Here is a 72,089-nt window from a genome sequence, read left to right as displayed (position 1 = left end):
TCTGCAGCAAGTGGCTCCCTCCCGGCACCCTGGACCCTGGAGACGCCCTGCCTATTCCTGATACGCCTGGGAGTTTCATCCCCTCCCTCCGCTCATCCATCATTGTCGCCCGTTACCGGTGACAGACTGGTGTGGAAGTAGAGAAGCCCAGCTCTCTCACTCCAAGGAGGACAAACACTGAGGTGTCATTGACGCTCCAGAGCTCGGGGTGAATCTGAGACTTCACGTGAAATGGCACTCTTGCTTAGCTTCTTCCCATCCTTATATGATACAGTAAGTCCCCTGCATACGAACCTTCAGTTGTGAACTTTTAAAGTTGCAAACGTGCGTTTGCACGCCCAACCACGTAAGTTCACGTGTCTGGCGTACAGACATTGTCCCATGCGTCCATCCCCTACAAGTGGTTGTGCTTTTGTGTACTTTACTGTACAGTACTGTATAGAGTACAGTAGTACAGTATCTTTATTTCAAGGCCCGGATGTCTGGAAGCAAGCTTTAAAAGCAGCGGTGATGTAGCTGGTACTGCTAAGAAGAGCCAGGAATTGGAGGCCCAGAGAAAGGACGAAGAGAGACAAGAGGAAGAAGGAACTGAAGAACCAAAGAGATTCATGACGCAGGGAATGGAGAGGGGATTTTCTTTATTTGAGGAGGCACCGTTAGTTTTTGAGGCACAGGACCGGAATGTAGAATGGTACACGAAAGTTGCAGCAGCCGTTCAGAATGCAATCCAGTGCTACCGTGTCATCTGTGATGAGAATAAAAGAGCTACTACCCAGACATCACTGGGTCATTGTTTTAAGAGGGTAGATAGAATAGAATCCAGCAAGGAACCAGAACCTGTGCCATCAGCGTCAGGCGTGGGTGAAATTGCAGCTTGCCCTCCATCTCCTATTGCTGATGACCGTTCAGCTCTACCATCTCCCACCAACTCTCTCTCCTCCAGTCAGTAACTCTTCTTGCCTGTTCACTCGATGCCAGCCCCTGGATGCCAGCTGTTGTACTTACTATTGTACTTTTCAAGGTATCGTACTATAAGAGTAAAAGTATTTTCTTTATTTTTTGTGTCTGTTTTTTATGTATTATTTGTGTGAAAAGTATTATAAACCTATTACAGTACAGTGCTATATAGCTGATTGTGTTAGTTGGGTACCTAGGCTAACTTAGTTGGACTTAAAAACAAATTGGACTCATGAACGAGCTCTCAGAATGGAACTTGTTCGTATGTAGGAGACTTACTGTATCCCGAACTCCCTTACTGGCTTCTCCTGGGAACACTTCCCTCGCACGTATCCCCCTGCAAAACTCATACCTGTGCTTCTAAGTTATGCTTAATTATCACTTCTGTGAAGTGTCCCTGACCACCTAGGGAGAGAGAACCAATCAGTCCTTCCCCTGTGCCACTGCTGACTTCTCCAGCAACTTCAAAGCTTGTATTTAAGCAAGTCAATGTTTACAAGTCAACGAACTGTCTCTCTTATTGGTCAGTGAGCACTTTGAAGGCAGGGGTATGGTTCCATCACTATCCATGAGAATATCTCCTGTAACCATTAGGGACACAGGACATATTTGTTCATTAGAAAATTCTTTCCATTGACTTGAAATCTTCTTCCTTGTAATCTTCACTTTTGGACCCTAATTCTTCTCTTTTACACAATAGACTAAAACCTGCTGACAGTGGTTATTTCTCACCAGGTCTTCCCTTCAGGCTCAACAACTCTGGGTCCTGCCAAAGTCTCACCCGGCTTTGATTCCTAAAACTTCACTATCCTTATCACTGTCTTCTTGGTGCTCCGGAGTTTATCAATATCCCTCTAAAAGCTTCAGAACTGAAAACAATAGGATGAAAAAATGTTAGGATGGAATAATACAGATACGGTTCAACAACCCAGTTGGCCATAGACCCTTAGTCTTCCTCTATCTGGATGCAGGATTTTTCTTAGTGAGACTGAGATGGCTGCTAAAAGCACCTGTGTGATGTCACACTATTGGTCCAGTGGAGAGACAGGTCAATTTAAATCACTAGGGTCCTTTACCTGAACTTTTGTAAGACCCATTTTCTCCACTTGAATTTACAAGAGTGAGTTTGGAACCTAAGAGTCTGTCAAGCGTCATCTGATTTGTTTTTATTCCTTATTGCAGCAAAACAAAAATTTTTGAATATCGATGCCACATCGGTTTTGTGACCTTTTCAGTCTTCATGCTGGTCAGTGATAAAAATGAGAGCGGACCAGGACAGAGTGAGAATGCTGTCATTCCCCCTCCAAACCTGTATCCAGGCTACAGTGACACCCATCCACAGTCTGTGGGCACCGTTTTTCAGCGAGCTCTGAATTCTGTGCTGTGAAAGGCCTAAATTTGTTCACCAGTAGAATAGCATGAATACTTATCTTAAAAATTGGCAAAAATCAAGTGTTCTTATGACTTCGAAATTCTCCTAATCTATGGAGCGAAACTACAGAGCAATTAAGAACATGAATTTACAGTCTGACACAGATAAATCTGAGTTGTGGCACTCAGTTTTTGTGACATTAAACAAGTTTCTAACATCTATATGCCACAGCTTCTCTACCCCTTCAGTAAGAATAAATGGTTTCTATTGCATAGGATAGTTGTAACTAAATGAGTTTATCTCTATCAAGAGTTTAACAGAGAACCTAACATAACAGCAGTAAGTTCAATACACGTTATTACAAACTAATGGGCACATTGGGGAGGGGCTTGCTGCTTTAGGGGAAGCAATTCTGGTCACAAATTCAGTGTGTGGAGGGGGGTTTCCCACACTTACCAAGCAATTCTCCAACACCAACTGGGGCTCCTACAATTCAGCTGAATTCTGAGTCGGATCCCACAGGCTAAGGGCACAGTCCTACAAGGCTGCCTGCCTCCCCCTCTTCAGATGCCAATCGCAAGTCCGGGCTGTCACCTGTATTTCTGACCTGTTGGCTATGTTTTGAAAATTCCCACAACCTCCTCCTTGGGTTTGATTAATTTGCTAGAGTGGCTCACAGAACTCAGAGACATATTTACTTACTAGATTACCAGTTTGTTATAAAAGGTTATAACTCGGGAACAGCCAGGTGGAAGAGATGCAAAGGGTAAGGTACGGGGAAAGGGCAGGGAGTTTCCATGCCCTCTTTGAGCATGCCACTCTTCCCAAGTCTCCAAGTGTTCACCAGCCCGGAAGTTCTCTGAAGCCCCTCTTTTGGGTTTTTATGGAGGATTTATTTCATAGGCATGATTGATCAAATCATTGGCCATTGGTGATTGAATCAACTTCTAGGCCCTCTCCCCTTCCCTGGGGTCAAGGGATGGGGGTGGGACTAAAAGATCCAACCCTTTAATCCCATGATTGGCTCATGGTTGATTCTCCTGGCAACCAGAACCCATCCTTAAGTTTGGTCCAAAAGTCACCTCATTAATACAACAAAAGACACCTTTATCACTCTCTTCACTTAGGAAATCCTAAGAGTTTAGGAGCTGTATGCCAGAAACAGGGACGAAGACCAAATATGTAGTTCTTACTCTAAAGCACAGTATCACAGGGGAGGATCAATCAGAAGGCCTCACTGAGAAGGAGACATGTGAGCCGAGCTGATGAAGAAGAGGGACTGAGCCATGGGGCTGTCTGGGGAAGAGTGCTCCAGGCCAAGGGAATGGTTAGGACAAGTCTTAGTGTGTATGAGGACTAGCAAGGTGAATGTGACTGGATCTGAATGAACAAGGGGGAAGATGGTGGGGGAGAGGCAGGGTTATGTCTTTCTTACAGGACCTCGGATTTCACTTTGAGTGAAATGTGAAACCACTATAGGAATGTGAATGATGGGATGGGTGGCATAAGGGGACCTGTGCTCTAAACCACCACCCTAGATGGTATGTGGCATAGAGGCCATAGGAAGGCAAGGGTTTGGGACTCTTGCAATAATCCAGCAAAACATGATAGCATCTTGACGGGGGAAATGTTGGAGGTGGAGAGAAGTATTCAGTCTCTAGATGTATTTGACTGTGCCGTCTACAGAACTATTGACATACAGTGAAAGAGAGAGGGGTCCAGGGTGAGGCCAAGTGATTCGTTCTGAGCAACCCAGAAGATTGAATGATATTTATTGAGTGGAACGATGAGAAGAGGCACAGATTGGGGAAGTGTATCCATCAGGTTATGCTGTGGTAACAAACAGACCCCCAAGTTTCACTCGATTAACCCACAAAATTCTCTCTGTCACTCAGCCATGGCAGGGAGCTCTTCTCTCAGTATTAATTTGGGGACCCAGGGGGACTGAGGCTTCATCCTGACCCTCTTCCTCCATCACCACTGCAGTTGGAAGGGAACCTAGTGAATTGTACTCTGGCTTCTCAAGCTCCTGCTGGGAAGTGAAGTCACTTCCCCTCACATTTCATCAGACAAAGCCACCACAGAGCTCTGCCTAACTTCAAAGAAGATGATGGGAAATGCAACCCTACCACATGCCTAGGAATCCGAGAGGTGGAAATATTTGGTGACTAGTACCAATGACTACCGCTGAAGAGAAAATCAGGAGATTTTTTGTTTTTGGTTTTTGGACACAGCCATCCAAGTGGAGGTGTAGTACACAAGTTTGAGGCCCAGGGGACAGTAAGGGGTGGACCCTAGTTTGTGGAACCAAGAGTTACATAATTCTAGGGGAAGTTTTTCTAAGTTAAAGAATTCAAGGGCGCGGGATAAATTAGGAGCTGGGAATTAATATGTACACTACCAAATGTAAAATGGATGGCTAGTGGGAAGCAGCGCATAGCACAGGGAGATCAGCTCGATGCTTTGTGACCACCTAGAGGGGTGGGATAGGGAGCGTGGGAGGGAGACGCAAGAGGGAGGGGATATGGGGATATATGTATACATATAGCTGATTCACTTTGTTGTACAACAGAAACTAACACAACATTGTAAAGCAATTATACTCCAATAAAGATATAAAAAAAAAGTATGTGTCTCCCCCCCGCAAAAAAAACCGGATACACAGCACTATGTATAAAATAGATTAACAACAAGGACTTACCATATAGCACAGGGAACTATATTCAATAGCTTATAATAACCTATAATGGAAAGGAATCTGAAAAAGAATACGTACATGTGTATACGTGAATTACTTTGCTGTATACCTGAAACTAACACAACATTGTAAATCAACTATACTTCAATTAAAAAAAAAAGACAAAGAATTCAAGACTCAATTCAAAATTAGGTACAGCATCTTAGAAGGGGTTGTACAAGTGAGACGCCCTAAAGGTTAAGCTATGCAAGCTTCGAAGTGAATCCATCTCTTAGAAGAAGGCGTAGCACTGCAAATGGGGAGTCACCCGCTAACAGTCACCGGGTAACAGAGGATTTTAAAGCAATGGGACTGAATGAAGTCACCGTTGTAGTGATGATAAATAAAGGAGTCTCTGATCCCTGGGGTAATCCAGTGTTTTGAGATTAAGAAGCAATCAGCAAGGGAAACTGAGAAGTAGCCAATGAGATAGATTTGATAACAAAAAATTATTTTCTCTTTACATGGACTTTGTGCTTGCTCCCTTATACGCTGCTATTTATTTTTTATTACATCTCTTTTCTTGAACTACTGCAAAATGGAGAGTCCTGGATCATTTGACTTTTCACACCTGCATTCAAAAACCTGGGGTGGCCTCAGACCAATTCAGTTCAAAGAGAAATTCAGCATTGAACCAGCAGTATAAGGAGAAAGAATAGACTACAGGTCAAGAGAGGAAACCTTAACTTCTAACCCTGTCACCAATTTATTAATTCACTAGCTCCGGGTCACATAAATCCTCTGGACATTAGTATATGCATCTATAAAATGAGGGATATATTATTTTCTCCAGATTCCTTTATGACTCTGCCATTTCGCCCACATATTCCATGTCACCATGGGTTGGAACTCAGGACTGGATCACATCAATTTTCGTAATATGTATTTAATAGCATTCACTGGTTTGTGTAAACATTTCAAGTTCCCTATTCATTTTACGTTGATTAAGATTGATGCACTTGAAGGTAATACATAAAGTATGGAACCTTAAAAGGATGTTTGGCAATAAAATGGAATGATTGTAGTTGCAGAGTTCAAGGTAAACTGTAGGAAGTATTACCTAATCCCTTTATAAACCTCCTCTTTATTAGAGGGATTTAATTAACGTCAGACTCCAACTAACACATAATTTAATCATAAAAGAGACAGACGGTTTTCTAGGGCTGCTGTAGCAAAGTACCACAAACTGAGTGGCTTAAACAGAAATGTGTTATCTCTGGGTCCTAGAGGCCAGAAGTCTGAGACACAGGTGTCAGCAGGGCTATGATCCCTCTGAAGACACAAGGGAAGGCCTCTCTCCTACCTTCTGGTGGTTCCTTGGTTAGTGGCAGTGTAACCCCATCTTTACATGACGTTCTCCCTGTGTATGTCTGTCTTCACATTTCCCCCTTTTGAAGGATACCAGTTGTATTGTTTTAGGGCCCACGCTAATAACCTCACTTTAACTTGATTATCTCTGAGAAGACCCTCTCTCCAAATACGGTCACATTCTGAGGCACTGAGACTAGGAGTAGCACGTAGGTACCAATTCTAGGTGCCAGGATTCCAACACATCTTTTTAGGGGGGACACAATTTGGCCCATAACACAAACAACTGCTGCCCCAAGCCTCAGTTCCTCTTCATCCTCAAGGACACCCACACTGTGTGTCTACTTCTCCCAGGGCTTTTATGTCTGCCTTCTTAACATTTTATGAATCTATTTCCTCCTCTCTATCTTCCCTGTTTCGGCTCAGACCCTCCTAATTTATTGTCTGGTCTAAGACAAGAATTTCCTACCCAGTTCCTCTACGTTATTCTTATGATCACCGCTACCCCTGCCCCAACTCCCCATCCTCCCCACGCCCTCCCCCCAGCACCAATTCATCCTCTACTGAGCAGCCAGTGTCTTCTTGCTAAAATGCACCTCTGACCTTGTCATCTCACTGCTAAAATCCCTCAGTGGCTTCACATAGACATTTTGGATAAAGTGCAATTTCTCAGCACAGATCTCCAACCTCTCCTCCAGATCCTGACTACCTCTCAAGCCTCAGCTTGAACCCTAACTCAGCCGTAACATACACGAGGTTGTTCTTTGATAGTGCATTTTGTTTGTGCCCTATAGGAAGGCTGCTCCCTGCATATCAAGAGTCTCTGTGTCAAGCGGGAAAAGGTACCCCATCGGGGAGGATGAATTACAATAAAGTCGCCCTTCCTCCTGTTGGAGGCTGCCTCCGTATAAGTTCATACGCAGCTTGGGACTGGATTTCAGGGCCCAGCCTTCCTCCTTCTCCTCCAGTACAGAACAAAATAATATAACCATATATGGCTGCCCGGCCCTGTACACACATGCAGTAGGAATTCCCCAGGCAAACATTCATAAGATCTCAGGTTTGCATCTGCCAGGAAAAGCTCTCTGATCTCCCAATCCGATTAGCTAAGAATAGAGGATTCTGTGGGAGCACCAAGGCAGGACCGACTTCCAACACCTGTTGCACTGCAAGGTGGTTTCCTCAGCGGAAGGTGAGCTCCTTCAACATAGGTGCTGGGTCTTAGTCACACCCCACTATGTCAGTACTCAGCATAGTGTGTGGCATATTTGGTACATCTCAAATGAGATTTTTCCTTTTTTTTTCTTGAGAATCTGTGAATTCAGAAGTGCTGGAACAGCTGAAAACACCACAAGTCGCTGATGGTGTGAACCTGGGCAAAGTCCCACGCAGGCTGGCCTGCTCTGGAGGGAAGCTGCTTAGTGCCAGGGAGCAGTGCTAGATTGTGGTTCTGGTCCCAGGCCATTCACCAACCAGCTTGATGGCTAGAGGAGTCAATCACTTGGTAAAACCTTTAAAGCTCTTCTATTTTGTGGTTTTATAAGGTTCTCTTGTCCACATTTCTCCCCTCGCTGCCTAAATTTAAAAAATTTTCTCTACTATATGCCCTAAAACTCCACCAGCTAGAACGTGAACATGAAGTGATTCTCAGTTAATCACACAATCATATGAGTTAGATTGATAAATTTAAACCTTCAAATCGCTAGTTAAAATCAACAGTCCCTGAAGAAATGTACATCTTGATTTGGAGAGAGGAGTGAGGGGAAGCTCCAGGGCACAGACCATGTTAAGGTGGAAGGATGGGAGCTGGGACTGTGCCAGCCTTACTGGGAATAGTGTTGGCTGTTATTGACAAGGCTGAGTTTCCTCCATTCATCCCCTATCATCTAGGGCACATGACTGCTGACCTCCTGGGGCCCAGGCCCATTCCAAGCAAGGACAATTGATAGAACTCTTTGTTAAGGCAAAGAAAAGAGACCCTGTAGATACTACAGCACCTGGGAATTGTGCCGAAAGAGGTGGCCAGTCTTAGCGGTAATAAAACTCTCTTCCTTCATGCCTTCCATGAGGGCAGAGTAAAACTCCCTTCAGGTTCTTTCCAGATTGACAGAGGACGGGCTGAAAAATTAACGCAAGAAAAACCAAGCACTGTTTGCATCATACTCTGAACTCTCTGAATAGACGAAGTTCTATTTGTAAGATTATCTTGGTAATAGGCCTGCACCCCCATCTCCTTATAAAATTTAAGGGCAGAGCTAAGGGATCCCATCGCAGCAGGGCTGGATTTATCTGTAAGCCAAGAGAATACTCTGAAGGAAATAAAAGCATTTTACAAATCCCGAGCCTTTGTGGGGACACCTAAGGACCCTGTGGGTTATCCTTATTTCTCATCTAAGTCTAAACTGGCTGAGAAAGCAAGCCCCCCTGCTAGCTCTTCTCTGCCCTGCCCAAAGGCCTTGATCATTTTTGAATACGTGGAGAAGGGTTGGTGATGCCTATTCTTTTCCAGAATTTTATGAACTTTATTTTATGGGTCAGTTCAGTAAAGTACTGTAATTAAAAATAATCCTCTGGGACTTTGCTGGTGGCACAGTGGTTAAGAATCTGCCTGCCAATGCCGGGGACACGGGTTAGAGCCCTGGTCCGGGAAGATCCCACATTGCCGCGGAGCAACTAAACCCGTGCGCCACAAATACTGAGCCTGTGCGCCACAACTACTGAAGCCTGCAGCCCCAGAGCCCATGCTCCGCAACAAGAGAAGCCAATGAGAAGCCTGCACTCCGCAATGAAGGGTAGCCGCCACTCGCCGCAACTAGAGGAAGCCCGTGCGCAGCAACAAAGACCCAACACAGCCAAAAATTAATTAATTAAAAAAAAATCCTCCTAGTTATCTAGTTCTATCCATTTACCTAATACCTATTTTAACAGCTAATAGTTTGTAGTTTCCCAAGAGAACAGAATTTCTTACTTCATTGTTTTCTTATTAGATCTTAAATGTTTGAGTATTACAGAAGCTCCAACACTGCTAATGTCACACCTCTTCTTAAACTCCCCCGCTTGCCAAAGATTTGTTATTTACATATCCCTCTACAGTTTTCTCCCTCTTCTGAGGTGTTGGCCTTTTTCTTCTCTGATCTTTTCTCTTTTGCGGAGGTCTTCCTGGATTAGGATTCATGGAGCATTTGTAGCCCAAGGAAAGAAGTTATCCAGCCTTACAAGACTGATCCATGCCCTTGCTGGTTTCCCCCCATGCAGGACTTCCTGTAAAAGGTATGTCAAATTCAGGAGTTTACCACTGTCTGGACAGTCTTCAGAGAAGGTCCCCAATCATTTTCAAGAAATGAAACTTGACAAAATGCAGAAGTGGCCTCTGATCATCACGTGTCTGAGTCTTGATATTTTAAGCCAAATAGTGATTCATTTGTGAATGACTAGGTGTGAACAGGCACTTTATTTATGATTTTATCTACATAAACCAGCATAATTGCAACAGCTGCCATGGCAAAGATGTATTCTACACAACAAAGTATTTTTGTAGTCTTTGGAAACTATGCTTTCTTCATCTAGCACCTTTGAAGTCATACAACTGGTTTTGCACAGAGGGTATTTTCTGGTTTCTGGTCTGGGTAGCAATCCCTCTTTACTATAAAGAACTCTATCCAGTTGTGTGGCACGGGATTGGAGGGGGTAGCTGAGCCTTTATCACTTCTTTGTCTCCAATCAAATAGCAATTAGCCTCTTATCCCTTCCCTCTTCAAACACAACAAACAAAACACAAAATTGCCAGGCAGGAGGAAGGGAAGTTTGAAGCACAAATGCAGGATGCTGTATTTACTTGCTAATTCACCTTTCTGTCCAGCAAGCTGAGAAAGTGCTTTCCCAAACCGCAGACTCTCAGATCCGGACCGGCCAGCCCACATCAATTAGTTCAGACCCATTACTTCCTGATGAGGACACTGAGGTCTAAAAGGTGGGGAGACTTCCCCCAAAGCCCCAGAAATCTAGGGAGGGTGAGGTTTAGCCCCCAGTCTTCCCATTCCTCATCTAATACCCTTCCAGAGTGTATTTCAGACTTATCCCATGACCTTAAACAGTCAGTCCCAGTTTTTCTTTTAATGATGGATTTTTTTTTTAATGTTTCCAAAGAGGAACTTTATTAATTAATTAATTAATTTATTTTTTGGCTGTGTTGTTGGGTCTTCGTTTCTGCGTGAGGGTTTTCTCTAGTTGAGGCAAGCGGGGGCCACTCTTCATCGCGGTGCGCGGGCCTCTCACTGTCGCGGCCTCTCTTGTTGCGGAGCACAGGCTCCAGACGCGCAGGCTCAGTAGTTGTGGCTCACGGACCCAGTTGCTCCGCGGCATGTGGGATCTTCCCAGACCAGGGCTCGAACCCGTGTCCCCTGCACTGGCAGGCAGATTCTCAACCACTGTGCCACCAGGGAAGCCCCCTTAATGATGGATGTTTATATTATTTTTAAAGATGGAGTTCTTGTCATGATCATTAGCTGTATACTAATAAACACAGAGGTGTGTTAATCTAATTAATAATCATAATAAAAACAAAGCCCTCAGTGCTTTGGATTTCCTTTGCTGATCTCTGAGGATAGTACCACCCATGAGAATGGATCAGAATCACTTGAATTTACGCTCATTTCCAAAGTCCAGGTATTGTAGGGGGACATGTGAGATTTATTCAACTCCAATAAAGCAAAAACCTGTGAAGCTCCGATACCAAGACTGATAACCGGCTTGCTCGTGGGTTCAGCGTAGATGTACTGAGCACACATGAAATCTCCACATGGCTCACCTGCACTTACAAGGATCCATAATCCCATTGCAAGAAAATGAACAATGCCTACGGGTCCTCCAGCTGCTGTGTCTCAACCAAGTTAACAACACACTCTGTTGAACTGACTTGCCCACAGTGATTCATCCAGAGAAAGATGATTTCACGCTAACTTTCATCTTCTCCAAGCCGCGTAGGTGGATAAGAGGGAAGGAAAGCAAACTTGGTTTCATGGTAGAAAACCCAATGGTTTGGCACTCTTCAAGGAACACATACTTCTCTTGCTTATTCTGAGAAATATTAGTTCCCTTCTTTAATTCTCTAAATTGTGTTCCATAAACCATTACCTAGAAGTCCTAAAATGTTGGATGTTGTGCACGTTTAAACTTAAGTACGCTAACAACTAACTATTCTAAGACAGCTGCCTCATGCTGCCTAGAATGTGAGTACACACTGGGATGTTTCATTTCTTATTAGATCGAATCTCAGAGAAATGAAGCAGGGTTTTAGCCTTGTGGAGGGGGATTTAAGCCTGCTGAAGGCTGCTAGCACTAAAGAGGGAATTGGCTATCTGGGAATTTCCTCATTGGATTAAGAAAAAAAAAATGCATCCTTTAAGACGAGTCGATTCTTAAGTACAGAATTAAGGCATATTTTGAATTAGGGTCTATTTTGCGTGGAGCTGGCCTTATTTGCTAGTTGTGAATGACAGGTCCTTAATCTGCAAGGTTTGGATACATACACCTCAAACCACAACATCTCTTCTGTTAGCCTCGTGTAGAGTCAAGTGATCTTGATTACATGAAGCCGAGAACTGAGGCAATTATCTAACCGTCCAAACCCAGAAAAAAATTTTGGCTTGACTTATCCAGGAAGAGCCCCAATTTTCTATTAAAACTCTGGAAGCCCAGGTCTGACAAAAGTCTTTCCTTTTAAAATGTCTTAAGGGTAAAGTTAATAGAGTCACCATCAGAATCTCTGAGTTTGATATGTTTAGTTTCCAGGTCACTAAGCACATTTTTCTCCAGGAAGCAAATTCAGGAATTCCTTTGTACCCTTAGCTCCAAAAAAAATTAGCCTAACACTCTTTTCTATCCTCGGTTGTGTGCTCTCCATCAGAATATCAAGACACGTTTGGAAGAGAGGCAGAGGCTTTTGTTGAGACGGGCCACAGGGTAAACAGAACGCACCGAAGGGGAAGGCAGAGCACGTCAGTCATCTACAGTTGAACATTCCTGTATAGTTTAGCAACTCAGCTTCCAGCGCTGGGCTGTGCTTTCTTGGGATCCTAAGTGCAGGAGGCAGATGGGCGGCAGTTGGAAAAAGAAAGTACAGAAAGAAGCAAAAGTGTGCTAAAGGTACGGGAGGGGTGAGGAAATGGCAGGGGTGTCAGAGCCGGGTCCAGTGGAGAGGGAAAGCTGAAAACCTTCAAAGAGAGAGGCAAGTCAACCCTTTTCCAATGATTTTCTTTGTTAGGTGAAAGGCGGGCCACAGCTGGGGAACTCGGGCCTGCGTTCTCAGAAACAAGGGACACTTCGAATTGTGAGAGGAGCTCTCTTCCTTCCCCACCCAACCCAGCTTGCTGTGAGGTTCCCTCCAGCCTCAGCTCAGAGCCCGCTGCTTAGGCATTCAGGGCGTACCTGGACAGAACGCTTCCTGAATCCACATCTAGGGGCTGACATCACGTGATGTTGCTTATGCTTGTGTTTGCCCAGGCTTCCACCCGGCCACAGAAATGATCTACGCACCTAGACCCAAACCCACAGCCGGTGCACACAGGAGAATGGAGACTGACTTCCACAGATAAGTTAGTACCTGGTTTAAACCGCTGGCTTATCTGGACATGAAAACAAGAGACAGGTATGAGAATGGTAACTCTTTCTGGGAAGACTTTTTGTTTAAATAGTCTTAGAATCTCTAGGAATCCCTAATTTGTTAAGCCTAATACCACTTTAGGAAAAAGTTTCTCAGTAGCCACATTTATGTTATCTAATGCCTTAATAGAGACCTTTTAGAGCATTTTTGCAAACTCATTGTAATGCTCAGAACAACCAGTTAGAGAGTAGAGGTCAGCAAACTTTCTTTCTGTAAAGGGCAGAGAGTAAACATCTGAGGCTTTGTGGGCCATCCAGTCTCTGCTGCGACTGCAAGACTCTGATTTGTAGCAGAAAGCAGCCATGAGAAAGTGTGTAAGCAAATGAATGTGTCTGTGTTCCGAACACTTCATTTATGGACATGGAAATCTGCATTTCATGTAATTTTCATGTATCACGAAATACTCTTCTTTCCATTTTTTTCAACAATTGTCACCTTGTGGCTCAAACAAAAGGGGTAGACTTGGCCAGCAGCCCATCATTTGAAGACCCCCCCCAGACATAGAAGGCTGCAAGATGGACATTGTTGCTGTCATGGCAACACGCGCAGGGTGCAGAGTTCAGGGAAAGGCAAGGCAGGGACCAGGCGGCAGTGCTGCAGGGAGCCCCGCTCCCAGGATTCCAGGACCAGCACCTTCAGCATCGCCTGGGCCCCACCCCAGACCTACAGAATCCACATCTGCAGGTCAGCGAGATCCCCAGGCTCCTCGCACGCTTGAAGGTTATACCGAAGTCTCAGAAGGCTTGGCAGCGCGATCTCAAGGCTGGGCTCTGGAATTAAAGGTCTAGTTCAAATCTTTGTGTCTCTCATTAGTTATACGGCCGCAGACAAGTTATTATTATTATTAATATGCCTGTTTCCACGACTAAGAGGCGAAGATAATGACCCATGCCGAACACTTGGAAGTGCCTGGCAAGTGATGCTTATTAACTGTTTACTATGATTGAGTTTCAAAAAGTCAAGGCCCACGCACATACTCCTGAAGGCCACTTCCCCGAGGACAGACACATTTTCAGCCGGTCACTTGAGTTGAACCACTGAGACTGCAGCTCCCCCCATACCCCCCACCAACCCCATCCATTAAAGAAAACAAAGACACCACAACTCCTGGCCGCAGAGTGTCAAATATATTGATGGTCGTAAAGGGACAGCTTGGAGACGTTTTAGGTCTGCTGAGATACCGTGCAGCATACAGACATGCTCTGTGTTTCTGAAACCATGTCATTAAGTTTGCAAATACATCTCTGTTTTGAACATGATGTCGTTGTTTTTTTTTTTTTTCATTAGCACAGTTTACTACTACAGTTTTTCCTAGAGTAAATAAATATAATGGCTGTTTGCAGAGCCACTACAGATTTATTTAGATGTTTAACAAGGTGAACTATTTCACAATTAGTTCGACCTCTGAGTCAACAGCAAGATGTTTTTCATTTGTTTTGTTCACTGCTCTCGTGGGCGGGGGTTATCTTTTCCAATTTGTTCTCTGTTCACATGTTTAGTCGCCAACAGACCACGAAAGGTAGTGAAAAATAAGTCTGTTTAAAAAATTAAACTGTAATTAGGCCATGGGCTTTTTCCCAAGACCCTTAAAGTCAGATAATTTAAATTTACAAGAGGAAAAAAAAAATAGGCATCATGGAAAACTAAGTAACAAAAAAACGACTGAAAAACACATCTGTAGAACACAGTGGTCAGTAGTAAACAGCTCAGAAGGGTAAAGAAAACAGAAGGTCCTTCTAGAATGTTACACAGTCCAATGACAAACTCTGCTTTTTTTTCTAGTGGCTATTTTCCTACCACAGTGTTAGCTTCATTATTATATTAAATAACTTATATGGGTAAAAAGGAGTTTGCTAACCAGCAGCCAACTCAAAACCTTGTAGGAAGAGGGAGGAGGGGAATTCACAACACAGCCCGCGCTCAGGGAAACAAAGTCCGCAGTTGGCATCCAGCCAGCCTGACCCCTCCCAGCAATACCACTGAGCTGCAGTTTGGGATCTAAATGGAGGGCTTGCTTCCCCTCCCTCTTCTCCCTTTTTCTTTTAAGTTAACAAAGAAACATGGGCTTCCTAAGAGCCAGCACTCAGCTGGGCAAGTCCCATTAGCAGCAAATGTTGAACCAAATTAAAAAACACACACACACACACACAAAAGAAAGCTCCATCCAGGTGCAGAGCTGTGATTCACATGGAAATTCCAGGAGATGAATCATTGCAGAGCTGGGATCTTCAGAGGATTCTTTCTCAAGTGTCCTCAGTGAACATTTCAGTCTCGCAACATTTGAGTCAATCTGTCAGCTGTGGGGAATAAGGTCCCCATCTGCTCCTGAGGGAGCGTGCTTGCAGGGACGTCACGATTTTCTGTGGCGCTAGATGCCCGAAAACAAAGGCCAGCCCCTCGATGATCTGCTTGAACGCAGCAGCCAGCATCCCGTGTGTTAAACTCTGCCCAGGAGGCTGGACCTGAGTAATAAAGAAGATAAGATAAGAAGGAAGGTGGCAAATGATCTGAATGAGGATGAAGAGCCTCACATAATACTAGTTTCATCTTTCCCATGTTTGAAGTTTGATTTTACGTAGTTTAAAGTAAGCCAGACAAAGACAAATATCATATGGTATCACTTGTATGTGGAATCTAGAAAAACGACACAAATGAACTGATTTACAAAACGGAAATAGACTCACAGACGTAGAAAACAAACTGATGGTTACCAAAGGGCAAAGGTGGGGGGAAGGATAAATTAGGATTTTGGGAATAACATATACACACTACTATATATAAAGTAGATAAACAACAAAGAACAATACTCAATATTTTGTAATAACCTATAAGGGAAAAGAATCTGAAAAAGAATATATATATAACTGAATCACTTTGCTGTACACCTGAAATTAAAACACTGTAAATCAACTATACTTTAATAAAAAATAAATTAATTAAAAAAAAGTTTTAAAGAAGGACAGAAAAGTATTAAGCATTGAAGTCCTTCAGGTTTTCTGGGAGAACTGTTAGTCACTTAAAATAAATATATATTAGTGGAGATGGCCAAAACTTTGTTTACAGGTAAATCTATACCTTGAGTGGCTTTATATTAACACACACACACACACAAACAAAGGTCATTAATGATAAAAAGCTTTTAGAACCATACTGGTCTCATGGCAGATGGGATATTTAGTAAATCTGAACGAGTTCACATTCGGTGCCCACTGAGAGCATTTAAATATCAAGCGACAAGAAAGGTGTCTCCCCTCACAGGTGTATTTGTCATTGCCACTGCTGAACCCAAGGTGTCTGAATGAGTGACTCTTGGACCAGCAGGAGAAGCATCTATGTAAAAATATCCTACTGCCTGCAAAGCTAATGCATGTACACGTTTTCAGGCAGGTACTATCATTCTAGAATGATGAGCCTTAGTATCTATCCACTTAGCATATGTGGATAGATCCTTTCGCAAAGGATCACAGCGTACTTCTTTTTTATCCTCTTTGGGGGTGCTCGGCCTCAGCCAACACCTGCAGTAACCCAACGTCCTTCCTCAACAGCACAGGAGCAGGTCCAGAGCTGCGGCACATTTGAGGGAAGACCCTGTGCTCCCCCTCAAGGGCTCACACAGCGGTAGGGAAAAGAAGAAACGTCTCCAATCCTTTGCCTTTCACTGTGACCTGCTGTAAGCATAATAATTCCAATGCTTCTGTACCTCATCCCTCCTCAATGAAAGGTTCAAAGAACGCCTAAATTTTCCTTTGAAACAAATAAAATCACACAAAACCAAATACATCTTAGATACCCTGGCTCATGAAACCTAGCCCAAGATCAAGTTAATGAAGGCTCCCAAGTGACTATGGGAAGAAGAGAAAATGGGCTTGTCAACCTGGTACAAAAAGGCACATGGGACTTCCCTGGTGGCACAGTGGATAAGACTCCACGCTCCCAATGCAGGGGGCCTGGGTTCGATCCCTGGTCAGGGAACTAGATCCCACGTGCATGCTGCAACTAAGAGCTCACGTGCCACAACTAAGGAGCCCGCGAGCCACAACTAAGGAGCCCTCCTGCCGCAACTAAGACCCAGTGCAACCAAATAAATAAATAAATATTAAAAAACAAAAAAGAGGCACACGTTCCCAGAGTCTCTTAGTAGAAATACACATATAGCAATTTTGGTTATAGTAATACTATATCCTGGGCTACTTTTGCCCATTAAAGCATCTCAGATGGTTAAAATACAAACTTACCTATCCTAGTTTTGTTTGAAAATACTAATAGATTAACAACATTTTTAAATTTGGAGAGATTCTGTATTACATTTAAAGTCCCAACTCTCTCCCAAACCAAAGAGGGGACCAAGATCTAGTCGATAAGTGACACACTCCAATTTACTGAACCAGCTGGTACTTGGGTCTCTTTGATCTCAGGTGAAATAAGATTTTACTGTTACAACTATTCAGAAGTACAGTCTGAACTTCTTATCTTTTAGATGAAGAAAATGTGTCAGTGCCCTTTTTAACATACCACAGGGTAATTTCAGTTCCTCATTCCATAAAATAATGGGAGAAAGAAGAACAGAGTCACTATGTATCTGCCAGTACTAAAAAAAAAAAAAAAAAAGAGAATAAAACTGAAGGATGGCGATGAGGATTCCAAGCCAGAAAGATTCAGTTAACAGGAGATAAGCTACAGAGAGGACTCGGAACACGCAGGCAGGGACTCCCTATGACAAGCACGCGGCTTTCTTCACTTAAGGCCAACGTCTTTATTAGATCTGTACAGCAATGAGAAGCAATGAGACCCACCTTAAGGACTTCCATCTGTCTTTCTCTATATGGTTTTCAGGTCCTTCACTCTCATAGGAAGCCAAGTAGAGAGCTACAATCAACCAAAAGTACGAATGCATTAACGCTGAAGCCTTTTCCTGATACATTACCCACCTCCATCCATCCCCCATTCAACCTGAACCAAACCCTACAGCAAAACACACTCTTTAAAATATCAAATTACAAGCGGGGAGCTTTAAGAACACAGAATACCACACTTTGCCCCTGACTGACCATCTCAACAAAACCCCAAGGGCCTCTTAGGCCAAAACGGCACTTGGTTAACTAAGACAATTTATGAGGCAAAAAAAGCTTAGAAAGGCAAGCCACAGGATGCGATCATACGCTCACATTTATGTTCTTTATAAAGAAGGGGGATGGGGAGGGGAGCCTTTCCTGTTAGCTTTTTTAAAAGACATTTTAGCAGGTAAAAAGTCAGGTTTTCTAGGCCAATTTTTCACTCTTCTAATGTTTTTCTCTTTAATATTAAGTCAAAAAGAATTCCAAAGATTTAAAAGCTTGTTATTAATCCTGTTTGTAGAGGCTAATAATCAAGTCCCCTCTGGAATGGGTCATATTAATTCAAAATGTTCTTTAGTCATTATCACAAACACTACCAATCTACTATGAGAAATAGTTAATAATGCTATTGATTTCTATAATATTAGGATGTAACAGATTAATACAGTCAATCCCCAAGTCTTTGACAAACTTTAAATTTCTGGTCAATTTTTTTTGTACACAATCACTGTTTCTGCCTCAAATTCCCTAATGTTTTAACAGGTTAAGACTTTCCACTGTTTGTTTTGACAAACAGCAGGGGCTAGCAATTGTTTTGTTTTTCAGATTACCTTGAATGTCAACGTATCACGAAACACCTTTTTTCTCCATTAAAGCAAGCCTAAACAAGGGCAAATGATCCTTCAATAACTTTCCATTTGTGCCCAAAGCTCTGCAGATCTAATATTATAAAGAATGTTTAAACACAGAAACGTACTGCTTATCGGTGAATAGTGAGTGCCTGACTCAAATATTTTAGGGATAAATCATACGGTTTTCTGTGCAACAGAAAATTCTTAAGATGGAATAAGTCAGAAGACAGGCCTCATACTACATGAGGAACCAGGCACCAAGCATTTACATGCTGATTTCCTGATCGTAGGGTCTGTGGATGCTGGGGGCGGCCCCGGCTGAGCAGGCTACCCACCATCTTCACTAAAGACTGGTATTGTGAGCAGGTACTGTAAGATCTTCCGGTCCCTCTCAAATGGACACTCCACTTGCTTCCACGTCATGAATTCACTCACTTGTTTGGCCAGTTCCCAAAATTTCTAGAAGAGAATAAAACGAAAGTTGAATTTAAAGGCAGTTATCAAAAATCATGAGCTTGGATGAGATCACTCCATTTAATGTTCTCCTCTGGCTTCTAATCCTCTGAACTCCACAATTTTCTTAATTTAATAAAAATTAGCAATAGATATTTGCTAGGTAGAGGTAAAAATTTACTCAAGTACCTCTGGATAGTAATTTATAATAATGGTGCAGCTAATTTATTCTAGTCAGCATTGCTATCTTCTTACAAATTAGTAGGGAAAGAGAAAACTTGGCTCGAGAAATTCAGAAGCAGCTTAGATGGCCTGGGCTCTCTACAGTGGCTGGAGAAGCTAGTCCTTCTCTGGGCTCAGATCTTGCAGCCTTACCTCAAAGTTGACATGGCCGTTGGGAAGGCGGTTGGCACACCCCTCATTGAGGAAATAAATATCTTTGATTAAAAGACTGAAGAATGGTATCACAATCTAGAGAAAACAAAAAGCTCTGGTTTGTTTTGGGCAAATGCACATTTAGACTCTCATCAAACAATATAAGAAGTTAATGAACAGCATTGACTCTGGATTACAGAATGGGCTATAATTAATTAAGACAGGTACAGTGTTTTCTTTGCCTCCCATGAGAGCAGTTTCCTTCTTTATATAGTTTTGCATAACATGAAAATGCTGTTATAATAACCAAAATGCAGCAAAGATGGGTGGCACCGGGAGGCGGATTGGCTTCACCTTGTTGCTAGTTTCCCCCATTTTTCTCAGGGCAATAGCATATAATCAAATCTGAGAGTTCTAGCTATAATCAAAGAAAAAAGATCTAAAAACTCTTACTTTTCATTTAGATAGAGCAAAATATTAATAGAATACCTGCCACTGCAGGTACTAAGAGCTTAAGATGTGTGACCCATCTCTCTGTGAGAATCTGTACTGTTTTTATCATTTAGACATCTACATTTTAGATGAACTTTTTCTTAGAGGAACATTTTCCTTTCCCTTGAAGATACTGCTCAAGATAACGTGAGAGCTCAGGGGTTTTGGTAATAGTTGCCATAAACTTCCTGTTGCGTAAACCTGGCCTTCTTGTGACAGAGCAAGTAAGCACCTGTTCTCATAGGAAATCACCGAAGTGGTACCTTGCACAATATGTTGTGAGGCAGGCCCAGGTGAAGGAGGAATATAAATGTGCAAATTAAAATTAATGGTTGTTTAAAAAACAATGAGCTTTCTTTAGTAAGACTTTCCTGCCTCACATCTTTGGTTTGATATGGTGGTATTTAATTAATTAATCTAAAATAATAATCTGTAAGAGAGTACTCTAAATTCTACGAAGCCCAGAATGAACAAAGAACAAAGCTCTTTGTTCTTCCACTTTGTAACTTCCACTTTCTCTCAAACACTGACATGCTTTTGAAGATTCTAAATGTGCTACAATGTAAATAATGCTGCAGACACAAACCTTGGACCTATGTTGTTTACCCAAGAGCAGGTTTTTGAAGGTTCCCTAAGCTTATGACTCATGTGGTACACCTACACTAGATGAATGACAGGTCTGGAAAACATACATTTTGGCTCATACGCAAAAACATTAAGTATCAATTTTCACTTCTAGAGGGAAATTCAGATTTTCCCCTAAAGTCATTTAAAAAAAGATAGGCTTTGATTATTTTTTGTTTTGTTGATCTCTGAAAATAGCCAAAATGAATCTTCAATTTCGACAGCCCTTTTGAATATACTTTTAATTATTTGCTATTGTCTGGAAGTCTCTAAACTGAATTCGTAAAGATCCCCTCATTACCTTCTCCTTCAAATATTACTGACTATATCTCTATTATTTTTCTCTAAACAGCCATGGTAACAAGGATAAAAGCACACCCGAACTTCACTTCTTTGCAAGACCACTTGTCACTGGGGGGTGCTGGGCTTTGGCTCTGCTAGACCTCAGTTTAAAATGTGGTTCCACAACTGACTGGACGTACAAGCCAGGAGTCCACCACCTGTGGCCTGAGGGCCAGCCCACCTCACCGCCTGTTTTGGAATGGCCTAGAAGCCATATATTTTACATTGTTAAATGACTGGGGAAATATCAAAAGAATAAATATTTCATGAGCATGAAATTAAATGAAGTTAGAATTCCAGTGTCCAGACAGCTTTACTGGAAAACAGGCATGCTCATCCCCTCACCTGCGTACCGTCTATGTCTGCTCTTGTGCCACCACATCTGAGCTGAGCAGTTGCAACAGAGACCGTATGGTTTACAATGCCTAAAATATTTAGGATCTGGCCCCTAAGAGAAAGAGTTCGCCAACCCCTGGTATAAGGCTAAGAAAGCCTAGTTTCCTCATCTTAAAGTGGGAACAGTACCCACTGACTTGTGGTGAGGATTAAATTCAACAACACAGGTTTGACCTCAAGTCAGCATTCCCCCAAAACCAATGGGCCCCATACAAGGGGACAAGTATTACTGATGTATCATCATAAGGAAAATGAGGACTGAATTATTATCAAGATGCAATATCTGCCTAGTGTAACAGCTTTTAAGCAAGAACTTTACTTCTGTGCTCTGTTCTGTAGTGCTGGGCTGTGGGATTCATGTGGGGCTGATCACATGAATCATTTTATATACATATATATATATATAATGGAATAAAGAAACTATAGTATATGTACTTGTATGTATATGTACTATATATATGTATATATATGTGTATATATATAAATATACAGACACACACACACACGCACACACTACAATTTCTTCATCCATTCATCCGTCAATGGACATTTAGGTTGTTTCTATATTTGGCTTTGTAAATAATGCTACAATGAACAAGGGAGTACACGTATCTTTTCTAAATATGTAGTGTTTTTGTTTTCCTCAGATAAATACCCAGAAGTGGGATTGCTGGACTGATCCACTATTAATTGTCTGAACCACTCTTCCAAGAACACAGCGATAGAAACAATCTCCCTTATTATAATTCCTGCGCTGTTCCTTATGCCCATGTGCCAGACAGAAGTCTCACAGTCTTCTTCAACTTGTCATTTCCTCAGGGATGGTTCCCTTCAGGTGTGCAGCCCCTACATAAATCTACCACTGTAAAAATCAGGAGGGCCTTCCCTGGTGGCGCAGTGGTTGAGAATCTGCCTGCCAATGCAGGGGACACGGGTTCGAGCCCTGGTCTGGGAGGACCCCACATGCCGCGGAGCGGCTGGGCCCGTGAGCCACAACTACTGAGCCTGCGCGTCTGGAGCCTGTGCTCCGCAACAAGAGAGGCCGCGACAGTGAGAGGCCCGCGCACCGCGATGAAGAGTGGCCCCCGCTCGCCGCAACTAGAGAAAGCCCTCGCACAGAAACAAAGACCCAACACAGCCAAAAGTAAATAAGTAAATAAATTTATTAAAAAAAAAAAAAATCGGGAGACTATAAGGACTTTGGATTTCCAGAGTGAAGGTGAATGTACAGGCTACGAACAGGGGCAAAAGTTTGGTTTCTGAGAGGTCTTTCAATGAAGGCTCTAGTGGGAGAACGTCTCAAGTAGTAATGTTTTTTTCTAATTCCCTTTCACAATATTCTTGGCAACTACACCTTAAAGGCATTATCAGTTCCACAACTAGAAATGAATGCTGATGAGCAGGAACAAGTTCCCACGATCAGAAATGGAATGGTGAGAGGACTGAAAACCACGTACCCGTACGAGAAGTGGTTAAAAACCAGGAGACACAAGGACTCACAGAAAAAAACAGCTATTTAAAGATCATTTAATGGCCCCGATGTGAAAGACAGATTTTTTTTCTATATGGTACCTACAGACGTGCCACATTGGCCACCTAAACATAATTCAAAGAATATCAAAGATTATATTACTTTATTCATGCTGCCAGGAAGACTTTAAAATAGGAACTGACTTAGGAATAAAGAGAGTCTACCCTCACTTCAAAAAAGAAAACAGAATCCCAATTCTCTTGAATAAAAGATGAATTTTTTTTAAAAAATTTATTTATTTATTTATTTATTTATTTATCTATTTTTGGCTGTGTTGGGTCTTTGTTTCTGTGCGAGGGCTTTCTCTAGTTGCGGCAAGCGGGGGCCACTCTTCATCGCGGTGCGCGGGCCTCTCACTGTCGCGGCCTCTCTTGTTGCGGAGCACAGGCTCCAGACGCGCAGGCTCAGTAATTGTGGCTCACGGGCCCAGTTGCTCCGCGGCATGTGGGATCCTCCCAGACCAGGGCTCGAACCCGCGTCCCCTGCATTGGCAGGCAGGTTCTCAACCACTGCGCCACCAGGGAAGCCCAAAAGATGAATTTTTATCCCCAAATGTTTTCATTCATAGCCTTTGAGACCAGTTGTGAAAAAGAAATGGCGTATTTCTTTAAATTGGTGGTGGGATCATTTGTTTTACGAACCAGAGAACACAATCCATACGCTCACACGAAACTGGTTAAAAAACAACAAAACTAAAGCAGACAGAATTTAGTAAATGATGGAAAGGGTAAATGCTGGGAAAAGCTATTAGAGTCCCACAAGTACAACACTCAGTGAGATCTTTGTGGGAGGGCTGGACTTCAGAATTACTCTGGCCAGTGCTACAGCTCCTGACCGAGAGAGATGATTCCACAGCCTCTTCCTCGCTAAGGCAGAGGCCCTCTAACTCACGGAGGTCCTGCAGAGAAAGCCTCGCATCCAACACGGAGAGGTGAAGAAAAGGCTGCAGACAGCCCCCCACAGGTCTTCACACTTCAGGGTACTGGGATCCTCCCATGCATGTGATCATTTCCCAAAGCTTGAAAAACTTCTGATTAGATTTTTCTCAAAGTAGTCACAGGAGTACTGGGATGTGGGCAAAAAAAACTTTATTTTTTTCTTTTTCATCTTCCTCATCCTTGTTCTTTCTCAAAGAGCTTTAACCTTCTTTTTAAATTTTTTTTATATTTTGGCTGCGCTGGGTCTTAGCTGTGGCACGCGGGATCTTCCTTTCAGCATGCGGGATTTTTTAGCTGCGGCATGCGAACTCTTAGCTGCGGCCTGCATGCGGGATCTAGTTCCCCAACCAGGGATTGAACCTGGGCCCCCTGCATTGGGAGCTCGGAGTCTTACTGTTACCCACTGGACCACCGGGGAAGTCCCAGGCAGGTAAACTTTAAAAGCTGGTAAACTCCCTCAGGCTAAATCGAGATAGTTATCTCTGCCTCACCCCTTCTCTGACCTTGTTTCTTTATCAAAAAAAAAAAAAAAAATTAATGTATTTACAATATCTCTCAAACATTATCAGAACTGATATTTTGGATTTTGTTGAGAAGCAATTTAGCATGTTTAAAAGGGTTTCTTTTTGTGTTTGTTTTTATTTTAGATCATGGCGGCTGAAGCTTTTTGGGGGAAGTGATTGAGAGGCCCTGAAATTTTTTACCCTCCTTTTCTTTTATTTGTTGAAGATATAGTTTCAGTTAGAAGATGGACAGAATCTCAGCAGAAAATAGCTTTCATCAAGCAACCTTCATCAGCCCATTTACTGCAACCAGGTATTCACTTCTCAAATAACATGATCTCCAAATGTCAAAATGACTTCTCCTTCCCATGTATGCAATGTGCCAATGAAGGACCCTCTGAGTCAGAAGTACAGTTGATCCAAAATAATGTGAAATTGTTTAAGGGCAGGGCAGATAGGGTGAGGATCATTCCTCTCCAGACATCATCGCTGTACCTTCTCTGCCGCCCACATATCCAATTAGTAACAGCAGGCCTAATGCTACAGCAACTAACCTACTTTCTGCACATAAATGACTTAACCATGGGAGGTAAGCTAATTCTTTAAGAGAAAAGGTTACATTAAGTCAGCCACCTTGTGCAGAGTGTAAATGTCTGTTTCCCATTAAATCAAATTACTCTCCAATGCTATTAGTCATCTTAACATAGGACTTAATATTTACTGCTTGAAACGCAACTATGACACATTACAAAATAATCATTTAAATAATGCAATAATAACATTTGCAAAGTTCTCCACCAAGTTCCCTTTCCCTCTCCTCCTTCCACCCTTCCTTTAGCACTCCCCTTCCCTCTGTGGCAAGTGGTAAAAATGTCTACAGCACGCGGCCTTGCTTTCTTAGATCTAAACTAAAAGAAGCTCGGTACGGTAGTTCACATTTCAGTGCAACACATGGCAACTCTACTATGAATAAAACTCCTTTAAACACATACCTTCTCTCTGCTGCTATGAGCAGTTAAAGACCTTTGTGCCGCCCCACGAAGAGCAGTTCGATAATTGTAGAAATTGCTTGAAGGGTCCATCTGATGCTGAAGACAAAAGAGAGGAGAGTATTAACTACACACTTCTCCCCTGCAGAAAGTTTATGAGACCTTACTTTTAACGCCACATAAAAAATTCCAAATAATTCAGGCGCAAAATGTTACGTAACAGCAAAACAGCAGCTCCACATACCTCAAGAACGTCAAACTTGGCTGTCTTCACTTTGGCCCAAGTTTTTTTCAGTCGAGAGACTGGGCTCATATTCATGCCAGCTTCCAATTTAAAATGGAGGGGGAGAAAAAGAAGGTGGAAATTGAGAAATAAGAGAGGTCATTCTAACCTATGTTCTGAAAAAGTGTTCATTACTAAGTGAAAGGAAGTTGACTTTATACAAAAAACCTGCCAAACGATTTTCCAGAGTAGTGGTCCCATCTCATACCACCATCCATGTCTGAGAATTCTACTTGGCCCACATCCTCACAATATTTGGTTCAACTAGTTTTCTTAATTTCAGTCACTCCCATGTGTGAAATGCTATTTCACTGTGATTTTCATTTTAATTTGTATTTCTCTGATGACTAATGATGTAGAGCATCTTTTCATATACTTACTAGCCATCTGTATATCTTCTTTTGTGAAGTGTCCAAGTATTTTGCCCTTTTTTTCACTGGGTTATTTGTCTACTTAGTATTGCTTTGTAGGGTCCTTTATAGATTCTGAGTACAAGTTCTTTTTTAGCTAGATGTATTACAAATACTTTCTCCCGTGAAATGGATTGCCTTGACATTTTCTTAACAGTACAAGAGGGGAATTAAATAATCTTCTATTACCTAGACTGTGGATCTTTCAGGTCTTTGATGTAGATGAACATCTGTTCACTATTTTCATGGAGTAAGCCAGATAGAGACCTGAAGCTTGGCCATTAGTTTTATGGGGGAGATAAAAGGGAAAAAGAATCTTTTTAATGGAAAAAAGAATTGGTGAGAGGAGGGATTTATTAGAATCAAAATTATTGAATTAAATTTGGTAGATTCTCTGGCTTCAGACTGACCCTGACTCTGAAGAGTCAGGCAAATATTCAAATATTTACTGAGTACCTAAAATGTGTAGCATAGCCATATCATTTATCATATAAATTAGAATATTTTTTAATGAAAGAGTCATTAACCATAATTGTGGCAAGAAAACAGGTATGAATTGGGACTGCCCTATGTTTATAGAATGAACAGTCACTGGCATTAAAATCCCCATGATATAGAGGAGGAGCAAAGTTTATATGCTAGGCTAATGAGGTCGGCGGATGGTAAGTACTAGTGACTTGGGTAGTCAGAAAATGTTCCAGTTTCTCAGGCTGCCCTCTTGTCTTGCTGATGGAATCATTTGATTTAGTCTCAGATCATGTATTTCTATAATGCTTGATACACAAGCTACACAAACACTTTCTAAAATCCTTAATTTAGGCACATATCTCACGTATAAGCCTTTATACATAAATATTCAGATGAGGATAAACTGACTAAATGTATTCCATGAATTCTTATATACTTAAAAAAGATTATACATACTTGTACCAATTTGGATATTTAAAGCATTCTGGACATTCTGAAACAAGTCTAGATTAAACAATACAGTTTTCATTAACAAAACTGTACTATCTGCAAATTTTCAGTGGATACATTTCACAGGATCTATAAAAATAAAGGACTCATATCTCTCAGAAAACACTCACAGATTATTGCCATCAAGGAATTAAAGTTGCCAATGTTAAAACACTCCCGAGCTACGTCAATGAAATACTCAATCATCCTTGCTCGGTGCTTCTTCTTTACAGGCTGTATAGAAAGAGAAAAAAGAGGGCAGTTATCCAACACGTAGACCCAACAGATGTAAAATAAGTATGAAAAGATAATATAGAGGGCTAGAAGAAAGAGAAAATTCATTTTCTCACCATGCAGATTTCTGTAGCAACCAAGTAGCTGAGACGATTAAACCATTCCACGTAAGCTTCTAAGTTTCGTGTTTTCTTCCGTTCACTGTAGCAACTCTATAGAGAAAGTAAAGTGAGCAGATGAGTTGGAGAAAAAAAGAGTGTATTAGGCTCTCATTTTTTTCAGATGTGGGCCTTTATTCTCAGTGTGTGAATTAGGAAGGCTTTCTAGGATGAGAGCGGGGGTTGGGAGGGGAAAGAGAGAGAGAGGGGACCACTAACATTCTTGACTCTCCTTACAGAAATATCAAATCTCTCAGTATAGCCCAGTGAAAACCCGAAGGTCTAGAAATCTATTCTGCTGCATTCATGACAGTGCCTTCTCTCCCAGGAAGCTAAGTTACTCTCGGGGGAAACTGTCCTCAGAAGCACAATTCAAAAACAAAAAAAGGGTCTTGGCTGCATTCTAAAACAATCTTGACTAATTAATGGGGTATGAATACCAATTGCTGTCCGCACAGCATGGAGAAGCTGAGAGCGCAGAAGACTAGAAAATTTTCTCTTAAAATTAAGTCTAGGAGAGAATTTTGGAACTTTGTGTAGCAAGAAACTAAATATCTTCCAAGGTAGATAAACGGAAGCCTACATCATCCTGGTCTTTAGTAGGGTGAGTGACATATTGTTCAAAAACAAAAAGAAGTTAAGCTCATCTCGCAGTTCAAGGCCAAACTTGAACAGGTTAATTACACCCCTCTTTCCTTCCTTCCAAATGAAACAAACAAATTTCAAAAAAGTCCACTAGTCTCCTATTGCAAAACCTAATCTTCACTTCCTGTACTGAGCAAAACTATTCTAAGGGCGGAAAACAGCTGCTGCCCCTACTCCCAAAGGGGGGCTTTCATTAGTGGGTGATGCAGTCTTTGCTTAACAATTTGAAATACTTCCTGGAGGTCACTGGGGGAAAAATTTCTTATGTGTGTGTATACCGGTTTTACAGCCCATGCCTAGTGTCAGTTTCTTTCCATATGGGCTGCATCAGGCAACAAACCTGTCATGAGGGATTCACCTTAAAACAAAAAGCAAGGCAGTAAAGACCCATCCTCAGCACACTGGATGTGCATCCTGTCTTTACAGCCCCTGCTATTGTTGAATCATGAGCAGAGCATCCTTTCGTATTTTCCTTCTGACTTAATCTGCTAAAACCATTACCCTTTTATCTCCTACCTTCACCACCACTAATGCCTGCACCTACTTGCTTATTAAATTTCCCAATAAGGAGGGAGAGAGGTTAAAAGTTGGCAGTAGGGTAAGAATATTGTCAAGGCACTTAGAGACCAGGCTCAAGAAAAAAATGCAATGAATCAGATATGGCTAATGAAAAACAAAAAACTTTTTTTCAAAACCTAAAACAAAATTGTTCCAATTTCTGTCTCTTGTACCCACTACCATAGACTAAAGAATCCCATTGCCAATTTCAGGGCTGACCTCTGGGTAGACCAATTACCTTGTCATTGTCCAAAGGGTCCTTCTGCACAAATGCCTGAACAAATTCTTCTGGGCCAATATAATTGAGCCTCTCCTGAAACACAAACCCAGCAGGTCAACAGTATTAAACAAAAGGAGAAGAAATGGTCTTTCCGTTCTGTCTACTGACTTTTAACACTACCCTCATTTTTTAATGTAGCTTGTGAAATAAGCCTTTAACCCTCAAAACTGTCATCATCTTCAAGGTCTGAGCAGAGGCAGTTTTCTGCTTGGGTCAGTGTTACACTAGAGAGTAAAAGGCTGAGCGAGTTATGGAAAAATTAACTAGAGGGGGAACATGAGGCAGGTCAATAAACTCTTTCCTCTTCAGTCTTGCTTAGTACTTATTTTAAAGTGAACTCCCAAAGTATCAGAAATAGTCATATTCAAATGTCTAAACAAAACATGTTCCAGCTATTTCATAGATTATTTCCCATTTGGATTATTCTAACCTCTCCCTTGACATTACTGCTGACAAACACACTGTCTGGTTGTCAAAGCAGATCAAGTGTGGGTTATAAAGGACAAGGATGACCATGGCCTTACTAGCTCTATGTGAGTCAGCTGCTGGGCCAACGTGTAAGGGTCACTGCAGACAGTAATAATGTCCCTTTGTATGGACTGTGGCTTGGTCTTGAGAACCGTGAGCCGATCTGTCGACGTGGAGCTGATTTTTGCCAGGACCTCCTCATACTGGCTGAGCGCGGCAAGTTTGCGGATTAGACACTGGATCATCTGCTGGACGTTCTTCCTATATGTCTGCCAGGAAACAAGCAAAGGATTACCTCCTCGCTCTGCCTGTCTATTTTCACCACTACGCAAACTCAGAGACTCTGTACTTCAATGCTTTTACCTTCACGTTGGACAACCACCTTGGTCGAGGGCAGTTAGAGGATTCAGCTTCGCGCTAACAAGTTTAAAAGAGACACATACACATAAGGTGTCTTGTCAGACTTGTAAGATTTATTTCTTTTCTCAGGCTGCTCTTGAGAGTACAATTCAAGTTGGGCCATGAAAACACTACAGTGATGATTTAGATGAGCTACTGAGGGAATCCAGTATAATAAGAACCACATATAACTAATGTTCTCTGGGCTGGCATAGGAATGTACTAGTTTTCTTTTAGTAGGTTAAAATGTGTTGATCTCAAGTCAGAGCATTCTTTTCCTAATTCTTTTTCTTTAGGGTCCCCTTCTAGATTTTTCTCCTTCTAGCATTCCCAATCTCATTAGTCTAAGGGTACAGACAGCTACTTAATAGAAATACACCATCACTTCCCACTCAGCCCCCAACCACCTTCCTGACTTCCACATATAACGTGAGTTACCACCAGAACAAAGCAGTGGATATTCCTTTTTGGCATCTGACTTCCAGTTGGTTCATGTCCATTTCTTTTGCGTTCATGAGTCAGTGCTAATGTTCACCACCAAACTCTTCCACATGGCAATTCTACCCATAATGCTACTACCAGGTGACACCTTGTTTGTTACTACATCATGCTACCGCCACAATACTTAAGAGAAATTGGTTTTAAAGCAATGTGTGTATTATAGATAAATGTCAACCTCTTGACTTTTAAAATAGTTGTTAAGTCCAAGAAAGAGCTCCACAATCAACCAGTTCCTAAGGTAGAGTTACATGTGTTAAGTTAGGGTATTCTTTTATTCTTCCTTTTTCAGGCAAAAATTGCCGAACTAACACTTATCCTTCTGGGTAAGCTGTGACGGCTGTTATCAAAGAAAGGCACACAGGCTGCTTCAATGCTAACGTGGTCCTTAGATTAACAGCTCCAAAGGAGGACAGTCCTAGTGAATTTACAGATGAAAGCCTTATGTCCATGCTTTACTAACTAATCAGCTCCTTTTAAAAAGGTACCACAGTATCATTTTCTGAGATTAATTATCTGAAAATTAAATGGCATCTTACCTACAAGTCTAAGAACCATCTTTTTTTACAGAAGTAATTTGGTTTACCAGAGCATATTATAAAACTTTAAATGAATAGATATTTGCATGCTTAAGCCAAGGAAAATTAAAAACAGGAGGAAATGATCAATTCTCATATAGTCAAGGCTAAAAGGCACACACAACCTTCTTTCTTTTCTTCTTCTCTACTTGTCTGGTGTATATTCCTCTGAGTTCTTTAAACTGGTCCATTAGATGACCTTTTTCCCCTCTACATTCACAGACCACCCTAAAGTCACTAATGAAATACCTAAGTGTTTAAAAAATTGAGCCTTCAAAGAAGCTATCTTCCACACAGCATTAAGGTTATCAGTTTAGAAGATGGTATCTATTTGGTAATATGGTTGTCACTCAAAGAAAATGCCTCTTTCTTTGGAATTCGAAGCAGTTAAGGCCAAATTGAGGGCTATTTTAAATCCCTCGCCGGGGGGTGAGGAAAATGGGTGAGGAGGGTCAAAAGGTAGAAACTTCCAGGTATAAAATAAGTAAGTCATGGAGATGTAATGTACAAGATGGTGACTATATAACTATATATGGTGACTATATAGTTATACTATAGTTAATAACATTGTATTGAATATTTGAAAGTTGCTGAGAGAGTAGATCTTAAAAGTTCTCATCACAAGAAAAAAATTTTGTTAATTACGTAAGGTGACATGTTAACTAGACTTATTGTGGTGATCATTTTGCAATATACACAAATACTGAATCATTATGTTGTATACCTAAAACTAATAGAATGTTACATGTCAATTGTACCTCAATAAAAATAAATTAATAAAAATAAAATAAAACCTGCATCCCTATTTCCCTTGCTTCTTCTACATTCATAATCTTGAGTTACATAAAAATCGATGAACTTAAAATGATTTCTTCAGTCTTCTGTCCCAAATGTCATAATAAATGCTCCCCGGGTGATTCTGACAAGCAGCAAAGCATATCTGGTGAAAGACTCTTATTCTACACTTTAAAAAATGCTTTTTAGGGAAAGAGGTAGAGTAATGTATAGCGGAGGATTCAGCTAGTGAGCAAAACGCAGCAAAATATGAGAACATGTACGCAATAGGGTATAGGGGAAAAGCTATTCAAGTAACAAAGAACGTGAGTGTGTATGTGTGCGTGTGTGTGTGTGTGTGTGTGAGAGAGAGAGAGAGAGAGAGAGAGAGAAGAATATGTATCTGTGTGACCTCTTTAAAAAGCTTGCTGCTGCCACTTGATTCCATTCGAGAAACCAAAGCTTCGTGTTGCTAAGCATGCTTTTTTACTGAATCATGGATTGCCAAATATGTACTTATTCTTTTTTATAACTTCAAGTGCCAGTGACAGTAATTACCTGGCAAATAAAGACAGAATAAAGACGGGCCCCTTAAGGAAGAGAAAATTGCATTGTACCCACTATAGTCATTTGTCATGTAATTGAATCATCAGTTTCATTTCGGGTTTCTTGCTGTCAAGTCCTAATAAACCTCTTCATTTTGGGCAAATCCTTAGGGGGGAAACATATTAAGCCATACTATGTGGAACTGTTCTAGCAGATTCAGAAGAACTCAACTAAATTATGTAGAGGGCACACCTGGATCCACTGACTGCCAAAGAAAATCCCTAAAGTCCCAGGCAAGAAGCAGCAAGTCCCAACCCAAGTGCACACTCCTTCCCAAGGAGGAAGATAACTTTTCAGTGGAGGGAAATATTTTTTTCCTATTCCAGTAACTGATTAGTTTGTTCACTCATGCGTTCATTCATTCATTCATTCAAACACTCCTGAGTGCCTATTGACTGCCAGGCACTGGGCTAGGAGTTAAGGATGCTGTCTGAACAAAAGGAGCACAGCACGGAGTCTAGTGAGGAAAAACAAGTCATAAAGAAAGTAATTACTAATCACAGAGTGCTCTGAAAGAAAGGGTGGTGAGAGCCAGTAATGGGGGATGACCATGGCTGGGGAGGCCAGGGAAGGTGTCTGCAAGGAAAGACACTTAAGCACATGGCAGATAAGTGGCCTCCCAAGCACAGAACTGAGGAAAAGAGCATCCACCACAAAATTTTAGGGCTGAAAGGGACATTACTACAGGGAGGTTACCTCTATGATTTAGAAATGAAGGAGGAGCAGAGACTTTCGGGGACTTGCCAAAGCACTCAAATCAACCACTGCCAAACGTGGACCCGATTCTGAATACTGTCTAGAAGTGACTGAAGGAATACAATCTCACTGGAAAACCCAACCTGATCACGGCAGGTGACATGTCTCCACTCAAGCCCTAGGCTTATCTTCTCATCTCTTTTCACACTCAAAACCGTCTGAAGATCTCAGGTTTATCAAGGATTTGTTATTAACACAGGACGGTTGATAAGAAGCCCAGGCACAAGACTATCTGGTCCCCATGCTTGGTTCCATCCAATTCTTGAGTGGCTTGATCCTGTTAAAAAGAGATCGGAACCAATCTGGCCAACACAGATAGAAGTGACCCCCCTCATGGATTCCCATGACAAGAAGGACAAAAAGCCATCCATTTGGCATTGTATCTGAAAAAGATTTTTAAGGTGTTCCTTTTGGGAAAAACAAGTTGTCGTTCCTACCTTTTAAAAAGGCCACAGAAGGAAGGGACTCTGACTGCCACGTCAAGTTAAGTACTGAAATAGAACTTAACTGAAATGAAGCACCGCCTGACTTAGAGCTCAGCCTCCACACAAGAAAAAGCCCTTATGATGCCACTAATCTTTTGAGCAGCTTGCCGTAAACTTAGGTCACGGAGCCAGCATTGACCCTGCCAAGCAACACAACAGCTTCCCTTCTAAGAAAAGATTTACTACAAAACTGTGATGCTTAACTTTTGCCTTTGTGAGTGACGGACCTACCAATTCCTACCTTGCTAGAACCTTGTTACACGCAAACCAGCAAAATGATTAGAATAGTCATAACTTGCAGAAGGACTCAGGGAACCACTCATTCAGCCTTGCAGAAGTAATGGCTCTCTTGAGCACCAGTGTTCAATATAATGTCACAGGGGAAGTGTAAAAGGGTTAATTCCATTTTCATGGAAACATAAGGTGGGAAGCAAGTGTATATTTTTCAAGTGCTAATCTTATATAATTTGTCTGATTTTTTTTTTTAAAGTTAGGGGAAACAGTATTAAAATGTTTTCACCAGAAGTAGACAGACTAGATAGGTGTCTTGTTCCGTGATCTTGACAGCACAGCACTGAAAGAATGATTTCTCCAGGTAGGTTATTCATCATGGGAAAATGCATTTTAAGATGGATGAAACAAGACATCACAGCCTTTGCCAAATGCTTCATCTACCTTTTTCTAACACTGTATCTGTGCCTAAGTACAGAAACTACAAAGATATCCTTGCCCAACAAGCCTCAAAACAGAGTAACAGCCTTCCAGGACTGCTTCAAAGAGGATAACCTCGAATTTGTCACAGCTAGGTAGCTCAGTTGAGGGAAGTGATATTTATGAAAGATTATCTAACAGATTTACTTTCCATCTCCATCTAAGTCTAGGTGCTAAGCCTTGAATCAACTTCCAGGCACAAGACTTGGATCCTTTTTTCTTTGTCTTCTCCACTCCTAAAGAATTACCTTTGCTAATTTATATATTAATCTTATGGCCTCAGTTTTTATCAAGGAGCATTTGTTATAAACACTATACAGAACAGTTTCCATGATCTCATTCACAAAGTCCTTGCAGGAAATTTTTTTAAAATTTCATTTAATTTAATGCTTTGAAGGATTACTATGCTTTTTCTTTTCTGACAGTGAAAATTACATAACCAACTGTATTTCCCTTTTACCTGGAGCTTACAGTTAAAATACAGCAATCTTGTCCTACTCTACTGATTCTCAGTATTAGCACATTTGTTTTCTCCCTTCCATGATACAAACTCTCTATTTCTGATTTATTAATATATTACTTATTACCTGTTAATATATAAATATGTTATTTTACATGTATTAGTGTTTATATCTCCTCATGTGATATTTATAATCTAACTTGCTAGGTCAAATCTTTTTGGAAGGAAGAAAGTTATAAATAAAATAAAATGAAAACACACTTGCATCATGAATCCTGTGCTTGAGTTGACATGAACATACCCCCAAATTAATCACATAAAACTCTAGATCACATCCCTTTGAAGTGGGATTGTATAATCATCCCCCTTTGACACACCAAACAGACCAGTATGCTATGGAGAGGACTTGCCCAAAGGCAACAACAGAAAAGAAGCAGATGCCAATGCATAATTTAGCACCACTTCTCACCAAGACCCTGCCTGGAAATTCGAGCAATTGTACTAAATTCAGGTTACCAACCTCCTCGCCACTGGCTATTCGGTGAGCGAGATCTTTTAAGTTTCTCATCATTCGTTCATCCCGAAAATCATAAGGAAACGTTTCTGTCCATTCTGTCAGGAGTTGAAGAATCTTGGGTGCAATTTTTCTTATCTGATTCTAGGGAGAGAAAGCAAATCAAATTCAGTGATATCGATCAAATAAATCATTACGAACAGGGTTAATGGTAAACTTCTAGTGCAAAGTCTTTGGGGTTAAAGAAAACTCTAGTCCCCCTTTCCCAAGTCAATGTCAAGTGCTACCAACTTAAGGCAGGACGGAGGGATCTTCCATGGCACTAGATTTATATTTGTTCTTCATACCTTTCCAATTCCCTCTGCATAGCCATGATACCGTTTATGGACCTCAGCCTGGGGAGAAGCTATGGTTACTTAAGGAAACCAACTTCACAAAATCTAAGCCATAAAGCTACCAAACTTAATGGAGAAAAACGTTAAGTTCAAATAAGGTATCATTACCTTATCACCACTAGGGTCACTTAGCCTCTGGTGCTCAACACATAAGTGGCAAACTTTGGCCATTAGCTCATACGGATGCATAAATAACCGAGAACTCAGTAGGAAGGTAAATATGTACGTTCTCTGTGGCAAGAGAAAAAAAAGTCATCATGGTTATATTCTCTCTGAAACTAGTATCTTTCCTATATATTATACATCATATATCACTAAGTTCTCTTTAGCAAAGTTAAAATGCTACAGTTTCAAAAGTGACGCTTACTAGTAGTAAAACAACCTAAGATGGATTTCTCCTTTACCTTGTGATATATATTTTCCCTTAAACCATACTAAAAATAACAGAAGTATAGGGTAAGTTTAGCTACTAAATTATTCACAGTACATTTTTACATCCATCCTCTGGGAGCCAGGATACCAGGACATATAACTCAGTCTAGTAAAGAAGAATGAAATTCAGCCCAGGGAGATCAATCTAACTTAAATATACCACCCGTACAGAATCTTGTTCTGTGTCCAAATATTATGGTAACTCAATGGAAACCAAAAAATCACCCAACCCACATCAGCTCAAGAAATCTCCAGTGGGTCCAGTATGACACACTGGAGCATTTGTGTGCTTGTGTCAGAACATTCAAAGACAGACTTTCAAGTAATCTATTTACTTGCTCAAAGGCTAAGCAATTTGATAAAACATAATATCACACTATATACTTTTCTTTAACCACAATGTCTCCCCAGAAGCCAGTAATGAAGTAAAGCTTATTTGTTACAATAGTTTCATACTCCCAATAAGAAGAAAAATTCCATGGGTTTTTCTTCCCCTTAGGTGCCTTTTGTAGCTCATAAACACAGGGCTGAACAAGGGATGCCTTTTACTTTTGATTAGAAGTTTTCCCTGTGTGGCAACATATTTGAAAATGCTATGTAACAAACCACACACACACAGAGATACCTCAGTAAGAAACATTATGGTGAACTACAGTGGCAAGCACAAACTACCCTCTGCACACCAAGGTCATTATTATATTTATAAAAACATTCGAATCTAGTGTCTGGATATTTTCATGAAATCTTTACCAACAAGCAGCTGTTGCATAACAGGGGCAGGCGTAGCACAAGGGAAGGGGGAAGAAACATCACGTGCCCCAGAAACAGAAAACCTGGGTTTGAACGTTGATGCTGGGAGTGAGACCATGTGCAAATTCCTCAACATTCTGAATTTCAATTTCTTCCTCTCTAGCCTCTTGGAATTGCTATAAAGACTGAGAAAATGTAAACGAATTCCTTAGATTAGAAAGGATTATCCATACAAATGTCAATTATCAAAGTAAAACATAAACAAGCGAACCTGTCATCTGATGTCGAATCTATAAAGAATTGCATCTTGAATGTAACTCTTGCTCTCTTTTCTGTGACGTTTCCCTGTGTAACTTCACTTTTCTCAGCACAGTTTTGGAAACCAAAAAGGCGCTAACCATTCTAGGAGCATCTAATGTTCTCTGGCATTTCTATGTAAGGACCAAGGTATATGCATGAGTCAAACCTTACAGGTATTTCATTTAGATGGTCTCTGACTGACTACAATGTGATACCAACCCTGAAAGGAAAACTGATACACAGACATATCATATCCAGGCTCAATCTGATCTCAAAGCACTCAATAATCAATATGCAATTTCTTATTAGAAAAATTCTTAGGAACCCAGATAGAATTCTGCAGCATCTAGGGTCCCTGTCTATTCTATTGTAAATTCTGCTGGATACCAAGGACGTGTTTCAGGGGCACATGGATACCTACATCCGGATAGTAATCCACATTAGGTACTAAGTGCTGGATGAGTGCTTCCAGAGATCCGGAAAGGAGGTTGTTGTCATGGTAATACAACCCTCCACAGCTGTCCTCTGCAGACTGATAGAGGTTTCGGTTGTAACCACTGCTGTCAAACATTGCTGAAAAGGGAGGAGTCTGAGGCATGCTTTCCTAAAATGAATAAAAAAGGAAAAAACAGTGTCAGTAATATGCAAAAGAAAAGTAAATTTTAATAGGCATTAGGCTTTCATAATCACGAGGAAACAGGCAATTTTTAAAATAGGTTAGGTTCTGATACAATCTGAGAACCCATCAAGAAGCAAATTGCTCTTTGAATAACACACGTATGCATATTTTTGAGTACCAATGTTATCCAATAAAATACCATAAAACACTTGGATCAAAGGCTCCAATCTGTACTTAAATTCAAGTCTCTGGCTGCCGTGTTTAGATATCATTCCTTCACATTCGGTCATGAAGTCAGGGAGGGGAACTGAGCTTTAAATTGCTTTAATCCCCTGAGTCAAGTATTATCCTAAGGTGGAAATGTGTAGGCCTTCAAAGTTGGATGGGAAGAATTACATAACACTTAAGAAATACCAGACTAGCATTGGGCATATGAGGAGATAACCTAAACAGGAGTTGAAAAAATGAAATTGTAAAAGAGGCCTAGAACTAAAGTATGTGTGTGTGTGTGTGTGTGTGTTTATAGATGCACGCATATATCAAGAGATTTAATGCTGACTGCCCAGCTTTCACTGGAAGATCGGATGCTATTGATTTTCACCCCTTTGTGTCAAATTCTTTTGGGGTGGAGAGCTCTATAAAGCCTCAGTTCTCAGTAAACACACAGGCTGAGAAAACACCTGATTTGGGGAACAAGGAGCACTGCCTTCATCTGTGTGCTCTGCAACTCACAAAGCCCTTGTCAGAGGATGTTCGGTAGAGGCCAAAGGCTGTTAAGTTATTACTTGGATTCCTAGGGACAGAGCTCCCGGCCCCGAAAACAGGCTTCGGTTTCTGGCAGCACGTCTGCACAATGGAGGCATTCAGGAGGTGCAGAGAGTGAGGGCTTCAGAGGCAAACAATGAGGGGAAGCCAAACCCCAGGGCTTGGACTCACAGGGACAGGGTGTGCAGAGGCTGCAGGAGGACACAACCTGGGCTGATCGCTCTTTTCAAGATGCTGAAAGATACCTGCATCCAAAAGGGGGAGGGGCGTGGGGCCTGTCTGAGGAGGCACATCCATTACTCCAAGCGCATCTGTTCCGGTTCCCACTAATGGGGCCCACAGCATCACAATGTGTGCGCATGCCTGGGCAGGGGGGGGCCGGGGTGGGGTGCTGGGAAAAAACAACGTCCATAATAAGGCGACTTGGCAGGTGAAAGTGGCATTTAGGGAAAGAAGCATCAGCAAAGAGAAACAGAAAAAAAAAAAGCTTCAGTATTTTGTGCTCTGTCCCATCCACAAACCAATGCTGAGGGAGAACATAAAAGGATCCAGCACAGAGGAAGAAAGACACACATCATACGCTATCACTTATATGTGGAATCTTAAAAAAATGATACAAATGAATTTATTTACAAAACAGAAACAGACTCACAGACAGAGAAAACAAAGCTTTGGGTTTACCAACGGGGAAAGCAGCAGAGGAGGCGGGGGGGATAAATTAGGAATTTGGGATTAACAGATACACACTACTATATATAAAACAGATAAACAACAAGGATCTGCTCTATAGCACAGGGAACTATATACAATATCTTGTAATAACCTATAATGGAAAAGAATCCAAAAAAGAATATATATATGTATAACTGAAACATTTTGCTGTACACCTGAAACTAACACAACACTGTAAACCAACTATACTTCAAAAAATAGCTACAGGGGCTTCCCTGGTGCCACAGTGGTTAAGTATCCACCTGCCAGTGCAGGGGACACGGGTTCGAGCCCTGGTCCGGGAAGATCCTACATGCCGCGGGGCAACGAAGCCCGTGCGCCACAAGTACTGAGCCCACGTGCCAGACTACTGAAGGCTGCGCGCCTGGAGCCCGTGCTCTGCAACAAGAGAAGCAACCACAGTGAGAAGCCCGCGCACCGCATCGAAGAGTAGCCCCCGCTCACCACAACTAGAGAAATCCTGCGTGCAGCAACGAAGACCCAACGCAGCCAAAAATAAATAAATAAAAATTAAAAAAAAAAAAAAAAGCTATAGATGGGAAGAAAGTGAGGACTGAGAATCACTCTGTCTGGGGAGACTTGTCACTACCAGAGTCATCAATGCCATCCCTCTCGCTTAGGCAGGACATGGTCATAATGGCCAAAGGATCAGGAACTGAGAATGTAAATGTTAACACAAATGCTCCCCACTTAGTTGCTAAGACCTCACACACAGGAATCATGGTTAAATGAATAACTCAATGTTAACATTGTATAAGGCAACGGACAAGGTATGTTTCTGTCCTCTTCAAACTGTCAGTTTTCTATGAGTATGTTTCATGTGCAATATCATCTTTACAAATGGGTTGTCCCTGGTGGGAAGAAAAACAAGAGCCTGTCTACCCTTGCCCTGAGAAACTCAAAACGTCCTTAAACTGGGACGCCAGGACCTGAGACGAGAAACACCTGAATGTTACTTCTTCCAGCCTGGAAGGAACCTTCCCTCTGGATGTGGTTTTCCTGCCTCTGGCTTAAAAAAAAGCTTTAGATGGTTAAAACCACACAATATCCTTGGTATCCAGGATGACAAGTGGAACTCACTCTATTCATGCCCTTGAAGTTGTTTTTCTTTTTGTTTTTCTGCCAAGAACCATGAATTTTCCTTGATTTCTCCACTTACTCATTACTACTGAAACCGTCCTAATATTAAGCTGCTTTGGGGAGAAGGTTGGCCAGGATTTGGGAATTTCAGAAAAAATCAGAAAATGTTAAAAGTTCAAAAGGACCATAGAAATCAAATGGTCCAAGATGGAAAATAGATTGCATTTCACTTCCTACCTGCCATCAATCCAAAGTGGTTGCCAAAAGGCTGGATGAAGCGTGAGGGCTCAAAGGCTGTAACCGGGTGGGGAACGTGTGCTAAGGGATTAGCAATGACCGCAAAACAGTCACGGAAGAAGCCAAGGCCCAAGCGTCATGACAATCAGGCCCACTCTCCTCTATCCATCAGTGTGCAAACTGAGACCTTGGGCAGTGAGGTGAAGTGACCAGGCTAGGACCACACAGCCAAGTGGCAACAGCGCCACGTGAGCCCCACGGCACCCCTCTGAATCTTGCACCCCTGCTGCCTTTGGTTGATTGACAGGAAGCAGTAGCCACAAAAGAGTCACAAGTCACTCAGAGTTCCCTTGCAAAGAATCAGCACCAAAAGCCACCAAATATTTGTACTTATAATCATTTACTCCCATAAAGGATCTGGACAAGGACCCAGATTTAATGAAGCCCTAATCTAGGGCTTAAGAGCTGTGAAAACTTCGGAAAGTCACTTACTCAGCCCCTGCCCCCAGGTATGTTTTTCATCTGGAAAATTATTTCCAATTTTCCTCACCCCTTCCGAAATTCTAGATGACAACAAAACTATCAATTTTCTTTATAGCGAAGTTAGAGCATTTTTAGAGCAATGGCACAAGGTCTTTGTATTGTTCCTTGGAAATGTGTCACAGCATTTCTCTGCGGAGGCACAAAATATCAACAACCAAAAAAAACCCTCCAACTAGGAACCAAAAGAAAATACTACGAATAGCAATGGACACCAAACCGAGATAAGTTAATTGAGGTTATAGTTTATTATACTTAAAAATCAAATTTAAGAAGAGAATCTATCATAGGTTGTTTTCTGCCTTCTAATTAGCCCAAAGTTCTGTTGCCCATCAGCTGATTGACCACAAAGGAACTTGACTGTTGAACTTGCGTAGAGCAACAACCAATGGCTGAGATTTAAGTCACTTGAAGAGACCCAGCCCCTTACTTACATGCACAATGGTCCTATTTTCCCACCTTGCCATATACTGTCAACTCCTTAGGCCTCCAACTTCCTCAGTGTGCATCCTTCTACTATGGGATCCTGTGTGCTGGAAAAGGTCTCCACAGTCCACAGTCCTTTACTTCTCTGATTCCTGCTCAAGGCCGCTCCCCTGAGAAATGCCTAGATGCACGGTGTGCAAGGCTCTGAGAATGTCAGCAGCTCCCGTCCGTGTAAGGTTTACTGCCTACAAATGCCTTTTTGGATATTATATCTACCTTGTTTGGCAGGGATCCTTACTCTGTTTTACTGCATAAGCACGGGTTCAGAAAAACGTCATTACTCAGCTGGGGTTACACATCGGATAAGGGACAAACAGGCAGGGTTTCAAACCTAGTCTTCAGATTCCAGGTTCAAAATTTATTACACTACAACATGTTATACTGCAAATGGTCTTCTCTGAACTTTTAATGTTTAACCATAAAATGAAAAGCCTGTCGGTCTGTCCCAAATTGCAGGCTATTAGAAAAATTTACATGTTTTACATGTTCTACATAAATCCTTGCCCCAAAGATGTACGAACGTCATTAATTACTCTTATTAAAAAGCAACACTATCGGGCTTCCCTGGTGGCGCAGTGGTTGAGAATCTGCCTGCCAATGCAGGGGACACGGGTTCGAGCCCTGGTCTGGGAAGATCCCACATGCCGCGGAGCAACTGGGCCCATGAGCCACAACTACTGAGCCTGCGTGTCTGGAGCCTGTGCTCCACAACAAGAGAGGCCGCGATAGTGAGGCCCGCGCACCGCGATGAAGAGTGGCCCCTGCTTGCCACAACTAGAGAAAGCCCTCGCACAGAAACAAAGACCCAATGCAGCCATAAATAAATAAATTAATTAATTAATTAAAGAAAAAAAAAGCAACACTATCAACAAAAGTATTTAAGCTACTGACCTTTGCAATCAAAGCACAGTCCTATCTAGACAGAGACTTCAGAAACTCTAATATACATTTCTTCATATTTTACTTTCTTTGAAACTGGGATGAACATAAATAGTTGAGTGATAAGAAAACCTATTTAACTGACAGTCTTTTTTTAAGCAATATATAAAATAAAAGAGCATCTTACAATGGATGACATCTTAGATTCAACGAAATACAGTAATACTTGCTTGTATGTACTTTACAGATTTCCAGTAAAAAAGATCTGATGACACAAATGACCAAAAGAGAGATCATGGATCACGGTACATGTAACTAATTTCTGGACAATCTCGAGCAAGTGGCCAGTCTAACCATTTTCCAGAAAGATCAACTGCCTTGTGTAATAGATGCATTTGATAAACAAGGGGAAAGGTCAGCAGAATGGCACAGAAAGTACTGCTTGTGAAGTGGATTTTTAAGCACCTAAGAAGATAAACATAGTAGATTTTTTTTCCTCTCAAGTACCTTTCTTCTTATTACCCACATCAAGAACCACTGTTTGTTCAGCATTACTCAAATTTGACATCCAAGACTTTAGTTCTACCTGCTTCGGTTCTGGAATGATAGAAAGTGAAGTTCAGAATATTAAATATTGGCTTGGTTCTTGTTTAAGAAAACAAATTCATAGAAGATCCAAGTACTGCACATGAGAATCCAGGGGAGCATTTAGCCCCAGATGCTATTAACTCCAGGAACCATTTGCTAGAGCTTCCCCGGTGGAAGGAGGGCTAAGTGTAAGGCGGTTCCTACCCCGCAGCTTCCATTTATTTTCTTTAGTCTCATTGTAGCTCTGACTTCTTATCTGCAGCAAACCTTCTCTTTACAGCTCTCCCAATTGCTATTTTCTGTCTGTTGGGTTCTGTAAACTCTCAATTTACTCTTCTCTACCCTTCCCAACATAATCTCAACATCAACTTCTCCACTGTCTGCCATCCTTCTTTAGCACAAATTTTGCCCAAACCAATGTACCTGCTATGGGGACCTGCTAACCAAAACTCTGGTTTGGGAAAAACTGACTATTTCCAAAATGAGAATATGTGACAGCATTAAGCACTGGCCTTAATTTGCTGTTAAGTCAAACTTCAAAGTAGCTAACTCCTTTGGAAAAGGTGAGATTTATATGAGATGCTTGAAAAAGCTGCTGACTCTATTCAAATCACTACCAGTAAGATAAGACAAGAGGACAGGTTAATCTCACAAGCGATTCTCACCTTGCAAAATTTCATTTGTAAGCCAGTTGCTGGAAACTCAGAATATATTGTTTGGCCAGTAGCTCTTAACTTTTTAGGAAGATCACAAACTTCTCCACACACTGCCCCCAGAGAAATCGACCAACAAGTTTGTATATACTTTCAGGGAGTTCAGACCCCAGATTAGGAAGCACATGTGCTGGCCTGTACAGAACCTGGATCGTATTTATCTACTTCCTCAAAGAAGGAGAACATAGTGGTTCTGAAGGGAACCTTGGTTTAACACATTGAAGACTGGCTCCTTAGAAATCAAGAAATACATGTAAATATTTTCTAGTAGTACTGACCCAATGGCGTTGAAGAGAGTGAAAAAGACACTTCTTTTGGTTTGCATAGAGATATTTAAATAGCCCCCCCCCCAAATTGAGGGAGCACTTTGGGATAAGGGGGAGACAATGAGACAATGGGAAACAGATTTTGGGTTTAAAAACAATGACCCAGGCTAAAAGAAAGCTCTGAGCTGCCAAAATTAGCATATAGATTACAGGTTCTTCTGGAAAACTTCCCAAGGGGAAGTAAAAGATATCCAACCCATGTATACAAGATGAATGTTCTTTCTTAAATTTAATTTGGGAAGCTGAAAAGTTGGTTGACAGACAAGGTATCTTACGGGGGCAGCTAATTCAGTCACAAAGATATATCATGTCCTTCCAAGGACCCTGCAAAAGTTCAGCATGACATTGATCCAGCAGCAAGGAAGCAAGCTCTGGGTGATTTAAGGGATGAATGGATTTGAAAGGCATGCCTAATGGTTTCAAACCAACTAAAGCACCAGATGAAAAGCTGCCTTTTTCGAAACAACAGACTGTGTTTGAATTACTGACTGCTTTTGCACAAGGTTATTTACGAGGAGGCAGGTGCATCAGGCTAAGGTGGTTTCAGGTGACAATTCAAATTGGAAGAGGGCCAGGAAAAGATGGGTGTGGGAACTAAATCAAAAGCCATCCTTCAAAATCTGCTTTAGGTGTTTGGTTAATCTCTGCCAGGATGTCAAGTCAGCATTTCCTTTACACTCAGGAGAATGAGACAGCAGAGGTAGGAGTCCAAGAAAAAAAGGTTTATTTCAGCCCCTATTTCATCATAGAGCGCCTCAGTGAAATATTTAATAAATCCAATGTCTTTATATTGATCGCTATCCTTTCACTTCTGTTCAAATGCTGGGCATGTGTCCAAACGAGGTTAGAGGAAGGACTCCCTATCACAGTTGAACTTTGAAAGCATATTTGTTTAGGGAGGAGAGGCTTAATTTAAGATCCGGCAATGACTGGTTCCCAAATTCCCATCTAAATTCCAAAGGAACTTTGCACTTTGGTGAGATGCAGCCTCTTTCCTTTTTTTCATTTGAGGCTCCAAAGATCGGAATGAGAAAGAGTTCACATATTTCAACTTTACTCCAGCTGGGATCTCAAGTACTTTTAGCCTCCTTTTGGCAAGGTTGGATCTCAGAATACAAGTGCTGACTGTACGCTCAGAGAGTGTTTCTCTAACTATGGATTCAAGTTGGGGGAAAGTAAAAGTCAAGTCTCCCACACTGTATAAAACATGCTTATTTTGAGCTTGAAAAAAGTCTCAAAGATTACCTTCTCATTTCTTTCTAGCAGCATCTCTGGACACTAGAAATGCTACACCTCTGCTAACCTCCTTGAAAAAAGAGGTATTGTGTTAAGATTACAAACAAAACAGAGTAGACGACTCAGAATCAACTCACTTCTTTGGCATGTGAACAAAAAGTAACTCCCAGATAAGTACATTCTTTGGAACTGAGCCCCAAATGCTTTGTAGATTTCACGGTCAAGGGGAAATAATCAGTATTTTTGAGGAAAGAAGGTCCTATTTCTCTCTACAATGATGAAATGGTGGTATTTCCTGATTTATTATAAGATTCCACATTAAAAAATGAATGTGCATTTTGCTTGATTTGTCCTAGATGCTACTTAAATTTTTCTTCACTACTTCCTAATTAATGGAGGAAAGGGATTCCGACTCAAATAATTACCATCTTTGGTTTCCCTGGAAGAAAAACAAAGCTAAAATTTGTCATCTTTTGTCTTGGGAATATCTTGTCAGCAGTTTATTAAGACACAAAACAACAATTCAGTACGTGGCAACCAGAAATGGGCCTGGAGAATCATTTAAAACTTTTCTATGAGATAAATCTTTACTAATTTTTTTTTGTAGGAACTGATCACAGCACATGTTGACATTCTTCCTGCAATGTTTTTAATCGGCTACAACTGCCATGCAGTTCCTGAGCTTAACAGTAGATGGCTCCACGTGCCTTGTCTTTGAAAGGATTGGTGCTTTCTATCAGGAACAGTAGGTGCTGGTTTAGAAAAGTCAAAGGATAATTAGAGTTCTGGGGGAAAAATGTGAGAAATTGGTGTTTGGGATCGTGGAATATTATTGAACTGTGGAAAGTGGCATTGCTCATGATATACAGTTGAAAACATATAAAGCCAGTCAGTCTTATCTCCTTACGTCTTGGGTGCCTGTCTATGATGAGAATTAATTGTCATCTTCCCAGAGGAATAAAAGTGATCTTCTGGAAAATCAGAATCATCATTATCTAATTATGTGCTGTCAAAACAGAACTCTCTGGAATATTGGAAAGGTTCCTCTTCTGTCCAATACAGCAGCAATTCACCACACGTAGCTATTACTGAACACTTAAATGTGGCTAGGGCAATTTTTGTTTGTTTAATTTAGTTAAACTTAAGCTCATATATTCCCATGTGGCTATTTACTGAACAGCACTGGCCATTACTTTGAACAGCAAAGATATAAGTAGTTGAATCATTTATACGTGATAGATCTCAAGCCAAATTATAGAATATCAAATGGGGAGCATCCTTTACTAAAAGGGTTTATGTTTCTAAATCCAGTTCACCTCAGCATACTTAGTGAGGACATTCAGTAAACAAGTAGAATTTTCTATTTACAATTTATTGTGGAACATGGTTACCGGGATAATTTTATTTTTTTGGCTGCAAGTTCTTGAAAAATTACCCTTATCCCACACCCCCCTCCATTCTTCCCTTTTAGATAAATAGAAGGATACTAGCATTCTATAAAGTGCTTTCCTTTCTTACAAGACTAACTTGTACTTTCCCTGTGTTAAACTCATTTTCATGCCAGGGCTTACTAATAAAATTTGAATCAATTGAATGACTTCCGGATATAAATGTACCTTGAAATGAAATAATAAACACACAAACCTAAGAAAAAATGATTGGTCAAAAGACTGGTTTTAAAATGACAAAATAGTAACACTGACTTAAAAAGTCCAAAAAATTTTCCTGACTCAACCTTCTTGAAAATAGCATTTTAAAATACACTTGTAGGAGAAAAACAAGAGCAAAAAACAGTTCAAGCAAATAATAAATCTCTATATAATTTTCACCAATAAGAAGAAATTTCACTCTCCTCTCTTCATTTCCACGCACCAAGTAGCTGAACACCTAACTGCAGACCATTCTTCAGCCTTCATTGTTCCACAGCTAATAAAGGGTGCAAATGAATGAGGTGATAGTACAGCAAGATAAATCAGTTAACACAGAGCTAAAAGAGACTCATAAATCATCTAGTTCAACACCTCATCAATTTCACAGATACTGCAGGTATAGGGAGAGAGTAAGTGACTTGTTAGGGCTCCAGATTGATTAGAACCCTAGGCTCTATTCCCAAGGCAGAAATCTGCCCACAGCGCTAGGCTACATCTGTCATCCTAGGATAACCAAGGGTTGCACAAATCTAATTTTTATAGATTTAACTGGAAACCCAAAAAGGACAACTAAAGGGGAGGTAACACCTGAATTCAACCACGAAAGACAAAAATCTCATCAATCTTAAGCAGTATTTTCAACAGTACAATTTGTCTCTTTAAGACCTTACAAAATGTTATAATGGTCTTTCCATTTATTATTTGTGGCACCAGAATCAAGATTCTAAGTCCCTGCTTCAGGGATTCCAGATTCTTCTCCCAAGTAAGGGAGGATACCCTCATTTTCTCATCTCCTGTCCAAGCAGGTACTCTCTTTGGGGTCATCCAAATGCTCCTCCAAAGTCGAATTCTTCCAGGCCACCTCTGGAGATTGATAAAGTTGATCCCACCGCTTCCGGTGCCATATTAGGTAACTTACCAACATAAACAGTCACCTAGCTTTGCCCCTTCAATTTTCTTACTTTTTCCTAGATAGGTGTTATTCAATTGATTTTTTTTTTTTTTTTTGGTCTATTGTAGTTTATTGGCCAGTATTTAGACTGTAAGAACGTAATGTTAGTAATAATATAAGAAATGTGAATTATTACGATAAATAATAAATATTTAAAATATTTAACAATATATGCCTAAGAATAAATTAAATTAAAAAAAACAATAAATATAAATAGTTTATGGTGATTTTCTGTTCCACTAGACAGAATGATCTCAGGAATCAGATTAAATGTCTAGTGGAGCATATAAAATAAAGCAAGACTGAAAATGCACCAGGGGAGAAATCAATTCTAAGAATTTAACACTCCATTAGGCCACTGAAAAGTACTACACTTAGTAGCCAGAAATATTGCCACCTCTAGGAAAACAAAGGATTGACCCAAATGTCGTGGAAGAATGCCAACAAGACACTTGCTGATCAGTAGCTGATCTTCTCCACTTTGCCAGAAAACCTGCTTGAAAGGCATAACAGAGCACCGCTTGTGAACCCCCTGACTTCTGTCAAGTGCCCTAGGTCCTCCTTGCCCAACCATTGCCCCCCCCAATAAACTAACCATTAATGATAGGACCTAACAAGCTGCCACACTTTTTAATAAGTTATGAAAATCTCGACAGCCAAGAATTTTTCTTTCCTTTTAGAAGTCAATTCTACATTTGCTCTAAACCTCACCTGACTAGTTGTTTTCCTTCCAAATCTCCAATCAGTCATATACTCTGGTTAACTGTAACCTCCTTGTTTCTTAGCACAGGCTTATCACCATGGTCCATGTTTTAAACTAAGACACAGCTATTACATGCCAAGCTCTAGCTACTGTTTTCGGGAGGAAAGAAAAATTATTCACCCCATCTGAGAATGACTGTACCAGACATTATTCAAGAGTGCAAAACCCTGATCCCTGAACTCTTCCCCTTTATGAACTCAGTTCAGAGACCCTCCCTCGGCCATTAGAGATCATCCAGGGCTAAATATAGATCTACGCACACCAGCGGTCCTCGGCCATCGTCACATGGTGCTGCTGACGAAGAACTCCTTGGAGACGCCTTCTGCCCAAACACACATACACAAATTTCTGTGCATATTCATCCATACACACTATACCCACCGAATTCGTCGGCGAAGACGGACACATCTACATTCAGAAGAGAAAGTGGCTCCCTAGAGATCCCCTCCTGCGGTTTACTACACTTGTGCCGCCCTCCGCACTGTCAGAGGACCTAGCTACGCTGCTTTCGCCTGAGCTGCGCGGATCAGGTTGGGGTAAGGTGGGAATCAACACTCCAGTGGTTCGCAGACAGACACACACACTTACACTCCAGCCCCCCTGTTCCGCCCTGTTCCGCTTGTACAGCACTTAAGTTGTTTCCCCGGTTCCCCTAGAGAGAGGAGCCTCCCCCCGCTAGCAGCCCGAGAGGCTCCCACGTACCCACAGTTCACGTTATTATCGCCCGGCCAGGTGACCTGAGACGACTCACCTGAGCTCAGGCAAGAGCAAGGCGACACGTTGTGTCCCAAGTTACCAGGTGAACGGAGAAAGGAAAGAATATCACCTCGTCAGTGGCGAGCACGTGACTTCTGTTCCCTTGTCTCTTCCTGAGAGTCAGACCTTAGATTATAAGGCTCCGTCACCAAAAATAAGCAGGACCCCCACCTGCCCACCCACCCCCACACACACTCACGAAAACTAGCCAAGAAGTAGAAGGAAACAACCTAGCTGTGCACAGGAAGGGAAAAAAGGATGAAGAAAGGATGAAAGCGACTAGAACTCAGACAAATCCTCAAAAACTGTACCAAGATCTCGAGACAGAAGGCCTGGCTGCCGGATCGGGGCGAGAGAAGCGAAGCAAAACCCAAGCCTGTCCTCGCCCGGGCCCCAGCGGCTGGGGCCCGCACCTGCTGGCACCGTGTCCGCTCCCGGAGCGGCCCCAGACGCCCTCGGCGGCCAGGCAGGAGGACTCCCCACTTCCCCCGCTTTTGCGGGACGCTCTGTACCAGCGAGCGCTCGCTGGCCGGAATCTCCCGCCGCCTCCAGGGGCACCGGCAGCCGGGGAGCAGTCAGAGATCCGGGCTGCTCCGCGCGCAGCTCCCGGGCCGCCTGGGAGAGCGCAGCGCGCAGCAGGGTGGCGTGTTCCCGCTGCCTGGCTCCGGTTTCTCCCGTGAGAACTGCTGACCAGGGAACAACCCACCTGCAGATGGACCCGGGGTCCTCGGCTTCCCGGCTGTTTTCCGCGTGCCCACCAACGCAACCAAAGGAGAGGAAGCAAAAGCGCGCAAAATATTCCGTCCAACCAGTCGGGTGCCTTGTTTATACTGAAACTACTGCCGCCGTCGCCGCCGCCGCCGCCGCCGCGCACACCCCCTTCTCTTCGAGAGCCCGCCCCCGCCGCCAGCCCCGCCCCCTGCCGGCCCCCGCGGACCAATCACGGCGCAGCTCACCGCCCACTCCGCCACCGCCCCCGGCGCCCGCGGCCAGCCCACGCGTCCCCGGAGGCCCGGGACTCCAGTGGCTCGGCTGCGGGTTGTCCTCCCACGCTGCGGAGGCCGGCGGAGCCCGGCGCAGGCGTGTTTAACTACGCTGGTTCGGCTCGCTCGGACGGCGTGCGTTTCCTCCTGAGGGCACCTGCTGGGGGCTTGTTTGTGCAGTCATGTGTATGCCTGTGTGTGTTCATTTACCTGTGTGCTACCTGTAAATACCGGCCCGACTTGTTATACAGTATCTATTAACATAATTATGAGCTAGAGGTTACTGTCCGTCTAACTTTCAGAAGAAAGCTGAGAGAAACCACAAGAACATTCGCTCAGCAAATATTTACAGGAAGCCTGAGTGCTAGGCTTTGTGCCAAACGCTGGGGGCACACTCCAGGCTGGTCCCTGCCATTAGGAAGCCTACAGTTAAGTGGTGGACAAACGTTAAGCAAATGGTCACCCAAACAAAATGTAAAATTGCGGCAGTTAACAAGTTCCACAAAGAAGGGAAAACTGCTGTGAAATATGTTTCTGGAGGTAAAGAGGGGAGGTCTGACCTCAGTAAAGGCTGTGCTGTCACGGTAACCGCATGCTCTATCATTGGATACTTGATAACTATTAAAGGAAAAACGGTAAAACTTTTTTCTAATAAAAATTTGTACGAATAAAAAGAGGCTGGAGGGAAGAAACGATGAAAACAAATAAGGGAAGAAAGAGACGCAAGGAAAGAACAAAATCTTAAATCATCAGGAGCCTCTCTTGCCTGCCATGTGACCTTGAGTAAGTAAAGTAGCTTTTCTGAGCTTCAGTTTTCCCATGTGTAAAACAACACTCTTCATACCTATCCTGTAGGGCTATAATTAGGATTACTGAGATAGAGGGACTCTTTTTGTCCCTGCTCCATCTTCCCTCCCGCCTCCTCCTTGCTGGGTTGCAAACAGCATGAAGTTCACCTTGCCTATTCTTAGCTGATTCCTCCCCTTATTTTCTTCATCTGTGCCTCCTCTCACTTCTCTTTGCCTAATTATACTCCCTCCTTCTCTTCTGTAAATGGGTCTCCTGTGACTCCGTTGTCTACTCTCACCTATCTGAGCTTCTCAACAGTTTGAAGAAGGAGCCCTAAGACCAAGAAGGCTTGGCGGGTCCAGCTGTTCAGAGTAAAGCACCAAGGCTTGGGTGGCTCTGCCCAGCCCAGCTGTTGTGGTTGTGCTGGTTGGCTAGTCTTTCAAGCTCAGTTTTCCACCCTGGTTCTGCAACAAACAAGCCCTATGAGGTTGGGCAAGTCATTGACAATCTTGAGGTTCCTGGTCCTGTAGCAATAAATTAAGACTTGGACTAAATCATGATTTCTTAATGGAAATATTTGACATGTCCTTTGTAACCTCCAGTTACACCCACCAGCCCAGAAGATTTTGCCCAGTTTTACATTCTGAAGTTTTTTTTCCCACCAAAACAAAAGATGTTTATTTTAATTTCTCAAAAATATAAAATGGATACCGTGAGACTGTTCATTCAATGCTTTACCAAACCACATTCCTGCTCCCCATTCTGGCCGATCCCCCAGGACCCCTTCCATCTCCCTATATGAGAGATAATATATACGGAGACAGCTCCAGAGTTAGGTGGCTCAAACCCTAACTCTGTCTCTATCACTTAGCCAGCGATCAAACCTTAGAAAATGCACGGACAGATTCTGGGCCCCCGTTTACTCATCTGAGAAACAGCAATCGTGGTTTAGAAAAGCAGATTCTTCACAGAAGAAGATTAAAAGAGATAATACACAAAATGAGTTTGGAACGGTGTCCCTCAGAGAAGCCTTCCCCGACCTTCCTACTTAACAACTGCAGTCTCATCATCCCCACTCCATCTCGTCATTCCCTTTCCTGATGCGTTGTTTCCTCCATAGGCCTTGTACCACCATTTAACATACTGTCTCTTTTACTGATCATTCCCTCCCTCCCCTCACTGGAATATAAGCTCCAGAAGAGCCAGGTCTGTTGTCATTGTAGTTGTTGTCTTCCTGCTGTATTTCCAACGTCTAGAACAGTGTCTCACGCACAATAAACACTCAATAAGTACATGTTGGTTGGATTACTTACTTAATTAATTAATGCCTAGCCCATGGTAAGCACTCAGTAAATAATAGCTGTTATGAGTATGTATTAAGTATTCTCTATCATGAAAAGATATTCTGTCTATTCTTTACTTGTCGTAGTTTCTTTCTGGTCTTTTGACTCCATTGGCTCAACGCTTGTCTCTGTAAATCTTGGTAAGCTCAGTAACACTGGTCAAATAGATGCAAATAAACCCCTGCTGAGTAAGACCTTACTCCAGTAATAAAAATAGCCACTTGTATTGAGCTTCTGCTATGTGGCCGGCTTTGTGCTGAACATTAGTTTTCTTCTCCTTTCCTCTTGGACCTGAGGTTCACAAAATTAGAACAATTGTCATGACTGATCCATGTCCAACGTTCTTCCTTTTATTTCACTTTCTTTCATTTCCCATCTAAGATCCTTTTCACCATCCCAAAGGCACTTACTCCTTCACACTGTATTTAGTGTGAGTTTTTCGATCCGCCTTTCATGAACAATGGCGTATTGTTTTATGTGAGCACAAGAGTATACTTATCTAAATGTTATTGTGCAATCTGTCTCATTCTGTTTCTCACTGTTTTCTCTCTAACTTTTGATTTTGATCATCCACCCATGTTGACATATATTGATGTTGTTCACTCCGTTTACTCACTGTTGAGTATTTCACCATATTTGTGTTACGGTTTTTGCTTACATGTTCTTTCATCCTCACTAAAACTCTGAGAGATATAGGTACTGTTTTCTCCATTTCTGAGATAAGGGAATAAGGCTTAAGAAGGTAAATAACTGCCAAGGCCATTCAGCTGGAGAAGCCATGAATTAAACCCATATCTCTCTGATTCCAATGTTCCCGTCTTCTCACTCTACAAAATGGATTTAATTACTGTAAGATTTTTGAAATAATGTCTGAAAAAAATCCTCTACCTCTTGGTCATTTTATATGTCCAAGATATTGCTGTTAAAACTAGTAGATATGTGTATTTAAATTAAACCAGAGTCTTTTCATTGCTGTTAAAACTAGTAGATATATGTACTTAAACCAGAGGTCAGTTCTTGTCATTGCAAAGCAGCGTTTATTATGTCTCAGATGCAAGTTTAATATCATTATTTGTGATTTATGATCTTAAGACACAAGAACTTTATTTTTTTTGAAGAGATTGTTGTAGACTTTTTTAAAGGTCAGTGTGAACTTTTTAATTAAATTAATTAATTAATTAATTAATTAATTAATTGGCTGCATTGGGTCTTCATTGCTGTGCATGGGCTTTTCTCTAGTTGCTGCGAGCGGGGGCTACTCTTCGCTGCGGTGGGCGGGCTTCTCATTGCGGTGGCCTCTCCTGCTGCGGAACTTGGGCTCCAGGGTGCACGGGCTTAGTAGTTGTGGAGTGCCAGCTCAGCAGTTGAAGACACAAGAACTTTAAATGAAAATCTCACAAAGCATAACGGCCTTCAAATATTTAAAAACTGTCCTATCAAAGAGGAATGAGGCTTCAGACACCAGATAGGACTAAAGAGGGAAAAGTATAAGGGAATGGATCAAGGCTTCAGGGTAAGAAAAACATTAACGATGCTCCAAGTAGAATAGCAGCTTTTTTTGGTATTGAATTCCTTCTCTCTGGATCATAAAGGGCCTTGTGAAATGGCCAAGTAACTCTCCAAAACACTTCCATGTATTCTCTTTCATTTAGTTTCTTAGTGTCACTCTGAAATATGAAGATGAAGAGTCCAAGGATACTGAATCTTAGCCCCAGTTTATAAATGGCAGGAAATGAAGGCATTGGTCACACTAGTTATCAACAGCCAATCTAGACCGCAGCCTCAAACTTCTCACTTTCAAAGCCAAGGAAGACAAACCCATTTTTTATAAGTATGATGTATATTGCCTCCCGTGTATTTCAATAAAAGATTACAAGAATTTCATAAAACAAAAACGTGAAGAATGATCAGATGCAATTTTGAGAAAATCATTGAACAATTCCTAAGCAAGGTATGTAAATATAACTTTGTAGCTGGTTAACTTGCCCTTTAGCATCTCTGAACTAATCACAGCTTCTCTGGAACACACAAACCCAATTATTTTTTTTAAACCGGTAAGAAATAAACCCTATAATACCTAAGTACTGCACAGATACCAAAGTATTTATTTTATGTAAAAGAAAGAAAAAAGCAGTTGCTTTTGCACAGAGAATAGATTTAAAGGAAGAGGAAGAAAAAAAAAAATGCATGATTTTCCCCCCAGCCCCACCCCTTTCACAGAGGAGGAGGAAATACTGTAGCGGTGTGGCTAGGTAGAGACAAAGATATTTTGGAGCCAGAGGTCTCATTTCTTGTGATCTGGGTTCCATTTCTTGGGATCCTCTCTCTTTGGGCTCTCTCTCCCACGTGGCTGCAATGGTATGATGGGGTGTTAGGTCAGTTAGACCAGCCTGGCTCTAGACCTTAGAGAAAACCCCTTATATTCCCTTGCTTTTTAGCATGATTTTCCCTGACTTCCCTTTCCTCATCATCTGAGAGCCTAGGGTGAAAGGGGGAAGGAAGCTGCTTGGCATGCTTTGGTTTCATGCCCTCTTCCTCATTCTAGCCTGAGTAAAAGGGATTCTGCCCATGGGCCAACCTAGCTTACGAGGGGGCCGTGTTGGGATTTCATAGTAATAAAGTGTGTATGTGTTTGACATTGACCTCTATTCATACCTTTCCCTGGAACTTGAAAGAAGTATGATGAACGACAGACATGAAAATTTAGATATTCAAGATTCCGAGTCCTGGGCCCTTCATAAATACAGAATGAACCCTGCCACTTAGGAGGAATTTTTGTGATGAAACACATGATTGGGTCAGCCTTGGAATGGCCTCCTCGATAATAATTCCTAACAATTGTTATCATTTACAGTGTTCTTTCACATCATTGTCTCATTTAGGGAGAATATTGGGTCTGTGAGGGTCAATCAGTTCTAATGGTAGTCATTACAGAGGCATATATTTTCCTTTCCTGGGATCACTAAAAATATTATAGAGAGCCATTCATTTAGATTTGCTAAGAAGATACCACTAAATAGAAGGGAATTGACTAGAAAAGATAAGTTCAGGGAAGTTTCTGCTACACATCTAGGTGATCCTCTTTCACTGTCACTTTTTGTCTACCAGATCTTAAAGTTGTACAAAAGAATGTAACAACTGCATAGGAAATTCCACAACAGATATAGTAGGTTTTCATCACCGTCCCCTAAGAAGATGTACAAAGTTACCATATGTTCATTTATACTAGACAAGAACTGTTGAACAGCAAATTTATTATTTTTCCTTTATAAGCATCGTTGTTTTGCTCATTTGCCAATTTTTACTTACTCTTACAAAGTAATTAGTTGTAATAAACTCAGGAGGGATATTGATATTGAGAAATAATAGTACTTGAACTGATCATAAGGTTATGAGACAGTCTTATCATCATTGATTATATAATGCATAGTGACTTATTTTTTCTATACAAAGAAATTAATTAGAAATTAATCAGACTTCATAACTATATTCAAAATATTTCATAACCTTAAACACATTATTTTGATACAATGTAGCATTCTTTTGAGTGGAAATTCAATTATATTTAACATGAGTTTCTTTGGATAAATATTCTTTATCCTGTAAAATCTTTACAGTGAATAGTAAATACACATATATTTCTCTAGTTCTCATTTCTCTTTCTAGCAGTTTTTGTCTGGTTTCTTGTGAGTGAGTTGATCTTATAATGAATTAAGAAAAGGTTTTTCTGTTTCAAATTCTTATAGCCTTCAATGTTAAGTCTGATTATTTTGCTAGAAGGTCCCCTCAGTTTTGACTAATTACCAATCTATGTCCTAGAACACTGAGTGGGAGGGAGAAAATGAATAATAGAATAATAAAATTTTAGAGCTGGGAGAAATATTAATGATCATCTTCTTTCATCTTTCCCCACCCCAATGCCACCAACCAAGGCATTTTTGAGTTGAGGAAATTGAATCCTAGAGAGATTAAATGATCTCTCTAAGGCCATCCAACAAGATAACAGCAAAGTTACACAAGTCAAAGAGCCTGGATGATAAGCCCAAAACTTCAAAAACTATGATTTTGCTTACTAATTATTCCTGCAGGGCTGAAATTTATGGAGCTACTTTGACGTTACAGAAGTACAATTTGTTTTCAAATATTTATGACAAATATTCTCTACTAAATACTTCTTGATGAAATGATAAAGGAGAATTCTTTAGGTGTTGCTAATAGCTTTTATTAGAATTCTCTAAATATTGCTAATATCATTTATTTTATTTAATAGTCAAGATAGTAAAATAGTAAACTCTTGGTTGCTTTATCATTAAAGTAACCATAGTCTAGACTATTAATCAGACTTCATAAACTATATTCAAGAAATTATGTTGATCAAAAACAGTATTTGCTATTGTCATCATGAAAACATATACCTAAGGTATTTTCTGTTTAATGTAATAAAATAATTGACTTTCATAAGACTGTATCATCTTTCATAAATATTATAGCATTGTTGTGATTTCTAGATAATTCTGTGAAGTTTAATTTTGTAAAATGTCCAAACACTTTGACTCATGGTTAATCATTGTTTTCATAGTAAAATCAGCATTTCAGTACAATATATGTAAACATTGCTGTGGAAAAACATAATGCTAATTATATTATTCTGCACAAAAACAAATGGAGCAGATCACACAGTTTAACTATGTCACTGAATTAGAATGTCCGTCTCTGGGAAGGGGTCGGGGTGGGATTGGGGATGGGAGACAAAGGGGACTCCAGCTTTATGTGTAGTGTTTGTTTGTTTCATAAAGAAAGACATAAAGCAGACATGACAAAATGTTCAATATTATCATTTGTGAGTGTTGGGTACACAGGTGTCAATACTTTTTTTTTTTTTTTTTTGGGAATTTCTCCAAAAAAAACCAAAAGATTTTTCTGGTCAAAATTGGACGTTGTCATTTAACTATGTTATACAACCTTAAACTTCTATATTTAAAGCTTACATTTTAAGGCAATATATACTGGTAAAGTTATTGTTTTACCTTTTCCTGCTCACTGATTAATCACATTTATAAAGTATGACTGTTCATCAAAAGTCCGGCAAATTTGATTTTGTCCTACTATACAAAAGTATAATATGTGAAAAGTTTGTTAAAAAATGTTATGCATCTCACAGAGTTTATCAAAATTAGCCTCCTCTTGCTTTTTGATGTGATGCTGTGTATACTCTCTCAGACTGTGATGTGTATTATGAGTAAACACACAAAAGAGCTTTGATTTTTGACTGAAACCTGCTTTAAAGTCAAATCTTGCACAGACTAACACCATTAGTGTATGACTAATATTTCTAGGGCTTGGAATTAACTAGTGATAATTTTGGAATCTACAATTACCCACATAATTATCTCCAATTAGCTATCTCCCAAGAGTAGTCAAGAACTAAAGGAAAGGGCTTCCCTGGTGGCACAGTGGTTAAGAATCCGCCTGCCAATGCAGGGGACATGGGTTCGAGCCCTGGTCCGGGAAGATCCCACATGCCGCGGAGCAACTAAGCCCATCAGCCACAACTACTGAGCCTGCGCTCTAGAACCCGCAAGCCACAACTACTGAGCCCGCGTGCCACAACTACTGAAGCCCGCACGCCTAGAGCCCGTGCTCTGCAACAAGAGAAGCCGCCACAATGAGAAGCAACAAAGAGTAGCCCCTGCTCGCCGCAACTAGAGAAAGCCCGCGCACAGCAACGAAGACCCAACACAGCCAAAAATGAAAACAAATAAATTAATTAATTAAAAAAAAATAAAAGAACTAAAGGAAAATGGAGGTTGAATATATGGAAATATATCTCTACTAGTGGAATAGTCCCTTTACTTCAGGTCTGTTGAGAGAGTCAGGGTGTATGCTTTTGAGATGTGTTTAGGTGAGTAAATGAGGTGGAAAGACATGCCTGTTGCCTGTAGAGGTGAAGTTTGGAAAGAATTGGAAGAAATAGGAATTTTCTGGCCCAGACTGTGTTGCTCTGTGACTTTAAAGAGATTATCTCTGAAGAAAAAGCATGTAAGGAAATAAGCCTAAGAAAGACCAAGGCCTTCTCTGTGGAGGTATGAATTTAACACCTCTCACAGCAAGAAATTCATAACGGAAGCTCAAATAAAATGTCTTAGTCTGGATAAAGTTTCCCAGATAAATAAAACAATTGTCTTAAGTTAAGAACTCATACAAACTCTCTTTGAAATGCCCTGCCTTCCTAAGTTAAAAGTCAAACACCAGCTGTTACGAAAGGCAGTTGTGAGCCCAAACTTTCTAACTTCCAAGATACTAACAAGCTGTACTTTTCCACCCAAAATAGTTGAACTAGGACATACTGTTTTGAAAATACTTCCAAATAGATGCGATTTTGGTTAGCCCTGCCCCTGCTCTTGCATTAAGGCTAATGGTAGACAATTGTCATTTTTTGATTCAGAACATACAACAAAATAAAAATGAATGTGTACTTTGGACTGTGCCTTTCCATTGGTGAAGAAAAAACCTGTATATATTGCCAGAACCAAGACTTTAAAGTATGTCACAGTGACATAAAATCCAGGACTATCTAGCCTGATGAGGTGCCTATATTAGGCTTCACAAATTTATATCGGAGTTTTTAGACTTTCCTTCCTTTTATTTTCTCTTCTTTTCTTTTTCTTTATTTCCCTCCCCCTGCTCCCTTCCTTCCTTCCTCCTTCCTCTCCCTCCCTCCCTCCCTTCCTCCCCATCCCTCCCTCCCTCTCTCTCTCTCTCTCTTTCTTTCTTTCTCTGCAATTTACATAGTGGTGAATTTTTTTACTCTAAATCTCGGAGTAACCAACCCATGATTCAACAAAGAGGTAATGTTTGAACCTGTTAGACAGTTATTTTAGGGACAACCAACCAGTATATTGAAATAAGTCATTTGCAAAAAGGCTAGCAGAACTTGTTCCAGAGCACACAAAATGAGGAAGAAAATGCAAAACAGGACAGCCTGTTGAGAGCAAGCAATGGAAGCAACTCATTTTCTCACCTGTAGAGTGAAAGCAGTGACCATTCTTTCAAAGGGACCCTGGTCGGTGTAGGAACAAATAACAAGGATCCTATAGAACTTGGCTCTCTGTTGGTGAAGTTAACATCTCAGATTCTTAGTTTCCTCAACTGTAAAATGAGGGGATTGGAGATATGATTTCAGAGGTGTTTTCTAGCTGGCAAATGCTACTTCATATTAAGACTGTTTTTAATTGTCAGCTTTTAGACCGGTTCCATCTGGATACCTCAGCAGCCGGCCAAGAGGCTTGAGATGGCCCAGAAGTGCTGGACTTGACCCAACTCCACTGACTTGGTTATGGTTATGGTCATGGTTATGGGCTATCTTTCCCTGGAGTTCAATGTCTGTCTTATTATAGTGATTATGATGCTTGAAAGAGTCCCTAGGGATCTGCTTTCACTTTCCCCTAAGGCTCGGCCTACATTACAGGCAATAACTGCAACTAAACATCCCATGGCATAGTGATACCTCTGCTCTGGGTCTGGTTTAATAAGACTTGACATTCAGCTTCAGTGATGGAAGGCCTGTGACGAATTTTGGGGACTAATTTCTTATCCAACGGATATGCATTCCATATCGGGTGACTGACCATCTCAATTTGCCCGGGACTAACTTGGTTTTAGCCCAGAAAACCCTATGTCTTGGGCAAACCCCCAGCTCCTGGCAAACTGGCATGGTTGCTCACCCTAATTCCCCAGATATTTACTGAGGACCTTCTATGGGCCAGGCCCTGGAAAAAGGAAACCCAAAGAAAACAAAACAGATGAGATTCCTATCGTCATGGGACTACCATCCATGTGGGCAAGACAGACATTAAACAAGGGAATAAATAATAACCAATCACTACAGATGGTGATCAGTCCTGGGATGGAGAAGAGCTGTGGGGCTCTGCTTAGAAGGGTCAGGGAAGATTCCTCTTAAGTAAGACCTGACGGATTCGGAGTCAGTCATGAGTATTGGCGGGACAGGTAAGTTCTAGGTCATTTCTAAGAATGAAGAGGCACTTCAAGAAAACCTTAGGGGAATATTATCACTCTCTAAAATTATCTTATTTATCCATTTATGTGCTTACTATTAGAATTAGATTTAGAATACAAATGCTAATAGAATAATTAGGCTAAAAAATGCACTCGAGCAAAGACCTAATCTATAATGCCAACAGTACTCACAATACTTGGTATTTAGTAGGTGTTCAATGTCTATTGAATAAATAAAGGAGTGAAATATTTCGATCTACTGTGTAGCTCCCTGAAACTTACTTTCCCCCAATTATATCCTTTTTCTCAATCAGACTCCATAAAGCAGATGGAGATATAGATCCTATGGAAACACCCATAAGCTTCAGGCTAGGGCTATTCTAAGCCAGTCTGTGCCTAATGGCTCCAGGAGAGACTTTTCAAGCCCTTTCCTTTGCTCTGTGCTGAGGTATCAGCTCATAGGATGTTAGGTGTTTTGCTACCTAAGTTAAGGAGAGGTAGGTCTCATAGTTTTAAGGCTTCAGCTTTATGATGACCTGCTTCTATCAGTGGGTTGTGGTGGTACTAATTAAAAGAAAGCAGAGGTCTAGCAAACTCACCTTTTCCATTAGGACATTTCTCACATCCCTTGAAACAGCTCTCTGTTACGACTCTCTCACTTCTGATCATGGTACCTTTATTTTCCCAGTTAGTTAGGCCTGAGACCTCAAGGCCAGCTTGGCCTCTTTATCCAGGCTGGTTGCCTATAGCCAGTCAGCGGCTATATCCTCTTGTTTTTGTACCCCCCAAATTTCCCTTGTTTTCCCTTGCCATTTCCAGTCCCATTGCATTCAGAGATTAGAGAAATGACCACCTACTTGACTGCCACCCCTGCATCTGCCCAACAAGACACATACAGATACACATACAGTATACTTCTAGATTAGACTAGCCCTGATATGTGGTATCTCAGGAACCTGAGTTGTTCACTTGCTCCAAAACTGACGGTGGTCTGCTATATTGAAGCATGAAGGTTTTCAACCAAACTTTCCAATCTTACCTCTTTTTAAATTTAATTTTATTTATTTATTTTATATAGCAGGTTCTTATTAGTTATCTATTTTATACATATTAGTGTATATATGTCAATCCAATCTCCCAACAATCTTACCTCTTATTTATGCTTTTATATACATAGGAATCCAATTGAGTTCACTGCCTCTCTCTGGAAAAAAATTTTTCATTTTCCCATTTCTATGATTTTTCTCATACTATTCCATTTACCTGAAAGTTCCATTTGAACTTTAATAGTCCCAAAATATATTACAAATAACTGTTTCTGCCTGAATTTTAGAAACCCATTGAAAATATCTTAATCTTAAGTTCCTAGACGGAACTTTTAATACCTGACACAACCTTAATAAAGTCACAATGGCTATCATACTGATAATTTAATACTAACAAACACATTTTGTTTAACACTAGTTGAGTTCTGTTGTAGGTTTTAGGGATTCAAAGCCATGGTCCCTGATGCCAAGTTGATAGGTAATGGATACAATTGCAGGATCCAGCATTGGCAATCACAGAGCATCAGGGGTTTCTCTGTATAAACAGAAGTCCTTTGTAGCCATCTAAATTAAATTTTTTTAAAGGTGGGGAAAGGGGAGACATTTACTGAGCATTTACTACATGCCAGGACTGTGCTAAGTGTTTTCTCTAGATACTTATTTAATCTGCATAACAATCTTATAAGGCACTTAATATTATGTCCATATTCATAGAAGAGGAAATGAAAACTGAGGGAGATTTTTAAAAATTGCCTAAGAACAAACATCTCATAAATGACAGAGCCAAGATTTGGATCCAGGTGGGCCTGACTCCAAAGATCATGGACAAGGAGGACAGAGTCTATAGAGTAGACACATGAGCATTAGGTGGGTTTGCTTGCATTGTAATAAGTGCTGTAATGGAAGTAGATACAAAGCGCGTGCACTCTCCTTTACCACATAAGTGGTTATGGTGCTGTTTGGGGGCGGAGCAATGCTGCTGCGTAAAGATCAAGATCACCCACAACGGAAACAGGAAGAGCTTGGTTCCAAATCTGGCTCAGTGTGAACTTGAACAAGTTGTTTATTCAACCTTCAGTTTTCTCATTGGTGAAATTAAAAAAATAATGCTTGCTTTAAAAATGAAATAGTACCATACGTATAAAGTCATTAGTACAGTATCTAGAACAGAGAAGTCAAGAAAAAGTAGTTAATTAAATATAATTATCAACACTATTCAGCAGCCTCTTTCATCTGTAACACCTCAGGCTCCTCCAAACTTCCTAAAAAAATATGACTGGGGCTTCCCTGGTGGCGCAGTGGTTGAGAATCTGCCTGCCAATGCAGGGGACACGGGTTCAAGCCCTGGTCTGGGAAGATCCCACATGCCGCGGAGCAACTAGGCCCGTGAGCCACAACTACTGAGCCTGCGCGTCTGGAGCCTGTGCCCCACAACAAGAGAGGCCGCGATAGTGAAAGGACCGCGCACCGCGATGAAGAGTAGCCCCCGCTTGCCGCAACTAGAGAAAGCCCTCGCACGAAATGAAGACCCAACACAGCCAAAAATAAATAAATAAATAAATAAATAAATAAATAAATAAATAATCCTTCCCTCTACTTAAAAAAAAAAAAAAAAATGAAATAATACCACACGCATAAAGTCATTAGTACAGTATCTAGAACAGAGAAGTCAATAAAAAGTAGTTAATTAAATATAATTATCATCATTATTCAGCAGCCTCTTTCATCTGTAACACCTCAGGCTCTTCCAAACTTCCTAAAAATATATGACTGGGGCTTCCCTGGTGGCGCAGTGGTTGAGAATCTGCCTGCCAATGCAGGGGACACGGGTTCGAGCCCTGGTCTGGGAAGATCCCACGTGCCGCGGAGCAACTGGGTCCGTGAGCCACAACTACTGAGCCTGCGCGTCTGGAGCTTGTGCTCCGCAACAAGAGAGGCCGCAATAGTGAGAGGCCCGTGCACCGCGATGAAGAGTGGCCCCCGCTTGACACAACTAGAGAAAGCCCTCGCACAGAAACGAAGACCCAACACAGCCATAAATAAATAAATAAAAATAAAAGAATTCCTTAAAAAGAAAAAATGACTATATATTTTTATCTGTATGTGTGATTCCATTTTGGGTTATTGAAGAACCATTTGAAAGTTGCTGACACTCTTAAATACTTCAGTATGCATCTCTTAAATATAAGGACATTCTTGGCATAAATATTGATATATCTAAACTCCTAAGCAAAATCAGCAATATTAATTAATATCATCTAATTTCTAGTATATAATTTAAATTTCCTAAATTGTCCCTCAGAATTATCCCCAAGAATTCTTTGAACCAGGATATAATCAAACTGTTGTATTTGGTTGCTGTTTCTTTACTCTCTTTTAATCTGTATCTGTCCCCATCCCCCTCCCAGCCCTTTTCTGCTTTTCTTGACCTTGCCTTTTGTGAAGAAACCAATCAATTTGTCTTGGGGAAAGAAGCACTTTCTGGAATTGTCTGATATTTTTCCTCAAGGTGCCATTTAACTTCTCCTTCTATCCTCTAAGTTATCCATAAATTGGAAAGCGGGTCTTAAAGCTTTATTGTTTTTAAGTTAAACATGGCAAGAATGCTTCAAAGTCGATGCTATGTAGTTCATATTACATCACAGCAAAATTTCCATGACCACTTCCTCTTCAAAATATTTTGTGGTTTCGTAGCTACCTCTGGGGGTATGGTTAGACCAGTGGTTTTCAACCCCGGCTTCACTTAGCATCATCTGGGGAATTTTAAGAAATATTTGTTCCTGAGTTGCATCCCTAGAACTTCTTGTCTCAGGCCCAGGCATTGGCATTGTTGTGAAGCTGTTCCAGATGATTCTCATTGTAATCAGGGTAAAGAGAGACGGGTTTAGGGCACCAGCTCTGAGAAGGCAAGGGGCACACCTTCCTTATTTACATATTCGCAGTGTTCAGTGGAAGGCCTGGTGGCTCATAATTACTGCTCAATAATACATGCTCGGGCTTCCCTGGTGGCGCAGTGGTTGAGAATCTGCCTGCCAATGCGGGGGACACGGGTTCGAGCCCCGGTCTGGGAAGATCCCACATGCTGCGGAGCAACTGGGCCCGTGAGCCACAATTACTGAGCCTGCGCGTCTGGAGCCCGTGCTCCGCAACAAGAGAGGCCGCGATAATGAGAGGCCCGCGCACCGCGATGAAGAGTGGCCCCCACTTGCCGCAACTGGAGAAAGCCCTCGCACAGAAACGAAGACCCAACACAGCCATAAATAAATAAATAAAAATTGTAAAAAAAAAAAAAAAATACATGCTCAATCAATCAATCAATCAGTGAATATTCAGCACATAGGCCACCTCATCCTCCTCTCTTACTCCAGCTTTTCCTTGTTTTCTATGTGGTGTACTAGGAAGCCAATAGGTTAATTTTACAGCATGTTTGGAGAAATCAGAACATGCCATTATTTTTCCAAGTTTCTAAAAACTGTATATCGATTGAAAAAACATTGGTTTTCAAATTTCTAAGGGAGGAAAAAAGAGCAAGCAATCATTTAGTGATAGTGTTAGATTCATTCTGTTGTAGACAGTTCTGTGTTTGCTTTTTTTTTCTTTTCACATTATCAGTTCTTCCAGGTCTTGTTGTAAGGATGGGTGAAATGATTTTAAAATGACTTACAGAGGAAGAAGGACTGGGAGTTTGTCTTAGTTGAAATTGTTTTTTCTTTCAAATATACTGAGCAGATTTCAACCATGTGGAGGAGTGCAATAGAAAGAGAAGGACTTTGGGGATAATTTTGCTTCTATTTGTTCAAATTCAACTTTGACCAAATCTTAAAAACAGAAAGAAAAGACGCAGGGTTCGTTAGGGCTTGCTGAAACTAACCACCTATAGCTTCAAATACAAAGGAGGTAAGAATGGCCACCTTCTCCTAATAAAGATGCTTATCCCATAGCAAAGTTAGGAAATAGTGAATATACAGTTATTTAATTGTACTTGTTCTTAATGAAAATCATCATCAGCCCAATAGAAAATCAGCAAAGGATATGAACACACAGTTTGTATCTGAAAAGGCTTTTACACAAATGAAAAATGCTCAGTTTGACTCATATTGACAAAATTAAAACTATACTGAGATATCTTTTTCTTTCACTCCTCAGATTAGCAAAAATCCACTGTCATGGAGGATTACAAGCTCACACAACTTTTGATCCACCCATATGAGCTAAGGAAAATTATCCTATAGATACACTCCACTCAGTATGTGAAGTAACACATGAACAAAGTAATTCATTTCCTCAGGTAAAATATTAGAAGCAACTGACTGTCCATCATTAGAGAACTGGATAAATACGTTTTGATACATTCACAGAATCAAACACTTAGCTAGTATAATAAACAATAATAAAGAAACTATGTACTGATATGAAATGTTCATATACTGTTTAGTGAAAAAAGGTACAGATTATTATGTAGTGTGTGCTATAATGTATATAAAAGAAGGAAACAAGAAGGAATATATATTTGTATTGTATTTTTTTTAACATAGAAAAATCTTTGGGCAGATAAACAAGGAACTGATAGTGGTTAGCTATTTGGGGGAAGAGATGGGAACTACATAGGTGGAAGGCAGTGAGAGGGAGAGACAGAAAGGGAACTTCTCAAGACACCTTTTCATACTTCACCATGTTTGAATTGTGTGAATACATGACACATTCAAAATTTTAAATATTCCTTAAAAGTGCTACCAAAAGTCCTAAGAAAATGTAATTTTTTTAATAGAAAAAAAAAATCCCAGACATTCTTTTAGTGTTTATTCTTGTTGTGGAGTTTCAAAGTCAATCTATTACTTCTCAGTTTCACTAAAAATGAAACTGAAACTCTGCATACTTTTCATACAATCAGACCTAAAACATGGGCTCAAGAAAAAACTCACAAGAAAATTATCAAGATAATTTCCAACGTTGATTTTTGTTGTGCTACAGAATTTCAAATTATGTATCAAAACATACACTATTTAAAGTCTAAATAGACCATTGTTGAAAGATACCCATCCCAAGGCTAGTGCTTTCCTAAAATTGAAGTAATAATATAAAGTAAAATTAATCTCTTTCTCCCATGGAGCTTTTCATGGAATCCGCCAGAGATAGGGCTATGTCATACAACAATAGGGGAATTCCACCTAAGGAACAGAAGGGATTCTTTCTTCACAGGCTAATCAATAAGATGAAAAGGAATTGTGGTTTACTCATTTGGCTCTTAACATCTATTACCTTAGGATATCAGTTATCTTTGTGTGTGTATTCTATTATAAAAAAGTATGGGACTGTTGTTTTATTGCTAGTGCTTGGCCCAGCGCAATGCATACCATGTACCATAGAAGTCTGACAGACCACAGTCAAATACATCTGTGTTCTAGGGTCTCTGTGACCTTGCCAAGTCATATATCCCCTCCCTGACTTAGCTCACTTTCCTTATCTGGAAATGGAGTGACAGTGTCCAACTGGAAAACCTCAGAATTTTGATATGGTGACCAAATAATATGAAAGATTCTGGGAAGTGTAAATTGAAAACAGTACTACTATTACTGCTGTTATGACACAGATCTAAACAGATAGGGCAGAGGAAGGAAAAAGCAATTCCAGAATATGCTTCATGGAGAATTAGTCTCATTTTCACAGATGGACAACAGGAAACCTAGAAAAGTTAAATAACTTGCTCAAACCCAAGTAGCCAGTCAGAGCAGACCTGAAGACAAATTCCCATTCAGGCGTTTTCACTGAATGCCTCATTTTTCTTTTCACTACTGTACTTCTGTCACTTTGAGCCTTGAGAGCACATGGAAAACATGAAGAAGGGCCACCTGATGACTCTTGTCCTAGGAAGACTGGGGAAACATTAAGAAGTGATTAGAGAAGGCGCAAAAGGATAGCAGAGTATTGGTCCAGGTCCTAGTTGGGATGGTTATTGGAAAATAAGAAGGAAGTAACAGATACACACTACTCTATATTGGGTTGGCCAAAAAGTTCGTTTGGGTTTTTCTGTAAAATCTTATGGAAAAACCCAAATGAACTTTTTGGCCAACCCAGTGTAAAATAGATAACCAACAAGGACCTACTGTATAGCACAGGGAACTATAATCAATATTTTGTAATAACCTATAAGGAAAAAGAATCTGAAAAAGAATATATATAGTATATGTAAAATATATATTTTATATTTGTATATATATATATATAAAATGGAATCACTTTGCTGTACACCTGAAACTAACACAACATTGTAAGTCAACTATACTTCAATAAAAAGTTTAAAAAAAAAGAAAAGAAAACTTTTACTAAGCATTTCTGACTTACCAGGGCCTGTAGAACTTTATCTCATATAACCCTCACAACCATCTAGTAAATATCATCTCCACTTTCTAGTTGAGGAAACATGACAAGAAGCAGTTACCAGACTTACACAAGACCAGACCGCTAATCGGTGGCAGGGTTGTGATGAAATCTGGGACTGTGGGACTCTGGGTCAGGCCCCTGATCACTCTGCCTCATTCTATGATCATTGAGAAAAGATTGTAGAGGATTTGGGCCCAGTTGGGAGAGCATTAGATATTTTTAAAGGGATATTTATAATACATGCTCCAATTTTTAAAATAATTTCACTAAGTATTTTCTTTCTGAACTTAAAAGGTGAAAGATTAGTAAAAATCTCAAGATGAACTCATGTTGGGTATTTTCTGTTTGAGGTGAAAAACCTGGGGCCACATCTTTAAGATGAACACCTTTAGGATCCTCCTCTAGGAAGGACCAAAACAGGGGGTTTGAGCCAATGAATAAACACTATCACATGGGAGTCTTTGAGTGAAATTAGCCTGGGGCATTTTATTTTTCTGTACTAAGTTCCTGAATAATGATAATATCAAATGTATTCACAGAACTTTCTAAGCACCATGCATTGTTCTGCACTGTTCCATGAGCACAATGCACACATTCATTTAATCCTCATAACTGTATGAGGTGGGTTTTATTACTATGTTCATTTTGCAAATGAGGAAATAGACACAGAGAAGTTAAGTAACTTGTCCAAGATCAAACAGCTAAAAAGTGGTGGAGCTGGGATTCACACCCAGGCCATTGAGCTAGTACTTCTCAATGTGGCATATTATATAGCACTTTGAATATTCTGTCACCTAGTACTTCATTTAGAAAGCAATTTTGCTGCCTAATCTAAAACTCTCAAATTCTGGGGTTAGATAAAGCCTCATTTATTCACTAATTAAGTCATTTCATTATTTATTCATTCAGTTTGTATTATAATCCTACTATGTACCAGGCTCAGTAATAGCAAAAATAGACATGGCTTCTGCTATCCTAGAACCAGAGTGTAGTGGGGAGAAATACTTTAATCAAATAATAATACAAATAAATGTAAAATTACAAACTCTCATAAGAAGTATGAAGGAAAGGTACAAGATATTATATGATTATAAGAACATTTAAAAAGGTATATGTCCTAATTGAGGGTGGTTCCCATGGAAATGACCTTGAGCTGGGATTACAAAACCTGAGACCTTGAGCTGTTTAACGTTTCTAAGCTTCAATCCTCACCTGTAACATAGGGGTAGTGGATTGTCCTAAAATCTTAGTGAGACAATGTGAAGAGATTAACCCAGTACTTAGTAAGTACTTAATTAATGACACAGTTGGCCTCGTTATTTTCATTTTTCTCATTACTCCCTGACCAGTATCCAGTTAGAGAACAGGATAAAAGAAACAAAGATTTATAGTAATAGGAATCATAAAAGTAGAAAGACGGGAAGAAAAGAAAATATTTTGAAAATGCTATGGATTTTAATTTTTTAAAAATCGAGTGTTTCAGTAAACGAGCAGTATATTGTAAGTAACCAAATGGGAAAATAAATGCATACAGGAAACCCAGTGCTTTGATAATGTTTTACTGACACCTCCAGAATTTTGTCCTAATATTGCTTAGGTCAGCTGATAGCACGTTTTCCTGTATTTTTAAGTATTTCTTTCAGCTTTAGTCCTGGATTGATTGATTGACTGATTGATATGCTCTTGTACCCAGAGCTTAATATTGCAGCATATAGGAGATGGGGTTAGACTGACTTTACTTGGGTGTGTGAAGGTGGAGGGGGTGAGGATAAGGAACCTGTAGCACTAATGAGGAAAGACATTTCAAAGCTGATATATGGATCACAGAGCATCCATTCTGTTGCTCTCTGCGTCAGCTGAGCAAGGAAAAGAAGGAAAGCTGTTGTAAATTCAGCCGATAGAAACTATTACTCTTTCCTGAAATGTGAGGTGTCCCTGGAAGAATGCCTCGGGGGATGGGTTAAGTAATGCCACATTTTTCAGAGAGAAATTTGCAGGTGCCCCTTTGGGGAGAGCGCTTCAAAGGTTCAGAGGACACTTCCAAAGGCCAGGGGCCTCACCCACCACTAGAGCGTGAAGGTATGCGGTATGTGCCCTGGAAATCCACGAGTACACAGCTGGAGCGGCAGGGGTCGGGGCGCTCCTGCGGGGCTGTGATGATGTGGACCGAGCACATTCTCGTCCAGAATCCAAACTCCACACCGAGTCATCTGAACAGTTGGGACAGGAGGGGAGGCATGGAGGGGCCCACGGGAGCCATTGGGCCACTTCTCTGTCCAGGCTAAGTCTAGACTTCAGCTTTCACCCCATTACACCCAGCCCGTTTCGCCCCCATCGAGTCCAGTCCTTGCATCAGCATCTTTCAGGAGCTTAGTCGACTCAGGTACTGTGGGAGGAAGTTCCCTGCCCTTGATTCCTGTATTCCTGGGCACCTTTAACCTTGGGGTATCCATCAATAAAATACTTGCTTTTCTTTAAGTAGTCCAAAGACAACTAACACATGTGATTAACTTCCTCTCTTCTATTCCTCTGGGAGAGTTTCTATTGATAAAATATTAAAGGGAGCTAGGTTACAATAGCAGATATGGGAAGTTAAGCCTAGATAACCCTTAAAAAGCCACCATTAACTACGAATGGAATTGCCATATTCCCTTTAAATGCAATGGTGGTTTTCTCATTATCTGGGATAAACATCAGAGGGGTCTCATGTTTCCAGGGTGTTTCTGAGGGACCCATCCTTTCACTTACAAAAGGTAAGTTTTATAAGCATGTGTGCATTTCCCCCCTTGTAATTAGACTGTTGTACTGGCCAATGACATCAGTATTTTTGCCCCCTCCTCTTCCAAGCACACACATATACATACACAGAGGGATGGGGTCTTTACTGGTCTTTATAAAGACCAGTAAGACAGGAACAGAGCTTTACAGGCACAAGGGGGCAACAAATAGAATCAGCATAGCAAATCCGGAACTAAGAGAAGCTTTTAAAGGCAAAATGGCCTTTAAGCCTCTTTCTCCAAAGCTGTATTCCCCAAGTCTCCTCCTCACAACACAGGCAAGAAGACAGGCAGGCGCTGTCAAAGGTACATGGGTGGGATTCTACTTGATTCAAATTCTTAATCTGAAAACCACACAGCAAAGAGGAAGCCTTTGCCTCCCCAGCATTTCAAGAATGTGTTTTTAGATACATTTCTGTGTACATGGAGTTGTGGGTTACCTACCACGCCTGGCACATAGCAGGCAGTGAGTAAGTCGTTGCCTAATGAAATATAGAACGTATGGAAAACCGTATGTGTTTCCTGATGACCAGGGAACTGACTCTTGCGGCCTTCTTGGGCAAGAACTTGAATTATTTGTCATGTGTCAAAATCAAAAGCCCCCAGCCATGCAGCGTTTATCCTTAAGGTCTTCAGGAATAGGAAACAACTGCTTGTTTATTTCTTGACCTATGACTGCTGTATCTGGTGTTTAGCTCTAGAAATAAAAGGCAAATAAAATATCTTGAAACAATTTATATTAAAAAAAAAAAAAAGGGACCCTCCCCCAATGCTGTTTGCTGCCACCTTCTTTTTTTCTCTGCTTCCTCGTTTTCAGCTTGACATCCTGCCAAACGCTACCTGACAGACTGCAGCAATCACCCTGTGAATGTAAGTAATTTCCTTATTGACAGCCTCCCATTCTCCCTGACATCTGCAGCACTCCCTGACACTTGAATAAGCATTAAGACATTAACAGTCTGGCACAGGCTTAAGGGCTGGAATAGTAATGCTTGGCAGCCCTGCTGAACAAAGCCACAATTCTAGAGACCCCACTCATTCAACTCTGCCGTCCTTCTGGCTAGAAAATGTGGCAGAGCCCGGCCTAAATGCCGATTATTCGCTCGACTGCTCTGGCATTTTGGTGTTTCCTTTGACAGGCCAGATCGTACATTCAAGGAAAAGGAAAGGAAAACAAGAAAATGCCTGCTTGGGAGACAGTGTAAGTGGAGTGGATGTTCATGAAAAGGCAGGTCTCTGCTCTCTGTGATGAGTTAATATTTTCAAGAGATTGACTTAGAATGAGAAACAAAGTCAGGCTTCCCTGACTTATACAGAGAACAATTTGCCTCATGCTTTCTTCTGATCATATCAAATTCTTCCCAAATACTAGCTGACAGATGCCACCTTTGTGCCATGGATTTTGGAAGCCAATTTGT

The 72,089-nt window shown here is 41.0% G+C and overlaps 1 protein-coding gene and 1 long non-coding RNA gene across 3 annotated transcripts in view; one reads left to right on the top strand and one right to left on the bottom strand.

Annotated features, from left to right (window-relative positions):
- Positions 1-14,147: 14,147 nt before the first annotated feature.
- Positions 14,148-50,144, bottom strand: RASGEF1B (RasGEF domain family member 1B). 2 transcript variants are annotated; one of them, XM_068542115.1, is made up of 14 exons: positions 50,043-50,144; positions 37,437-37,619; positions 35,642-35,764; positions 35,145-35,282; positions 29,414-29,626; positions 28,848-28,922; positions 27,365-27,460; positions 27,146-27,248; positions 25,609-25,688; positions 25,368-25,463; positions 19,550-19,645; positions 19,057-19,180; positions 17,829-17,901; positions 14,148-15,497 (listed from the first exon to the last, which is right to left on the bottom strand). In XM_068542115.1, the coding sequence occupies exons 2-14, from the start codon at positions 37,611-37,613 to the stop codon at positions 15,473-15,475; spliced, it is 1,419 nt and encodes a 472-aa protein (XP_068398216.1). In that variant the 5' UTR covers positions 37,614-37,619; positions 50,043-50,144; the 3' UTR covers positions 14,148-15,472. The 2 variants fall into 2 exon arrangements, with proteins under 2 accessions (XP_068398216.1, XP_068398217.1); XM_068542116.1 differs by lacking the exon at positions 35,642-35,764.
- Positions 50,145-70,223: 20,079 nt separating this feature from the next.
- The window catches only part of LOC137763927 (uncharacterized), a 2,854-nt gene continuing 988 nt past the window's right edge, over positions 70,224-72,089 (top strand). Inside the window, exons 1-2 of the long non-coding RNA XR_011073865.1 lie at positions 70,224-70,277; positions 71,489-71,541. This is a non-coding gene — a long non-coding RNA (uncharacterized lncRNA). The remainder of the gene's footprint in view (positions 70,278-71,488; positions 71,542-72,089) is intronic.

Source organism: Eschrichtius robustus, chromosome 4 (assembly GCF_028021215.1).
Source record: "Eschrichtius robustus isolate mEscRob2 chromosome 4, mEscRob2.pri, whole genome shotgun sequence".
NCBI classification, from domain to species: domain Eukaryota; kingdom Metazoa; phylum Chordata; class Mammalia; order Artiodactyla; family Eschrichtiidae; genus Eschrichtius; species Eschrichtius robustus.
This window is presented reverse-complemented; position numbering and strand designations above follow the sequence as displayed.

Coding starts and splice junctions, on each gene's coding strand:
- RASGEF1B (XM_068542115.1), bottom strand. CDS start 37,613: ATGCCTCAGACTCCTCCCTTTTCAGCAATGTTTGACAGCAGTGGTTAC. Junction 28,923..29,413: donor AGCTGACTCACATAGAGCTA/GTAAGGCCATGG, acceptor TTTGTGTTTCAG/GAGAGGCTCAATTATATTGG. Junction 19,646..25,367: donor CTCATAGCAGCAGAGAGAAG/GTATGTGTTTAA, acceptor TGTTTTCTCTAG/ATTGTGATACCATTCTTCAG.